At 45.1% G+C, this 72,089-nt stretch overlaps 2 protein-coding genes across 2 annotated transcripts; both read left to right on the top strand.

Annotated features, from left to right (window-relative positions):
* The first annotated feature begins 31,256 nt into the window (after positions 1–31,256).
* On the top strand, positions 31,257–36,459 carry LOC124652341 (beta-glucosidase 31-like). Its single transcript, XM_047191366.1, has 13 exons — positions 31,257–31,430; positions 33,617–33,680; positions 33,777–33,835; positions 33,926–34,001; positions 34,144–34,215; positions 34,332–34,419; positions 34,521–34,779; positions 34,910–35,025; positions 35,113–35,333; positions 35,435–35,460; positions 35,563–35,677; positions 35,782–35,884; positions 35,990–36,459. The coding sequence occupies exons 1-13, from the start codon at positions 31,302–31,304 to the stop codon at positions 36,204–36,206; spliced, it is 1,545 nt and encodes a 514-aa protein (XP_047047322.1). The 5' UTR covers positions 31,257–31,301; the 3' UTR covers positions 36,207–36,459.
* A 21,087-nt stretch (positions 36,460–57,546) lies between these two features.
* LOC124657326 (histone deacetylase 19-like) lies at positions 57,547–59,034 on the top strand. Its single transcript, XM_047195897.1, has one exon. It carries the CDS (start codon positions 57,649–57,651, stop codon positions 59,032–59,034), a length of 1,386 nt encoding a protein of 461 aa, XP_047051853.1. The 5' UTR covers positions 57,547–57,648.
* The last annotated feature ends 13,055 nt before the right edge of the window (positions 59,035–72,089 follow it).

Below are 72,089 nucleotides of genomic sequence, written 5' to 3'. Positions count from 1 at the left end.
GCCGAGCGGATCACCCGATGACCATACCAAAACCAGGACACGCCGCCTTGGTAGTCGAAGCACAAATTGGGGGGTTCAAGATGAGCAAAGTCTTCATGGATGGTGGAAGCGGACTAAACCTGATATTCGTCGACACAATCAGAAGCATGGGGATCACCATGAGTATGCTGGAAGAAACAGACACCTGCTTCCACGGGATCCTTCCAACTGCGCCGGGCTACTCTCTTGGCAAAGTCTACCTGAATGTTATCTTTGGTAGAGCCGACAATTTCAGGAAGGAAAAAATCGAGTTCGAAGTGGTGAACTGGGAGTCACAGTATCACGCTATACTCGGGAGACCAGCGTATGCCAAGTTCATGGCTGTGCCCCATTATGCATACCTCAAGCTGAAAATACCTGGGAACAATGGGACAAACATCACAGTCTATGGAAGTTTTTCACGCTCAGACAATTGTGATCGCGACTTTCAGAGGATTGCTGCAAAGTTCGGGCAACAACGAGAAATCATTGACCCTCCGCCCAAGCTGTCTTTACGAGAGATCAAGGAAGAAAAAGATGGCAGGGAAACCAAGAAGAAGCCGGCCGCTCTCGCCCTCAAAGCTTCGGCAGCAGAAGCTTCGGCAGCGAAGCCTCGGCAGCAAAGGGTTCGGCAGTTGATGGCACAGAAGGCTTAGGAGATAGCAAGACGATGGCAACCACCGCTCAAACCCCTGATGAAACCAGCAACGCTACAGCAACCACTAACGCGGTGAAGAAGCCAGAAGAAGAGAAGAACCCCTTCCTTGACTAAGCAGCTTACTAGCCTTTATTTTCTTTTTCCCTTTATTACAAATAGGGCCTTCTCCTTTTCGCCCTCTAGCATCGTGCTTACCTTATTAATAAGAACTTAAGCTTCGATTCTTTGTTAAGCATTGCCGTAACTTCCAAACTCCTAAAGCCCCATCACTATGTAAAAATAGTACGAGGCAGAAGATCGTGCTCCAAAAAGCCTCTACGAGTGCTAAAATGGCATTGACCTTTCCCTCTGCTACAGATGCCTCTACGAGTGCCGTAAATAGCAAGAGTTTGGAAATACACATAAACAACAACCCATGTTCGATATTTCACTTATGGAAATATCAAAGAACAACGGGCTCATCGGCAGAATCACTACACCCGAAATATTCGGGAGTGCCTCGTCGAAATTTAAAACGGTTGAAAGCAAAGTTGCGCATACAACAGGTTTAGCAAGACCCGCAACACAAGCTGATCACTCACATGATTTGCTAACCAACCAATATACATACATTTAAACGAGCAACTAAGATTCGCTCAAAACTTGCCAACGGCAATAACATGGTAAAAGTACATATGCATGTATCTACCGAATAAGAAGGCATCATTACATAATCCAAACACTTGGATAAAGTAGCCAAATTCTCTATTTACAAAACGGACATTAAATCCCTGAAATCAGCCTTGCGGAGTTCCTCTTTCTTCAGGTACCCTTGAGTCTTCCTCGAGTCTGTCGACAACTATGTTGGCAGGCAACAATACCTTCGGGTACAACGCCTCCAAGTCTCCAGTAGCGTTGGCAATCGACAGCAAACCTGCCGAAGGATAACGGGCAAGAACAAGGGCAAGTGTAAACCTGGCCTCTGCAAAAACTTGCGCGCGTACCAACTCTCGGACCTTCTTGGCGTTACCAAATTCAGACATCAAAGCAAGGAGAGTTGGGGGAACTGCGTTCAAAGGAAACATTGTCTTCCAAACCATCCTCATAGCCTGGTAGCACTTGTCAAAAAAGTGATGGACCTACTGAACCCGATCTTGAAATTGCGCGACAGCCGAAGCCTTCGAGTGCTCCCGCCAGAAAATCTCTTCGGATGAGGATAGCTGGGTCAATGCATTCACACGTTCGTGAATCCGCTTGTTCTCCTCTCGCACGATTCGGAGCTATGACCGGCACGAAGTAAACAAAGGATCAGATAAGATTCCATCAATCAAAGGGCGCAGATATCAAAGGACTCACAGTTCAAGCTCTCGGTAGCCTTATGTAGCTCAGTAAGAGCATAGCGCTCTACGTCGGCTGCAATCTCGCCCTTCTTGTTGACAATCGCAGCCAAGGCGTAAGTGCTGCGCAGGTCCTTCTCCATCTGCGTGATCCGATCCTTCATTCGTTGGACCCGATCACCTTCGGGAAGAACGCCCGAAGAGTCATCAACAAACGAGGGCACCGGGAAAACCTGCAGGCAACAACGTCAAAAGGTTGATAGTTATGGACAAATCAAGCATCCAATGTAACTCCCATCGGGAGAGGTACAAGAAATTCCTATCAGGAGAAGTGCAAATGAAGATATTATGACAAAAGTGTGTCGGCAACATTGCCAGACACGTTGTTCATTACAAACTTAAGTTCTCGCAACGGAATAATGTTTCATACTAGCTCAAGGATAAAATTGTTACAACAATCAAGGAGCCTCGAGTCCGAGTCGACAGACCGGGGCCGCCGATGCCTTTCCCGACGAAACTAAATCAAGGAGCTGGCGAGCACAAGTACGGGCGGATGCTGTAAAGGCGCTTAAGTTAACAAGTCGCCCATCTTTCTCTTTCGGCAGCTCCTTAGTCATTTCTTCGATATCAGCCTTAAAGCCGTAACCCATCATAAGTTGGAAGGCAAGGAGGGCACCATAGGTACGTGAGGTGCGCTTGAATACCTCGATGACCTCCTTGGTGTCGACTGCGAAGGCGTTAATCAGCTGCCCCAGAGTTTTCTCCTGCTTGGCCTTGGGGAATATCATCGAATGCATCCGCGCCGCAGCACCCTTTCCCTTGTCAAGCAGCTCCCGGGTAAGCTGGTGGGTGGCGAGAACCATTGACACACCATTTTCCGGGGAGTTGCCTGGAACTTTGTCCAAGGCAGTAGCAGGGATGCTGGCGGCTTCTGCAAAGAAATTAAAGGAAATCATTGACGAAGAAGCAGATCCATAAAAAGTGGTGAATCTACAAGAGATGTAGGAACTTACCAAGCAGGGCCAAGGCAGATTGACGGAGGAGTTCATCCTTTTCTGCCGCCCAAGCTTCCTCCTCCTTCAGCCTCTCCTTCGACTTGTTCAGCTCTTCTTTCGTGGAGTCGACCTCCTGGCGAGCTATGGCAGCCTTTTTGATGGCGCCATCCAACTTTGAAGAGGAGGACTTAGCCTCCTCCTGCAGCCGAATTTTGTCCGCCTCCAGAGAGGTGAATTGAGAGGCGAAGGCCTCTAAAGAGGATATCACACCTCGTAGATCCTTGAAGAAAGGGAATGTTTTACAAAGATCATTAGGCAAAGGCACGTTCCAAAGGATTCTTGTTAGATTCGATAAAGACTTACAGAAGGAGGAGCTGTGGCAGCAGCAGGAGCATCTTTCCCTTTGGAAAGGGAGGAGGCAGTCGATGCTTGCGCCGTGGGAGCCGCTTTAGGAGCCGAAGCTTCGGAAGCTGCGGCGGCCGGCGAGACAGCATCAGACATGGCCCTCTTAGGAGGAGGCTCAATGAAAGCATCGTCACTACAAGAAAGGTTTGATTGAACAAGTTATGAGAAAAATGTGAAAAGACCAAGGAGCTGAAAATGGTAAAAAGAAGAAAAACACTTACATATCAAGGAGATCATCTTCATCGGCAAAACCGCCGATTGATCTCTTCGTAGGTGGAGCCCTGGTCTCCTCCGTAGCTGCATTAACAAAGGCATCGTGATCAGCGTCATCATCACGCACTGATCCCTCTGTGTCGCAAGTATCATCGGCTGGTGGGGGGAGATTGGTGTGAGCAGTTTTAGAGTCTATCGGGTCATCGTGATCGCTTGTTGGATTTGTACGCTCAATAGTACGAGAGTCAACGGGTTCTGAAGAGCCTCTTCCTTCGGAAGTATCATTTGGCAAGTTATGAAAGTCCCCGGAAGCTACGAGGGTCTGTAGAAGAAAAGACGAATGAGAATCATGTCGGTTAAGGAAATAGCAGCATAACAAGAGTCTGAGGAGGGAAATTACCTCTGGTGGTGGATGATCGGCATCAAAAGGAGTATACGGAGACATCAATGGGATCGAGTCTTCTTGGCTGAAGAAATTGAGGCGACGGACTTCATCGAGCGCTTCTTTTCCGACAGTTCGGCAGCGTTAATTCTGGTCTCATCTTTTGGACCCGAATACAACCACATTGGATGAATTCTAGCCATGATTGGTTGGATTCGACGTTTCAGAAACACTGCCGCTACCTCAGTACCAACCATGGTTTGGCCATCAGCTTCTTTGATCCGAAGAAATCTAGCAAATAGTTCGTCGGCTGCTACTTTTTCGTCGGGAGAAAGAACATTCTTCCAGGAATTCTTAGGCTTGGCTTCAAGGGCATCGACAAAGCAGGGAAGTTGAGATTCGGGTGATAAGGAATCCTTGATATAGAACCACTTCAATCTCCACCCTTGCACGGACTCCCTCATTGGGAAATTGAAGTAATTGACATCCGAACGAGCTACAAATCCCACTCCTCCGGTGACAAAAAATCCGTTACTACTGCTGTATCTTTTCACATAGAAGATCTTTCTCCACAACCCAAAATGAGGCTCAACGCCCAGATATGCTTCGCAGAGGGTGATAAACACAGAAACGTGGAGGATTGAGTTGGGAGTGAGTTGCCATAGTTGGATTTCGTAAGTTCGCAAGAGATGGAGGAGGAATTCATGGACGGGAAGCGAAAGGCCTCGGTATAAGAACGATAAGAACATCACGGTAAAACCGGCAGGGGGATTAGGTCGAGAAATCGCACCTGGAAAGATCACGTTCCCCTCATCAGAGGAGATCAATCCTAGGCTTCGAGATCTTTTTTCGTCACGCTTGGTGACGGTAGAAGCTGTCCAATCTCCGGGCCTGGCTGCTGAACTTGGTGGTGCCGGCGGCGCCGGAGCTGGGGGAGGAGCGCCGGCGGCGCCTTTCTTCGAAAGAATCGAGGAGGATTTGGCGGCGGCACCGCCGCTCGTGGAACTGGCGGCGGCGCTAGGGTTCTTCTTCTTCACCATTGTGAGATCTGGGAGAAATCGGAATGACAGTGGTGGCGGCGCGAGCGGTTGTGAACAGGAAAAGAAGAAGAACAGCGAAGGGATGAATGAAGGAGAATGCTAGGAATTTCTATCTCTTGGGGAACTTAAGAAAGGCTTCGTATTGTTAATGGGCCTTTTCTCCAGTTAATGGTTGTGGAAATCGAGGAGGTGCCTCACTAACCGTGTAAAGAGGAGCAGGAATTGCTCGAGAATAGGGCTGGCAGGTCGCGTCTTATCAGTTAAAATCAAGGGGACAGGAAAAACGTCATCGATGACATCATGGGTAATGATTGCATACGAAGAGATAAGAAAATGTCGGGTGATCAACTTGAGCCTACGCACGGATTGCGAGCATCCGACCTAGGCTCGGGGGCTACTCCCATCGGGAGCGCGGACGCGCACCCGATAGAATAAAGACTCGAAGGAAAAAACGTGACTCGAGTCTGCACTCGGACGTAAGTGCCCGTGCTCAGACTCGGGGGCTACACTCCCATCGGGAGCGCTGAATGCGCACCCGATAAAACTTTTTTCGCACTCCAGGATCATGCCCGGGGACTTGATTCTGTGTAGGATAACGTTGTTTTGCCATCGGCAGTTAACCAACAAAAGTTGGACGCGTTATTCGTTATCCCTTGCTTAAAGAAAATGTATCGGATGGACTACAGAGACTTGCAGGAAAAAGCTTCGGCAGAAGAAAATGTTCGAGTGGTACAACTTGAGTCTACGCACGGATTGCAAGCATGCGTACCTAGACTCGGGGGCTACTCCCATCGGGAGCACTGACGCGCACCCGATAGAAAATAGAAGATAGAAGAAATGCAAGAATGATCAAGGAGAAGAACTTCGGAGGAAGACATGCTCTAGTCTCTACCCGAACTATGTTCGGCTAGACACTCGGGGGCTACTGACGTGGGCATTACCCTTCGGGTAACCAATGTTGCTCTACCCTACACGGTCCAACTAGAGGCCCATGAAGGTACCCGATGGCAAGATGGGCCACTAGGGCGGTGCGACGGAAGATTACTTGGAGTACAAGACGCGGAAGGAGCCGAACAAGGAAAGATTGGGGATAGATCTATTGTAAACCTACTCGTACTCGATTAGGCCTCTCGGGACCTGGCCACCTATATAAAGGCCAGGAGAGGGGCTATCGGGGGACAATTAATCTTAGAAAAACTAGCCAGCAGAAGCTTAGAACTAGGTTACCCTAGCAACTAGCATCTCGACGAGATCATAGCCGAACTATTCGGCACCCCATTGTAACCTGTTTTCACCATAATCAAAGAACAGACAGGCAGGACGTCAGGGTTTTACCTCATCGAGGGCCCCGAACCTGGGTAAATCGCTCTCCCCGCTTGTCTGCGTACCGATGTCTCGTGTCAGCTTGCAGGATTCCATCAACCCTAAGCCCCTATCGGAGGGCATTGCCGAGGAGCACCCTCGACAACTGGTTTGAGAAACATGTAAGATGTTCAATTGCACTCTGACTTGTCTATGTGTTTTCACATGAGATGACCTCTTGTCTATTTTGTAATCGTAGATCTCGAAACTCCATGCGGAGAATCCAGGCGCTGTTATTGCTGATCTCCTTGTCCTATCACGTGGTCCAGATAAGAGGGTGTTGATAGCTGCAGCTTGCAATGCCAATGGTGTCCATTACAGCTCCTATGAGCGTGAACAACATTTGAAGACACGAAATAGTGGCATCACAACCGATGGAGATCACTTGACAACCGGAAAGAAGAGATCGGAGTCATTTGACCATTATGGTCACATACAAGAGGTTATTCGAGTTGTTCTATAGTGATAAGGTTACCGTCCGATCCGTGGTTCTATTTAAGTGTTACTCGGTACAACCAAGATCCAAACAAGGGCAAAGGTGCCGGAAATGATGGGTATTTCATATCGGTCAATACTACCGCTCGATGGTACAAGGATGACCCTTATATTTTGGTACCTCAAGCGGCCAAGGTACTTTTCTTGGAAGACAGATCTAGAAAAGGATGGCAAGTATGTGCAAAAGTTTGTGGCAAGGAACATATATGATTTGGATGAGAATGCGGATCCAATAATTGGTGCCCAGCAAGATGATTTCGCTGGTTCTAGGCAAACTAAAGTTGCTGACATTGATGAAACCTCGTTGGATACAGGTATCCCTGCACATGATGGAGAAGTAGATTTCACTGTTGAGGTTAGTATAGTCGACAAAGAGATGGATAAACTGAAGCTACCTGGTGAATCTCAGGAGGAGAATGGACACGACGAGCAGGATGAGACCATGCACGAATATCAGAATGAAGACGGAGGTGATGATGATGATGATGATGATGATGATGATGATTAGACTCTTGTCTCTGTATCATGCTGTGAGATGAAGAACCATGATTTGTTTTGATTTTTCTATTTGGAAAACGTATGAGTCCTGAAGACAATTATCTGTTGGATTGTAATCCCATGATGACTAATTATTTATGTTTGTTGTCCTACTAAAAGTTGGTCAAACTTAATTGTGTGGAAGTAATCCCAGGCCGTTTGATTCATAGGGTCATATCCCATAGGAAAATAGAATGATAATAGATCAAACTAATGCAAAATATCTTATAACCACAATCAAATAGAATTTCTCTTGACATAGGATTCAAATTGGCATGGCATCCCTATCATACAGGGTTTTTATTCATACTATGCTACAAATCGAAAATAAGATGGGTCAGCACTTTATCGCGGCAGATAGGGCAGCTGGCGTTCGTTACAAACCAGGAGAAAATGCACTTCCTATGGAACGGGTGTTTGCATCCCCGGAGACGCACCGTTGTGCGCCGCGACAGCCCCAGCATGCATATGCTGCAGTGGCCGTCCTCCGGCGCAACTAGGACCCAACTGTCTTGCAGCGCCGGCAAGTTGACGATGAGCCGGTGGTCCACTCTAAGGGTGAGGTCGAAGTGGAGGCCACCGACCCGACGACACGCCTGCTGCCACATCAGGTGCATAACATCGTAAGGCATGATGATGTCCCACTCCTCCTCCGTGAGGTTCAGGTTCTTGAGCAGCCATACACGGGCAAGAATCTCGCGCATAGTTCGCACGACATAGCCCCCACTACGCAGCTCCCTCGGAGGCAAGCCAAGATCCAGCACCACCTCTTCGCAGGGTGTAGTGGTGATATCGTCCTCATCCAATGGGGCAGGGAGGGGGCCGGCCATCCTCCTGAGCTCGTACGTCCTCGAGAAGAAGATGTGCACTCTCATAGTGTACGGGGACGCCTCGCCCTCGCCCACGGCCGGCGGCTCGCCGACGGAGAAGTCGGTCGTGCTTGCCGACACACGGCAGGCACGGAAGACATGTGGGCCAGACTCGATGATGCGCTCGCGTGAGGAGCGCTCTAGTAGGGGCGTCGCCGCCATTGGGGATTCTTCGGAGGGGTGTAGACTGGCGGCTAGTCGACGGTGAGGTGGTTGGTGTGAGATCTCTGGGATGAGGCCAGGGGAAGTGGGCGAAGTGCTCGGGACTAGGGACTCCCCTCAACTTTCCGCACTAGTATAATAATAATTGGTGGACGAGGGAGACTAGTCCAGAGACTACCCAAAGTTGAGTACAGTAGTAGTACATCATGTTCGAGGGAAAATGCCCAAGATTTATATCAAAATTCAAGCTAATTTTGCCTATTTTGTTCTGCCATTTTTTTCTTGAACACAGTTCTGCCGTTCATTAGACATCATCCAACGGCCTTGGTCTCTGGGATTCGCTGCTACAGTGTCATCTACTATTTTCTACCCATTTCCAGAAACATCCATAAAGCTATAGATAGCTTTCCTGCTTGTTGGCCCCACCCCATTTTTTTAATATTTTCTTCCTTATCCCCTTCGCTCATGCTAGCAGCTACTTGCAGCCATTGCTACACCAGCGAGGTGATCTCTATGATAGGCACGGTTTTAGTAAGACAGCAAGTTGTAGATAGCTAACCATGAGACACATGCCTCTCTGGTTGAGACTGAGCTCGCTCTTGTGATTGGGCTCCAATGGTCGAGGTGAGTCACAGCTGCAATGACAGAGGTTTGTGCTGGATGTAGGCACTGGGATAGAATTAATTAGCACAGAGGCGTAACTAGCACTAGATGGAGAAGGCATAGTACACATATCGGACACGAAGTCGCGTCTGGCGAGCAGCTCGCATTCACTTGCATCAGTGCGGTACAACAAAGATGATGAAGAAGGATTGGAGCTTTGAAGGTAGTCGAAAAGTTACAAAAAATAATACGTGCAAAACTTAACCTCGTATAAACGCACATGCATGGATAATTTTACATTTCTGCATGAGAAAGACATGTCAATTTTCAGTAAGACATGGTTTGATTTGTCAAATTTGATGCTCCTTAATGCATTTTAAGTGAAAATTACAGGTTTATTCATTATAATTGCCGATTTTTAACGTTACATGCAGCTGACTAGCAAACTATAAGTGTGTGATTGCTTGCTTCCAAAATAAGGATATGTAATCATTTTGTATAAGGTAGTACCAATTAGTCGTTATATTGCAGAACTTAAAGAGTTTTGAGAGATTCAACTCGTTGCTACTCCATAAAAATGGTCATGTTGACAAATTTGATCCAGTGTTGAACAGAGCCAGAAACATTTCTAAAACTTGAGCATGGAAGAGGCTAGGGGTAAATGCCCCAAGGCCAGCCGAGCCTATCGTAGGTGCCGTCGCGAGGCCGATGTGCTCGTCGCCGGTACGTATCTCCGCTTAATAGGTACCTTAATTTGGGGCGCGCGCGCTGCGCTACCCCGAGCTCGAGACGCCGCCGTACCGCTAGCTCGACCATGGCGGCGGAGGCGGAAGCGGAGCGGCGGCGGCGGAAGGTAAAGCTCCTGCTGACAAACATATTAGGCACAAATGGGCAACCTTCAGTAACCCATGTTCCATTTTTTTGTCAGGATAACCCCATGTACCACCTTCCCAATAGAAAAAGTACTGTTCAACCTTCCCCTGTTGGGCCCAATATTTCACTTTTGGGTTGCCAACGAACATCTACATGGTAATTGTTATCGGTCTACTTGCTCCGGCTGTCGAAGCCCAATAACTACAAATGGGCCTTTCTGCTCATGCAATTTCGGCCCTTTTCTAATGAAACACAGATCCTATGATTGGCAAAAAAAACACGGAGATTCTACATAAAAGTTGTTTTTATTTATTTTGAATTATTGGGTTCCAATTTTTGAAACTGCTCATGCCCAATATGAAAATCCATGATCGCTCCATACCCACATGGATAACGGTATTTTTAAAAATTCATAAAGTGGATTTGAAATTTAAAACATATCCTGATAATTCCATGATTTAATCTATCAACTTGCAAGATCTTGGAGCGAAAGAGCTTGTATTAGTCTGGCAAAAATAATACCGATAAACCTGTCGTTAACAAGAAATGAAGGTTTATCGTTCGGAGAGGATGCCACGTGGGACCCATGAGACAATGAGCATCCTCAACGTTTCAAAGAAAAAGGCAAGTAGCCCGAAAATAGGGGTAAAAAATAAACCCTAGAAAGGAAACATTTATAGTTCATAGAGGCTGACTCGTGGGACCGATCTCGCCAGCAAGCATCCTCATCATTTCGAAGTCGGCAGGGATCGAAGAAAAAGGCAAATAGCCAGAAATTAGGGGTCAAAAATAAATCCAAAAAAGGAAACTTTTATTCTTCATAGAGGGTGACATGTGGGACCGACCTGCCAGCAGCGTTTCAAAGGGGGCAGGGGATCAAAAGAAAAAGGCAAATAGCCAGAAATTAGGGGTAAAAAATAATTCCAACAAAGGAATGGTTTATTGTTCATAGATGCTGACATGTGGGACCCATGAGCCACCTGCGACCTCAATTTCAAAGGCGGCATATGAACGAAAGAAAAAGGCAAGTGACCAAAAATTAGGGGGTAAAAAAATCTAAGAAAAGAAACTTTATTGTACATAGAGGATGACATGCGGGTCCCATGAGCCAGCACCTTACTCAACGTTTCAGGGGCGGCATGAGATCGAAAGAAAAAGGAAAGTGACCAAATATCAGGAGCAAAAAATAATCCAAGAAAAGAAACTTTTATTGTACATAGAGGATGACATATGGGTCCCACTTATACAAGCTCTCCAAGATCTTGCAAGTTGATTGTACATAGAGGATGACATGCGGGCCCCTTATGTCAGCAGCTTACACAACGTTTCCAAGGCGGCAGGGGATCAAAAGAAAAAGGAAGTAGCCAGAAATTAGCGGTCAAAAATAACTCCAAGAAAGGAAACTTTTATTGTTCATAGAGGATGACATGTGGGACCCATGCGCTAGCAGCTTCCTCAATGTTTCAAAGGCGGCATGAGATCGAAAGAAAAAGACAAGAGACCAAATATCAGGATTCAGGAGCCAAAAATAATCCAAGAAAAGAAACTTTATTGTACATAAAAGATGACATGCGGGTCCCATTTTGCAGCAGCGGTGTCAACGTTTCAAATGCGGCTTGAGATAAAAAGAAAAAGAGTAGCCAGAAATTAGGGGGTAAAAAAAACTCCAAGAAAAGAAAGTTGATTGTACATAGAGGATGGCATGCGGGTCCCATTTTGCAGCTTACTCAACGTTTCCAAGGCGGCAGGGGATCAAAAGAAAAAGGAAATAGCCAAAAATAAGAGGGTGAAAAAAATCCAAGAAAAGAAACTTTTATAGTACAGAGGATGACATGTGGGTCCCATGAGCCAGCAGCTTCCTCAACGTTTCAGAGGCTGCATGAGATCGAAAGAAAAAGGCAAGTGACCAAATATCAGGAGCCAAAAATAATCCAAGAAAAGAAACTAGATTGTACATAGAGGATGACATGCGGGTCCCATTTTGCAGCAGTGGTCCCAACGTTTCAAATGCGGCTTGAGATCAAAAGAAAAAAGAAATTAGGGGGTAAAAACTCCAAGAAAGGAAAGCTTTATCGTTCATACAGGCTAACATGTGGGACCTATGAGCCAGCAGCTTACTCAACGTTTCAAAGGAGGCAGGGGATCAAAAGAAAAAGGAAATAGCCAAAAATCAGAGGGTGAAAAAAAATCCAAGAAATTAAACTTTTATTGTACATAGAGGATGACATGCGGGTCCCATGAGCCAGCAGCTTCCTCAACGTTTCAAACGTGGCATGAGATCGAAAGAAAAAGGTAAGTGACCAAATATCAGGAGCCAAAAATAATCCAAGAAAAGAAACTTTATTGTACATAGAGGATGACACGCGGGTCCCATTTTGCAGCAGCAGCCTCAACGTTTCCAAGGCGGCACAGGACCAAAAGAAAAATGAAGTAGCCGTAAATCGGGGGTGAAAAAAATCCAAGAAAAGAAAGATTTCAATTGGGCTGCATCTGGACATCTGGGCCTTCGAACTATCCTGCTGGGCCTTTTGACTCGTACAATTTCAGGCCACTCCAAAACATGAAAGTTCGGATTTTTCTCAAAAAAAAAAACAGGAAAGTCCTATGCTTCGCAAAAACAAAAAACAAGGAGATTCAACATATAAGTTGTAAAAATAAAGATTTAATTTATCCGTTGCAATAGCTCAGAGCGAAATACACTGTTTATTGTCTGCAAAATAATCAAGATATCACATGTTTCTTGTACGGGGAGGCTGACATGCGGGACCCATGAGCCAGCAGCGTCGTCAACGTTTCAAAGGCGGCAGGGGATCGAAAATAAAAAAAAATCAGTTGGTAAAAAAATCCAAGAAAAGAAAACATTTATCGTTCTGAGAAGATGACATGCGGGACCCATGAGGCAGCAGCATCCTCAACGTTTCCAAGGCGGCAGGGGATCAAAAGAAAAAAAGGAAATAGCCGGAAATTAATTAGGGGTCAAAAATAAATCCACCAAAGGAAACTTTTATTGTTCATAGAGGATGACATGTGGGACCGACCCGCCAACGAGTCCTCAACGTTTCAAAGGGGGCAGGGGATCAAAAGAAAAAGGCAAATAGCCAGAAATTAGGGGTCAAAAATAACTCCAAGAAAGGAAACTTTAATTGTTCGTAGAGGATGACATGCGGGACCCATGAGCCAGCAGCTTACTCAACGTTTCAAAAGGCGGCATGAGATCGAAAGAAAAAGGCAAGTGACCAAATATGAGGTGCCAAAAACAATCTAAGATTTATTGTACATAGAGGATGACATGCGGGTCCCATTTTGCAGCAGCGGTCTCAATGTTTGACATGCGGCTTGAGATCAAAAGAAAAAGAAAGTAGCTAGAAATTAGGGGTAAAAAAACTCCAAGAAAGGAAAGCTTTATCGTTCATACAGGCTGACATGTGGGACCTATGAGCCAGCAGAGTCCTCAACGTTTCAAAGGCGGCAGGGGATCAAAAGAAAAAGGAAATAGCCAAAAATCTGAGTGTGAAAAAAACCAAGAAAATGAACTTTTATAGTACATAGAGGATGACATGCGGGTCCCATGAGCCTGCAGGTTCCTCAACGTTTCAAACGTGGCATGAGATCGCAAGAAAAAGGCAAGTGACCAAATATCAGGAGCCAAAAATATTCAAGAAAAGAAACTTGATTGTACATAGAGGATGACATGCGGGTCCCATTTAGCAGCAGCGGTATCACCGTTTGAGAGGCTGCACGGGATCGAAAGAAAAAGGCAAGTGACCAAATATCAGGAGCCAAAAATAATCCAAGAAAAGAAATTTTATTGTACATAGAGGATGACATGCGGGTCCCATTTTGCAACAGCGGTCTCAACGTTTCCAAGGCGGCACAGGACCAAAAGAAAAATGAAGTAGCCAGAAATCAGGGGGTGAAAAAAACCAAGAAAAGAAAGATTTCAATTGGGCTCCATCTGGACATTTGGGCCTTCGAACTATCCTGCTGGGCCTTTTGACTCGTACAATTTCAGCCCACTCCAAAACAGGAAAGTTCGGATTTTTCTAAAAAAAACAGGAAAGACCTATGCTTCGCAAAAACAAAAAACAAGGAGATTCAACATATAAGTTTGTTTATGTAAAAATAAATATTTAATTTATCCGTTTGCAATAGCTCAGAGCGCAATACACTGTTTATTGTCTGCAAAATAATCAAGATATCACATGTTTCTTGTACGGGGAGGCTGACATCGTGGACCCATGAGCCAGCAGCGTCGTCAACGTTTTAAAGGCGGCAGGGGATGGAAAGAAAAAATATACTCCCTCCGTTACTTTTTAATTGACTCAAATTTAGTACAAAGTTGTACTAAATCTGAGTCAATTAAAAAAGAACGGAGGGAGTACCAGAAATCTGTTGGTAAAAAATCCAAGAAAAGAAACATTTTCGTACTGAGAGGATGACATGCGGGACCCATGAGGCAGCAGCATCCTCAGCGTTTATTGTTCATAGAGGCTGACATGTGGGACCCGTGAGCCAGCAGCGTCCTCAACGTTTTAAAGGCGGCAGGAGATCGAAAGAAAAAATAAGCCAAAAATCATTTGGTAAACAAAATCCAAGAAAAAGAAACATTTACCGTTCTGAGAGGATGACATGCGGGACCCATGAGGCAGCAGCATCCTCAACTATTCCAAGGCGGCAGGGGATCAAAAGAAAAAAAGGAAATATCCAGAAATTAATTAGGGGTTCAAAATAATCCATCAAAGGAAACTTTTATTGTTCATAGAGGATGACATGTGGGACCGACCTGCCAACAGCGTCCTCATCGTTTCAAAGTGGGCAGGAGATCAAAAGAAAAAGGCAAATAACCAGAAATTAGGGGTCAAAAATAACTCCAAGAAATGAAATCTTTTATTGTTCGTAGAGGATGACATGCGGGACCCATGAGCCAGCAGCTTACTCAACGTCTCAAAGGCGGCATGAGATCGAAAGAAAAAGGCAAGTGACAAAATATCAGGAGCCAAAGATAATCCAAGAAAATAAACTTTATTTTACATAGAGGATGACATGCGGGTCCCATTTAGCAGTAGCGGTCTCAATGTTTCAAATGCGGCTTGAGATCAAAAGAAAAAGAAAGTTGATTGTACATAGAGGATGACATGCGGGTCCCATGAGTCAGCAGCTTACTCAACGTTTCAAAGGCTGCGGGGATCAAAAGAAAAAGGAAATAGCCAAAATTCTGAGGGTGAAAAAAAATTCAAGAAAATAAACTTTTATAGCACATAGAGGATGACATGCGGGTCCCATGAGCCACCAGGTTCCTCAACCTTTCAAGGCATGAGATCGAAAGAAAAAGGCAAGTGACCAAAAATCAGAGGGTGGAAAATAATCCAAGAAAAGAAACTTTTATTGTACATACAGGATGACATGCGGGTCCCATTTTACAGCAGCAGTCCCAACGTTTCAAATGCGACTTGAGATCAAAAGAAAAAGAAAGTAGCCAGAAATTAGGGTGCCAAAAAAAATCCTAGAAAAAAAGTTGATGGACATAGAGGATGACATGCGGGTCCCATGAGCCAGCAGGTTCCTCATCGTTTCAAACGTGGCATGAGATCGAAAGAAAAAGGCAAGTGACCAAATATCAGGATCCAAAAATAATTCAAGAAAAGAAACTTGATTGTACATAGAGGCTGACATGTGGGACCTATGAGCCAGCAGAGTCCTCAACGTTTCAAAGGCGGCAGGGGATCAAAAGAAAAAGGAAATAGCCAAAAATCAGAGGGTGAAAAAAAAACCAAGAAAATGAACTTTTATAGTACATAGAGGATGACATGCGGGTCCCATAAGCCAGCAGGTTCCTCAACGTTTCAAACGTGGCATGAGATCGAAAGAAAAAGGCAAGTGACCAAATATGAGGAGCCAAAAATAATTCAAGAAAAGAAAGTTTTATAGTACATAGAGGATGACATGCGGGTCCCATTTAGAAGCAGCGGTCTCAACGTTTCCAAGGCGGCAAGGGATCAAAAGAAAAAGGAAGTAGCCAGAAATCAGGGGGTCAAAACAATCCAAGAATAGAAAGAATTTTGGTTCATAGAGGATGACATGCGGGACCCATGAGTGCCAAAAATAATCCAAGAAAAGAAATTTTATTGTACATAGAGGATGACATGCGGGTCCCATTTTGCAGCGAGCGGTCTCAACGTTTCCAAGGCGGCACAGGACCAAAAGAAAAATGAAGTAGCCAGAAATCAGGGGGTGAAAAAAAATCCAAGAAGAAAGATTTCAATTGGGCTGCATCTGGACATCTTGGCCTTCGAACTATCCTGCTTGGTCTTTTGACTCGTACAATTTCAGCCCACTCCAAAACAGGAAAGTTCGGAATTTTCTAAAAAAACAGGAAAGTCCTATGCTTCGCAAAAACAAAAAAAACAAGGAGATTCAACATATAAGTTTGTTTATGTAAAAATAAAGATTTATTTTATCCGTTTGAAATAGCTCAGAGCGCAATACACTGTTTATTGTCTGCAAAATAATCAAGATATCACATGTTTGTTGTACGGGGAGGCTGACATCGGGGACCCATGAGCCAGCAGCGTCGTCAACGTTTTAAAGGCGGCAGGGGATGGAAAGAAAAAATAAACCAAAAATCTATTGGTAAAAAATCCAAGAAAAGAAACATTTTCGTTCTAAGAGGATGACATGCGGGACCCATGAGGCAGCAGCATCCTCAGCGTTTATTGTTCATAGAGGCTGACATGTGGGACCCGTGAGCCAGCAGCGTCCTCAACGTTTTAAAGGCTGCAGGAGATCGAAAGAAAAAATAAGCCAAAAAACGTTTGGTCAACAAAATCCAAGAAAAGAAACATTTACCGTTCTGAGAGGATGACATGCGGGACCCATGAGGCAGTAGCATCCTCAGCGATTTCAAGGCGGCAGTGGATCAAAAGAAAAAAAGGAAATATCCAGAAATTGATTAGGGGTTCAAAATAAATCTATCAAAGGAAACTTTTATTGTTCATAGAGGTTGACATGTGGGACCGACCCGCCAACAGCGTCCTCATCGTTTCAGAGGGGGCAGGAGATCAAAAGAAAAAGGCAAATAGCCAGAAATTAGGGGTCAAAAATAATTCCAAGAAAGAAAACTTTTATTGTCGTAGAGGATGACATGCGGGACCCATGAGCCAGCAGCTTAGTCAACGTTTCAAAGGCGGCATGAGATCGAAAGAAAAAGGCAAGTGACCAAATATCAAGTGCCAAAAAAATCCAAGAAAAGAAAGTTTTATTGTACATAGAGGATGACATGCGGGTCCCATGAGCCAGTAGGTTCCTCAACGTTTCAAACGTGGCATGAGATCGAAAGAAAAAGGCAAGTGACAAAATATCAGGATCCAAAAATAATTCAAGGATAGAAACTTGATTGTACATAGAGGCTGACATGTGGGACCTATGAGCCAGCAGAGTCCTCAACGTTTCAAAGGCGGCAGGGGATCAAAAGAAAAAGGAAATAGCCAAAAATCAGAGGGTGAAAAAAAGCCAAGAAAATGAACTTTTATAGTACATAGAGGATGACATGCGGGTCCCATGAACCAGCAGGTTCCTCATCGTTTCAAACGTGGCATGAGATCAAAAGAAAAAGGCAAGTGACCAAATATCAGGATCCAAAAATAATTCAAGAAAAGAAACTTGATTGTACATAGAGGATGACATGTGGGACCTATGAGCCAGCAGAGTCCTCAACGTTTCAAAGGCGGCAGGGGATCAAAAGAAAAAGGAAATAGCCAAAAATCAGAGGGTGAAAAAAAATCCAAGAAAATAAACTTTTATAGCACATAGAAGATGACATGCGGGTCCCATGAGCCAGCAGGTTCCTCAACGTTTCAAACGTGGCATGAGATCGAAAGAAAAAAACAAGTGACCAAATATGAGGAGCCAAAAATAATTCAAGAAAAGAAAGTTTTATAGTACATAGAGGATGACATGCGGGTCCCATTTAGCAGCAGCGGTATCACCGTTTGAGAGGCTGCACGGGATCGAAAGAAAAAGGCAAGTGACCAAATATGAGGAGCCAAAAATAATTCAAGAAAAGAAAGCTTTATAGTACATAGAGGATGACATGCGGGTCCCATTTAGCAGCAGCGGTATCACCGTTTGAGAGGCGGCAGGGGATCGAAAGAAAAAGGCAAGTGACCAAATATGAGGAGCCAAAAATAATTCAAGAAAAGAAAGTTTTATAGTACATAGAGGATGACATGCGGGTCCCATTTAGCAGCAGCGGTATCACCGTTTGAGAGGCGGCAGGGATCGAAAGAAAAAGGCAAGTGACCAAATATGAGGAGCCAAAAATAATTCAAGAAAAGAAAGTTTTATAGTACATAGAGGATGACATGCGGGTCCCATTTAGCAGCAGCGGTATCACCGTTTGAGAGGCGGAGGGGATCGAAAGAAAAAGGCAAGTGACCAAATATGAGGTGCCAAAAAAACTCCAAGAAAAGAAAGTTGATTGCACATAGAGGATGACATGCGGGTCCCATTTAGCAGCAGCGGTCTCAACGTTTCCAAGGCGGCAAGGGATCAAAAGAAAAAGGAAGTAGCCAGAAATCAGGGGGTCAAAAAATCCAAGAATAGAAAGAATTTTGGTTCATAGAGGATGACATGCGGGACCCATGATCCTGCATCGTAAACGGCTCGATCGGAGAGCGTTGAACGAGATGGCGCGATCAAGAAAAAAAACAATGCCAGAGAGGCTACCATCTGGGCCCTACATCCCTCGGCGGTGCGGATTTGCGTTGACTCGGCCGGCGAACCGGAGATTTCGAGATGCACCACGTCCCGGGCCACCATACGCCACGTTTTGGCCGTTTTCGTCGGGCTAGGTGGCCTCAAAAACGAGAAAAAAAACGTTTTGACATGCACAACGGAGAGACCAAAAATCGTCGGCCATAGTACACCAGCAACCATGGCGCGACTTCAACTTCGTCGGCCATGGCAACTTTTCTTGTAGTGGGTGTTGCGCCGCACTACATCCCGCCGCCATCAACCTTCGACGTGCTTCTTGGCTCCTACTGGTTCGATAAACCTTGGTTTCTTACTGAGGGAAAACTTGCTGCCGTGCGCATCATACCTTACTCTTGGGGTTCCCAACGAACGTGTGTATTACACGCCATCAAGCATATTTTCTGGCGCCGTTCCCGGGGACCTGAGGAAAAGTTACTCCACAAAGATTTCTAACTCCCACGTCAACTGCACGCCAGCAACATATTTTCTGGCGCCGTTGCCGGGGAGATCAAGACACGCTGCAAGGGGAGTCTCCACAATCCAATCTCTTTACTTTGTTTTTGTCTTGCTTTATTTTATTTACTTTCTTGTTTGCTGCATTATATCAAAACACAAAAAAATTAGTTGCTAGTTTTACTTTATTTACTGTCTTGTTCTCTATATCAAAAACACAAAAAAATTAGTTACTTGCATTTACTTTATTTACTTTTTGTTTATTTCATCATGTTTCCTCCTAAGTACACTCTAAAAGACATACCGGTAGGACGTGGGTCTATAATTGGGAGAGATAATATAGAAGATTTTTTCACTCATGTTAGTACCACTGAAGATTTTGAAGATAGACACTTGGTAGAACTTGCTCCTACTTATGAAATTGCTTCTTGCTTCTTTAGTTCACATGTTGGAAACTAAATTTGTTAATCTTAATCCTATAATCCAACACATGTTTCTCACACTTGGTGATATGGAAGAAGGGGAAAAGAAAGATTTTATTTTAGAAACCCTTCTTAAAGAATTTGGTGGTGTAGCAAGAGAGGCTAGAAAGGTCTTTATCAAATACAATATGCTTGGCTCTTATACCAATTTTGTTAGTATCCTTCAAAAGATGGATATGGAGAGAGTAAGGTACACTAATAATATTAATGATGGTGGGGAGATTAAGACAACAATACCTTGTAAGCTCCTGGGAATGAATGACGCTCTAGAAAATAACTATGGTTGGCTTGTTCCTGAAAATTTGTTTGACGAGGATAGCAAGCCTAAGAATAATGAAAAGGGAGCCTCTGAAACTCACATAGATAAGATAAAATTCATAGTTGAGAAAACTCCCAACACCTATGTTGATGCTTCATCTTTTGATAACACTTGATATACACTTTCTGCGCCTAGCTGAAAGGCGTTAAAGAAAAGCGCTTATGGGAGACAACCCATGTTTTTACTACAGAACTTTATTTTATATTTGAGTCTTGGAAGTTGTTACTACTGTAGCAACCTCTCCTTATCTTAGTTTTGTGCATTGTTGTGCCAAGTAAAGTCGTTGATAGTAAGGTTCATACTAGATTTGGATTACTGCGCAGAAACAGATTTCTTTGCTGTCACGAATTTCGACCTAATTCTCTGTAGGTAACTCAGAAAATTATGCCAATTTACGTGAGTGATCCTCAGATATGTACGCAACTTTCATTCAATTTGGGCATTTTCATCTGAGCAAGTCTGGTGCCACTTTAAAATTTGTCTTTACGAACTGTTCTGTTTTGACAGATTCTGCCTTTTATTTCGCATTGCCTCTTTTGCTATGTTGGATGAATTTCTTTGTTCCATTAATGTCCAGTAGCTTTGTGCAATGTCCAGAAGTGTTAAGAATGATTATGTCACCTCTGAACATGTAAATTTTTATTATGCACTAACCCTCTAATGAGTTGTTTCGAGTTTGGTGTGGAGGAAGTTTTCAAGGATCAAGAGAGGGAGATGATACAATATGATCAAGGAGAGTGAAAGCTCTAAGCTTGGGGATGCCCCGGTGGTTCACCCCTGCATATTTTAAGAAGACTCAAGCGTCTAAGCTTGGGGATGCCCAAGGCATCCCCTTCTTCATCGACAATATTATCAGGTTCCTCCCCTGAAACTATATTTTTATTCCATCACATCTTATGTGCTTTGCTTGGAGCGTCGGTTTGTTTTTGTTTTTGTTTTTTTTTTGAATAAAATGGATCCTAGCATTCATTGTGTGGGAGAGAGACACGCTCCGTTGTTGCATATGGACAAATATGTCCTTAGGCTTTACTCATAGTATTCATGGCGAAGGTTGAATCTTCTTCGTTAAATTGTTATATGGTTGGAATCGGGAAATGCTACATGTAGTAATTCTAAAATGTCTTGAATAATTTGATACTTGGCAATTGTTGTGCTCATGTTTAAGCTCTTGCATCATATACTTTGCACCTATTAATGAAGAAATACATAGAGCTTGCTAAAATTTGGTTTGCATAATTGGTCTCTCTAAAGTCTAGATAATTTCTAGTATTGAGTTTTGAACAACAAGGAAGACGGTGTAGAGTCTTATAATGTTTACAATATGTCTTGTATGTAAGTTTTGCTGCACCGGTTCATCCTTGTGTTTGTTTCAAATAACCTTGCTAGCCTAAACCTTGTATCGAGAGGGAATACTTCTCATGCATCCAAAATCCTTGAGCCAACCACTATGCCATTTGTGTCCACCATACCTACCTACTACATGGTATTTCTCCGCCATTCCAAAGTAAATTGCTTGAGTGCTACCTTTAAAATTTCCATTCTTTACCTTTGCAATATATAGCTCATGGGACAAATAGCTTAAAAACTATTGTGGTATTGAATATGTACTTATGCATTTTATCTCTTATTAAGTTGTTTGTTGTGCGATAACCATGTTCCTGGGGACGCCATCAACTACTCTTTGTTGAATATCATGTGACTTGCTATGCATGTCCGTCTTGTCTGAAGTAAGGGAGATTTACCACTCATTTAATGGTTAGAGCATGCATACTGTTAGAGAGAAGAATATTGGGCCGCTAACTAAAGCCATGAATCATGGTGGAAGTTTCAGTTTTGGACATATATCCTCAATCTCATATGAGAACATTAATTGTTGCTACATGCTTATGCATTAAAGATGAGTCCATTATCTGTTGTCTATGTTGTCCCGGTATGGATGTCTAAGTTGAGAATAATCAAAAGCGAGAAATCCAAATGCGAGCTTTCTCCTTAGACCTTTGTACGAGGCGGCATAGAGGTACCCCTTTGTGACACTTGGTTAAAACATGTGTATTGCGATGATAATCCCGGTAATCCAAGCTAATTAGGACAAGGTGCGGGCACTATTAGTACACTATGCATGAGGCTTGCAACTTGTAAGATATAATTTACATAACACATATGCTTTATTACTACCGTTGACAAAATTGTTTCTTGTTTTCAAAACCAAAGCTCTAGCACAAATATAGCAATCAATGCTTCCCTCTCGTGAAGGGCCTTTCTTTTACTTTTATGTTGAGTCAGTTCACCTATCTCTTTCCACCTCAAGAAGCAAACACTTGTGTGAAGCTGTGCATTGATTCCTACATACTTGCATATTGCACTTGTTATATTACTTTACATTGACAATATCCATGAGATATACATGTTATAAGTTGAAAGCAACCGCTGAAACTCAATCTTCCTTTGTGTTGCTTCAATACCTTTACTTTGATTTATTGCTTTATGAGTTAACTCTTATGCAAGACTTATTGATGCTTGTCTTGAAAGTACTATTCATGAAAAGTCTTTGCTTTATGATTCATTTGTTTACTCATGTCATTACCATTGTTTTGATCGCTGCATTCATTACATATGCTTACAATTGTATGATCAAGGTTATGATGGCATGTCACTCCGGAAATTATCTTTGTTATCGTTTACACCGCTCGGGACGAGCAGGAGCTAAGCTTGGGGATGCTGATACGTCTCCGACGTATCGATAATTTCTTATGTTCCATGCCACATTATTGATGATATCTACATGTTTTATGCATACTTTATGTCATATTTATGCATTTTCCGGCACTAACCTATTAACGAGATGCCGAAGAGCCAGTTCTTTGTTTTCTGCTGTTTTTGGTTTCAGAAATCCTACTTACGAAGTGGGGCCACGAGGCGCCGCCACACTAGGGCGGCGCGGCCCAAGCCTTGGCCGCGCCGGCCTGTTGTGTGGGGCCCTCGTGTGGCCCCCTGACCTGCCCTTCCGCCTACTTAAAGCCTCCGTCGTGAAACCCCCGATGCCGAGAGCCACGATACGGAAAACCTTGCGAGACGCCGCCGCCGCCAATCCCATCTCGGAGGATTCAGGAGATCGCCTCCGGCACCCTGCCGGAGAGGGGAATCATCTCCCGGAGGATTCTTCACCGCCATGATCGCCTCCGGAGTGATGAGTGAGTAGTTCACCCCTGGACTATGGGTCCATAGCAGTAGCTACATGGTCGTCTTCTCCTTATGTGCTTCATTGTCGGATCTTGTGAGCTGCCTAACATGATCAAGATCATCTATCTGTAATGCTATATGTTGTGTTTGTCGGGATCCGATGGATAGAGAATATTATGTTATGTTGATTATCAATCTATTACCTATGTGTTGTTTATGATCTTGCATGCTCTCCGTTATTAGTAGAGGCTGCGGCCAAGTTTTTGCTCTTAACTCCAAGAGGGAGTATTTATGCTCGATAGTGGGTTCATGCCTCCATTAAATGCGGGACGATGACGAGAAAGTTCTAAGGTTGTGGATGTGCTTGTTGCCACTAGGGATAAAACATTGATGCTATGTCCGAGGATGTAGTTATTGATTACATTACGCACCATACTTAATGCAATTGTACTGTTGTTTGCAACTTAATGCTGGAAGGGGTTCGGATGATAACTTCGAAGGTGGACTTTTTAGGCATAGATGCATGTCTGGATAGCGGTCTATGTACTTTGTCGTAATGCCCAATTAAATCTCACTATACTCATCATATCATGTATGTGCATGGTCATGCCCTCTCTATTTGTCAATTGCCCGACTGTAATTTGTTCACCCAACATGCTATTTATCTTATGGGAGAGACACCTCTAGTGAACTGTGGACCCCGGTCCTATTCTTTACATCTGAATACAATCTACTGCAATACTTGTTCTTTACTGTTCTTCGCAAATAATCATCATCCACACTATACATATAATCCTTTGTTACAGCAAGCCGGTGAGATTGACAACCTCACTGTTTCGTTGGGGCAAAGTACTTTGGTTGTGTTGTGCAGGTTCCACGTTGGCGCCGGAATCCCTGGTGTTGCGCCGCACTACATCCCGCCGCCATCAACCTTCGACGTGCTTCTTGGCTCCCTCCTGGTTCGATAAACCTTGGTTTCTTGCGAGGGAAAACTTGCTGCTGTGCGCATCATACCTTCCTCTTGGGGTTCCCAACGAACGTGTGTATTACACGCCATCAAGCATATTTTCTGGCGCCGTTACCGGGGACCTGAGGAAAAGTTACTCCACAAAGATTTCTAACTCCCACGTCAACTGCACGCCAGCAATGACCTGCTTTATTTTCCTTCTGTATGCAGATTTGGCTACAATTCTGGATGGTCTCAGCAATACTTAATCCATGTTGACGTGATATTTGTCCATTGTTTCTTGGCTATATCATATCAAGAAAAGAGTATAAATATGTTAATATTTACTACGTATCAAGGCAGTTAGTTAGATAAAGTTGTTTGCTTGGATCGCTCTAGGATTGTGATTTGGTCATCTTTATATGAATGAAAGATTAGTTCTTCGAATCATGAACCGGGTGTGATGTGTGCAATCTCGCGATGAGGCGGAAAACATGTCTTCACTGAAATACAGTAGGATCTTTAGTGAGTCAAAACAATTTTTCCTATATACTAATAGTGAGCTCCGAAATATTCTGTTTAATAATATCTGGTAGTGCTATCACTCGAAATCACTTGCATCCGTTTCTTCTCAGGTGTAGGGGAAGCGGTGCGCTGCTGCATGGTTTCGGATGGCCGACCCCTGAACCGGTGGTTGGCTGGTTGAGGTTGGTTCCAGACACATTTTCTCCATCCCATTTCCCGATCCAAGGTTGTGATGTTCTTGATCCCCTTTTAGTCTGTTTCTGATGTGTGCTTGATCGTTCTTTGTACAGGTTCATGCGGAACCACTGGGTTTGTGGTTTTCTGGACGGGTTTGCTCTTTTACTCTGAATCATGGATGCTTTGGTTTGGATGTTTGTGTAGTTACTAATCTCTATTTTTTTTTGGCTTTGTAGTTCAGTGTACAGATTTTCTCTTCCATTTTGTCGGTTCTTTTGGTTGCTTGTAACAGATTTATGTGCTTAGTAGGTTTGTTAATTCTGGAGCATTCGTAATTCGCAAAAGAAAAATCACAGTTATACAAAATTTATATTGGTAAGAGCTCCACGGGTTCGTGCGCCAAGGCGCACATTTAAATCTAGTACAACATAATGCTGCAACGCAAATCCCAATAATCCTACATGGTCGGCCTGCAAGACCTTGCAAAACCCCTGTTAGGTCTCCAATCCCTACTGGATTCTAGTTGCAGCCCAGAAATTCCCTAACACACACCCACATGAATCTCGCAAGAGCACACTGAAACATAACGTGGTTCACATCCTCCACCTCCCCATAGAGAGTGCACTCCCCGTTAGAGCGGTCGTTTCAAATCCAGATTTGTTCACATGAGGGGAGTTTGTTCCTGATCATTTGCCACATGAAGATTTTGATCTTCCTAGGAATATTGGAGCGCCACACATCCTTGAAGTGAACGGTGGTGCAATCATTACAAAGATTGTGGTAGATCGAGCTTGTGGAGTAGCACCCCGATGCATTTAGCTTCTAGACCACGTTGTCGTCACCCACCTTGAACCGCATGTGCTCGATATTGTGGGAAAGACTGTCCCAGTCAATAACTTCCGCCGTCCCAAAGGCTCTATGAAAGCCCAGAATCTAGCGGAAGTCCACCCTGGCATCGCTGATCTTAACATTCGGGCTCACACATACACGCACACACTCATTCCTATGAACACACACGCACACCTACCTCTATGAGAACCTTCGAGAGACCGCGTCGAAGAAACTGCTCTAGTCGGTCTTGAGATTCATGAAATCACCGTAGACACCTCGATATCGATGGAAACATCGCCTCCCACTAAAGAATATTTCGCTTTTATGAGACACCAAAGTGCCAAATCTAGGATTTTAATTCTGGTGAACTTGGGGTGCCATTTCCCTCCTAACAACCCAGCCATTGTTGGTTCACTTTCAAGTTTATGTACTAGTTTAATCCTAGGTGCTAATACCTCTTTTTTTCAGTTTGTTCACCTTTAATACTTACGGTTTTGTACATCGTAACTATAGACATATCACTTGTAAGCTATCTTGAATTGATCAACGCGATGCTAACTTTTAAGTTTATAAAAGCCAGAAACTCGAAACGGAGACGGATTTACACGTAACCCTTAATCTATTTTGAAGCACCAAGAATTTGAATTTCAAAGTTTCAAACAAAATCTGAAACAAAATTTTAAAGGTAGCCAATGATGCATACTATATATGTGCAAAATCTCAATACAAACTACTTTTTTTCTAGGCTACACCGTCAAATTTGTGTACCCTAGAATACAAAGTAGTTCGTACTAGGGTTTCACAGGTTTGTAGCATACATCCCTACGAAAATTTAATTCGCCCTCGGGTGCGTATGGTCTCTACCAGAAAAATCATATTTTGAAATGTCCAAAAAAATTGGCAAAAAAAAAAATCTACATCTACATCTCCTTAATCTGTCAAGTTTCACGGAAAATCAATATTTTTGTGATCTATGTAAAAAAGAGAAAATTTATCTTGTGAAAAACACTATTTTTAACACTGAATTTTGTCTTTTTACACACGTCACATGATAAGTCGATTTTTTCATGGAACGACTTTGTGAGTGCGTAGCACGTGAAGATGCACTTGCGAATTATTTATTTCAATTTCTTTGAAATTCAAAATGTGTGTAAGATGCATTTCAAAACAGAGGGAACATATGCTCTCATGTTCAAAACACCACTCCCCAAAATTCAATTCGGCCCCCGGATGCATATATATGCTCCCTCTATCAAACTCTAGAATTTTAAATTCTAATTTTAAGTGTTTTAAAATACAAATCTAGGTGTAGCTCGGTCATCATTTGTGCACTCTGAACAAAATCCGTTTTAAAAAATGCACCCATTCCATTCTTTTGATTCTCAATAAATTACCACAGAAAACGTAGCATTTTTTGCTTTTCTGGGAAAAAAAATGACGAGTACGATTTTTTAGACGACTATGACTCGGAGATCATAAGCTGAAATAGACCACATGTCGACCAATCATCGGCATCTTCGATAGGCCAAAACATGGAAACAAATCACGTCAAGAAAAGAAGGAAACAAACGAGCTCGAATAGACTCGAGAAGAGAGAGAGAGGGAGTGGCCGATTTGAGTTGGCCCTCGCGTGATCTCGAGTAGTTGTCGATGGAACAGTCTTCGTTGTTTGTCAGGCAGGAAAAGACACGCACACCGCTGTGCTGCTCACACCACACGTATGCAGGACAAAACGGTTAATTTTGTCCGTGTGTGTTTTTCACCAGAAGAAGAAAAAGTTAGGCACGCGAATGTAGAAGAAGCCACCTCGGACGGAGGAGAACGCTGTGGATGATGTCAGCCGGACGGGCTCCAAGCTTTTGTTGCCACTAGTGGAAAACAGGACTTTCGTACAAACCTTTTATCGCGGCCGCGTCTGGAGTCGCGATAGATGGTCTGGTCACGTCGCCCTAAAACCAGCTGGATGGCTCTGAACCTTTTATCGCAGCCTTTTGTCGCGGGTCGTAGACGCATCACCGCATAACAAAGGTCCGGAGGCTGCGACGGCCTGCTGGCACCCCTTTTGTCGCGGGTCGTGATACGGCCCGCGACAAACGATCCCTATACATACAGCCAGCCAGCTAGCCTGACAGTACGTACAATCGTGCCCTGCAACGACAGCATGTTACTAGTCCCGCGCTTGAATAATTAATCGCAGCGCGTACCGGCCGGCTAGATCGACGTCGATGTGTACTGCAATGACTGCCTCCCTACCGCCTTGTACCACGTACACATACGATTTCGTTTCGTATTTGGGTCAACATGCTTCTGATCGATCTCTTTTAAGCGGTAGGGCTTGCACTAATAGCATATAACCACAAATTATCAAGCTAAATCAACCAAATTGGTACCACTTATGGGTTTTCGACAAAAAAAAACCACGAGAAAGTTTTAAGTCTTCGCAAAAAAAGACAAGACCAAAAGAAAAGACAATAGATATATTATTTAATAATAGTAATAAAAATGAATAAAAAATAAATTATTTCATATTTAAGTTCCTCACATTTTTCTAATAATAATGGACATATTATTTGTCCAATTGCGATTTACAGATTCAAAGATATTAATTATGCCATATTATATGAGTAATGGATATATTATTTAATAATAGTAATAAAAATGAATAAAAAATAAATTATTTATATTTAAATTTCTCACATTTTTTTAATAATAATGGACATATTATTTGTCCAATTGCGATTTACAGATTCAAAGATATTAATTATGCCATATTATATGAATAATAGATATATTATTTAATAATAGTAATAAAAACTAAATTATTGATATTTAAATTACTGACGTTTTTCTAATAATAATGGACATATTATTTGTCCAATTGCGATTTACGGATTCAAAGATATTAATTATGCCATATTATATGAATAATAGATATATTATTTAATAATTGTAATAATAATGAAAATAAATAAATTATTTATATTTAAATTCCTCACATTTTTTTAATAATAATGGACGTATTATTTGTCCAATTGCGATTTACAGATTCAAAGATATTAATTATGCTATATTATATGAATAATATATATATTATTTAATAATAGTAATAAAAAATGAATAAAAAATAAATTAATTATATTTAAATTCCTCACGTTTTTCTAATAATAATGGACATATTATTTGTCCAATTGCGATTTACAGATTCAAATATATTAATTATGTCATATTATATGAATAATGGATATATTATTTAATAAAATAGTTTTATTACTTATTTTACTTTCATTAGAATTTAATATTATTATCTTATAAATTATTGTTTACTTAAAAAAATATTTTTGTTTTGTTTTCAAAAAATACAGAAAAGTGACACAATGGTATAAGAGTTAATAAGATTGATATGGTAGTATTGACAACAAGGTACAATCAGCTTCGCGGGAACACAGCAGGAAAGAATAGAGAAGTTAAGCGTGCTGAGGGTGGAGTAGTGTGAGGATGGGTGACCGACCGGGAAGTGTGACCAACACTTCAATTTGACTAAAGATTAAGTGTAATTAGTGTTAACAATGGTCCAAGTGAGAGAGTAACGAGTCAAAAAAAAAAAAAAAAGTAAAAAAGGGTAAAAGGTAAAAAGAAAATGAAAATACCCTAAAGGAGCAGCGTCCTGCGCGCGGCACGTAGAGGGCCTTTTGTCGTGGGCGGTGTTACCACTCGCGACAAAAGGGGGTGTCCCCTGCGCGCCCCGTGGTTACCACGTGGTGGACCTTATGTCGCGGGTGGTAAGCGACCCGCGATAAAAGGGGGGGGCCTTTTGTCGCGCCTCCGTTGTCGCGGCTGGCCGCCCGCGACATTAGGCCTGTTTTCCAGTAGTGTGCGTTCTCTCGCGTCGCGCGGAGCGTCCTCCATTTCTTATCCGGTCCCGACAAGTTAGGGACAGCGAAATCGACCGCTTCGATTTGCTTCTTTTTCCCCTTCTTTGCTGCCCTAGTGCGACGCCACCACCCCAACCCCACCTGCCGCCGCAGCGCCGCAGTAGTCGCCGTCGGCTCCGTTCTCGCCGCGCGGGAGAGCAGGATCGTACTCAGGCTTGGCTCCGCCGCGTACCTGCCGGCTGTTTTCGGGCCAAACGCTCCCGGTTGCGCCGCCCTTCCGCGCCGCCCACGACCTGTTCGGTCAATTGCGTCGGTAGGTTTCTTACTCGTGTTTTCGGCGCTATTGTGCGCGGCCATTGATCGCAGTTTGTACCCACGCAGATGGACATGTGGCAGATGTTGGACAAGTTCCGCGCTGAGGTCGTCGACTCCTCTTCCGACGAGTTTTGCCTTGTGTCCTCCTCGTCGTCGAAGGTGCTCGTCGGCTGCGCCTTCGCCTTCGCTTCCGCCTCCGCCTTCGCCCAGGCCGCCGCGTCCTCAACCTCTTCCTCCTCCTTCTCCTCAGCTTCTTCCTCCTCCTGCTCCTCGACCTCTTCCTCCTCCTCCTCATCGGCCTTCCATTCCTCATCGCTGTCCGGCGGCGGGGAATCGTCACTGCTAGGCGTTGCAGCTTTGTCGCGCCAATGGCCCCTCGTTGTCGGTATCCGATGGCAAAGAGAGATTGCTCATGCTAACAGAGGATGGTGAGAGAGGAGAGAAGAGATGAATGACGCCGTCCGGTTGTAGATCAGAAAGCGTATATGTAGGGGTCTATCGACGAAGAGAGCGGCGGCGGTTGCTCTTCCGCGAAGTTCATGCTCCATTACGGCGGTTCCCGCGTCGAGGCCACTGCGACGGTTCCCCGACGAGGCTTCCCAGGCCACTTCGCGGACCATTACGGTGGTTCAATGCGTCGATCGACACGGTTGCCACTGCGACGGTTCCCCTTCCCGACGCCTGCACCTTCGCTATGTACGCGGTGGTTGAGCGTCAGCAGGCGACCATGGGCTCGCCGCTAGAAAAATGGGTCTAATTTTACATCCATCCAGCGTTAAATAGCGCCGGATTTCGGCATGAGAAACCAAACGGCTGGAGCTGGAGATGCTCTAACTCGCACGAGGTCGTTAGGGCAATGGTGGAGACGGGTACTCGACGTGGGCAGAAACGGAAACGGTGTTGTCGGTTGTCGACGTGGTAGCCTACCGAACGGCGTCCCGTAATCCTATACTCCGCCACTCCCATGAAGGAACCAGCAGCAAGCAAGCAAGAAAGCGGCCTGCCCCTTTAGTGTTTGCGTGTTTGTTCGCTCACCATCACCATGGGCACGTACTGCCAGATTCGTTTTCCCGACGGCGACGCAGTTCAGATTCCGGCCGACCACAACGGTAGCAGACGAGCGGCGTATACCACACGAGCACGCACACACTCGCAGCCATGCCAAAGCCTAGTAGCGCCACGTGCCCTCGCGCCTCGACCGGAGCCACGGCATAGGTCAAAGCTAGCTAGCCCAGCGCGCGTCACTTGCCAGCCAAGACCCAAGAGGGCATAGCCAAAGCTTCCCGTGCCACGCCGTGCGTCAGCGAGGACGTGGCCTCGCCGTCTTTGGACGCTAGCGGCGGTGTCACTCCTCGTCAGCAGCGGGGACGCCGTATAAAACACGCGCGCCCGGCGAGGGCCTGCAGATCGATCAGTGCATAGACAACTAGAGACCACTAGCTAGCTTCACCACCGGACCACCCAGAGCGCGCGCGGCGGCCGGCGAGCAATCGAGCACGTACGGTCGGCAGGCCGGCGATCCATGAGGATGCCGGCGCTCTCCTGCGCCCTTCTCCTCCTCCTCGCCGTGACGTCTCCGGCGGCGGCGACCATCACCAAGGGCGACTTCCCGCCGGGGTTCATCTTCGGCACCGGCTCCTCCGCATACCAGGTCCGTTGCTCAGCTCGGGCCACCTATATCGGGGATTTCTCCGGTTTGTTCTCGTCGATCAAAACCATTGAATTAACCACAGCTGACAGTCATGACCAAAAGATACATAAGCAACTGCACTAACCAAGTAATCTAACTCTCGACCGGGGAAGATCAAGCTACCCAAATCTTCTTGGGAGCGACGATGATCCAGCGATCGATGCTCGTCTCCATGGAGACCTTCATGCAGGATACGCACGTCAATGGCTGCCAAGCATGCGGCCAAACAGTCGGTCAAATATCCTTGCTAGCGCCGCCGCATGCGCTGCTCCCGTCCATATGTTGCCCGCTCACTCTCAAAGTTCTGGACCATACTTTCATTTAATACATGGATTTTTCCTCCCTTAAATTAGAAATTAATATAGGTTGCATATACAGCAACATTTTTGTTTTGTTTTGCTTTCCTGGCCATCCTTTTTTTTCCTTCACCTGCTCCCTCTCCCTCTCGTCTGTCTCACTCTCGACGAGACTTTTGGCCGCACGGGAGACCTGAGCCATCCCGTCGGAAAAGTGGACGAATCGACCCATCGATTCGAAAGATATTTACAGAACGCTCGACAAAGTAGTGGACATGCAAATTTCTCTTCTCCTTCCATGTGTTCTTGCCTTTCTGCCATTTTCTACTTTCTATAGTTGTAATCCGAAGGCAAATAATCAAAAGCACTTAGCTTTTGCTTATCCAACAGCAGCTAGTCCAAGACGACTTTGCTTTTCTAGCTCTCGAGACCTTCACGCACGTCAACAGAACGCTCGAGAAAGCAGTCGGTCTCTCAAAGTTCTAGATCATACGTTCATGTAATACATGGATTTTTCTCCTCTTGAATTGGAAATTAATAGAGGTTGCATACTCCCTCTGTCCACAAATAAGTGTACTTCTAGCTTTTGTATTAAGTTAAACATTTTAAGTTTTGATCAACCGTGGAAAATAAAGTAGCAACATATATCATGAGATTTTGGTATAATTTGAAACTACATTTCAAAACGAATCTCGGGATACTAAATTAGTGTCATAAATGCTACTATTTTTTCCTATATATTTGGTCAAAGTTTAAAGAGTTTGACTAAACACAAAACCTAAATGTACACTTATTTCATGGACGAAGAGAGTATATGCCAACATTTTTTGTTTTGCTTTCCTGGTAGTGGTAATATTCTCGTCGACTTCAAGTTACTGTCCTGGCCTTCCTTTTCTCGTTCACCTGCTACCTCTCCTCTCGTCTGTATCAGTGTCGACGAGACTTTCGCCCACACGTGACTAGTGAGACGTGAGTACTGAGTACGTGACGAATCCCGTTGGAGAAGTGGACGAGTCGATCCGACTGATTGTTACGAACGCTCGAGAAAGCAGTGGACAGGGAAATTTCTCTTCTGCTTCCATGTGTCCCCGCCTTTCTGCCATTTTTCTAATTTCTATAGTTGATGATCTGAAGGCAAATAATCAAAACCACATGCTTTTGCTGATGCAACAGCAGCTAGTCCGAGAAGTCTTTGTTTTTTTAGCTGTGGCACGAGAATCCTCAGTAATAGAGATATTCTAGACAGTAATATCTTCTAGAAGCTTAAATTCAGGACCCATCTCTGACTGGGGCATTATTTTCTGAAGTTATTTGTCCCTGCCGCTGCAAACTCCCAAGTTAACAACAGCTTGCAGCCGTCCTTCTCCCACGAGACCAGAAGCACTGCTTTGCTACTGACAGCTCGCGTTGATTGGTCGCCTCTGCTTTGTTTTTGACGACGACATGTTCGTCGTTCCATATACCACCGAGATGTCGTTTTCTCGCTACGTTACCTTTCGCCATCTGTTCAACGTCACTGGGCTGCTCTCTCCTTTGGCCGCTTCCTCCGTGTGGCTGGCTGGAGCCATGCCTGGAGTGAAAACAAAGCATACTTGATCAGTGGAAGTTGAAAAACAGACAGTGACATTTGGCAGAATCGAACCGTAAATGGCCTGAAACTACTGAGTGCAGGAAAACAAATTTATGAGTCTGGACATGCGAGAGTTCAGACAAAAACAGGTCAAAACTGTGTTTTCAGAAGAAACAAAAGTGCTTATTTTGCTAAGAAAATTGGTTAAAGTAATTTCTCAGGAAATTCATATGCACGTGTACCTTAGTCTTACTAGCCTGAATTTCCTCCCAATTTCTCAGATTGAAGGTGCAGTTGACGAAGATGGAAGGAAACCCAGCATCTGGGACACGTTCACACATGCAGGTTAGTATAAGATTTTTCTCGAGCCAGCCAGTCTGAATTTATCATGCATTTTTTGCTTTCCTGATCATGACATGGAGTTCTTGTGACTTCCCTCAGGCTACTCTACAGGCGGAGCGAACGCTGACGTGACTGCAGATCAATATCATAAGTACAAGGTTAGTTTACAGTAAATGGCAGACTTTTCAGATGAAAATTACTGGATGTCAAACTTATGGTGGTAACACTCACTCTCTGCCTGACAACAGGAAGATGTAAAACTTTTGAGTGACTTGGGCGTTGACGCGTACAGATTTTCCATTGCCTGGCCTCGGCTTATTCCCGGTAAGGCCATACAAACGACAGTAGAACAACAGCACATGTTGAATAATGCGTCTTCAATTCTTCATTCCTCAACAAAAAAAAAAACGTGTCTTGGAAAAATTGGCTAGCATTACACTGACTTGGTCGTTTGTGAATCATGCAGACGGGCGAGGAGCTGTCAATCCAAAGGGGCTGGAGTACTACAACAATCTTATCAATGAACTCCTGAGCCATGGTATGTAAATTAGTCCCTTGGCAGACTGAATTCTTCATCTAGGAATAAACTTCAAGGATTTTCAAATGTCCAGCTGTGCAAAGATAACCCATGCATCTTTCTGCCTTTTCATCCAGGAATTCAGCCTCACGTAACGATATATCATTTCGACTTCCCTCAGGCTCTGCAAGATGAATACAGTGGATTGCTTAGCCACAAATTCATGTACTTTCTTTTTGCCACAAATATCATTTCTGTTACTGCACGTGCAATTCCATAAAAATAAAAGAAATAACAGTCTTGCGCTTCCTGTGATATGGTTGCAGAGATGACTACACTGCATATGCAGATGTGTGCTTCAAGAACTTTGGCGACAGGGTGAAGTACTGGAGCACTGTCAATGAGCCAAACATCGAGCCGATTGGCGGATACGATCAGGGCATCCTCCCACCGCGCCGATGCTCATTCCCATTCGGCATCCTCAGTTGCGACAACGGTAACTCTACCACAGAGCCATACATTGTAGCGCACCATCTTCTGCTTGCACATGCCTCCGCAGCGACCCTATATAAAGAGAAGTACCAGGTTAGGAACGATGGCACATTTTACAGAACCAGCCTGTTCATATTTTTTTTTAAACATGGCGGGACAGCCTGTTCATCTGGATTAGTCATTCTCACATGCGTAACATTCCCTTTTGTTCCTTATTCATCAGGCCACGCAAGGAGGCAAAATTGGACTCACATTGCTGGGTTGGTGGTATGAGCCAGGGACGCAAGCACCCGAGGATGTAGCAGCAGCTGCAAGGATGAATGATTTCCACATTGGATGGTATGTTCTAAAGTACATCTCAAGTACAATTGGAAGATCTAGAATCTATACATAACGACAGCTAATGATCAAGTTATCATGACACAGGTATATGCATCCATTGGTGCATGGAGATTACCCCCCAGTGATGAGGAAGAATGTTGGGTCCAGGCTACCATCTTTCACCGCTGAAGAGCTGGAGAGAGTGCGCGGATCTTTCGATTATGTCGGATTTAACCACTACATTGCCGTATACGTGAAGGCTGATCTTAGCAAGCTGGACCAGAACCTGAGAGATTACATGGGTGATGCAGCAGTGAAATATGACAGTAAGAATTCTAGTAACCTCAAGTTCTGTTATATGCTGTATCCCGTAATGTGATGAGAGAAATGGGATTAACCTAAAAGTTCTGTAAATGTATTCTTGCAGTGCCATTTCTGAACTCAAAGAACCAGGTATTTGCCGATACTTTTCATTTCACTAAATCTAGTTGGGAAGTGAAATTTGTTTGCAGCGTAACTAAATCATTTGTATGTCTGCGTCGCTAAACTTAACAGTTGTTGTTCGGATTGAAAACCGATTTCGCGACATCGACTCCATGGGCTCTGAAAAAAATGCTGGAGCATCTCCAGGTCAAATACAAGAACCCCGTGGTCATGATCCACGAGAACGGTAAATTATAACAGAAGTTTCAGCAACCCGATATATCATCATCCTGAGAAATCATCAACATGTCATCTCATCTCCGCGTTTCCTCGTATGTTCATATCCATCAGGAGCTGCCAGCGTACGTGACCCCTCAGGCGGGAACAACTACGACGACGAGTTCAGGTCGCAGTACCTGCAGGATTACATCGAGGCGGCCCTTGAATCCAGCAGGTACCAACTCCCTCCATTCATCACACAAAAGGAGCAATGCCATAACTGAAATAAATTGATACAACAGTTTACTCATCATTCTCCTCTCTGTTGCTGGGTGTCCAGGAATGGGTCGAACGTGCAGGGCTACTTTGTATGGTCATTCCTCGACGTCTTCGAGTACCTCTTCGGCTACCAAATGGGCTTCGGCCTCTACGGCGTCGACTTCAACTCCGAGGAGAGGACGAGGTACCAGAGGCACTCTGCCAAGTGGTTCGCCAGCTTCCTCCGTGGCGGGGAGCTCAGGCCAGTGGCTCTACCTGGCAAGGCCTACTCCCAGTGATGTTTGCACATTCCAAGCTGTCAGTATTGGAGATATTAGAAGAATTTATGAATAAGCCTCATACGTAGAGCATGGATAATTGGGTGGTGACATGATATTAATTACTGTTTTGTTTTCTGGATAGAAGTTGAATTTTTTGTTTGTGAAGTAGGGTTCGTTCATAGGTCTCTGCTCCTTTTCTCTCGATTGTTTCAACTATACCAATGTTGATGTGTGTTCTGAAAATAATATAATATGTGGTATACAAAGTTTAGATACCTGAATTCAGATAGTACTAGTAGCCAATAGTTCACCGAATGTTGGATCAGCACCTGCCATTACCTTCATATGATGACCGAATACGACCCACAATTTTTAGTTCAAATCCAGATACCTGAATTTAGGTAGCAACTACACACTTTTCTGAATTTCAGGTTTAACAGCATTTCAAAATGGTCGACGACGCTCAAGGCACCTACATATCCAAGCAAAGAGCCTGCTATTTATCTTGTGTGTCCAAATGACCAAACAAATTGCAGTGCCTCTAAGAAAAAGGTCAACACGAAAAGAAAGGGTGACGGTGCAATAGTTAGGACCTACATCAATCTACCGTTACATGGAACTTGAGCAGATTACTATGTTTCAACTCGAGGTTAGGAATAAGTAAGTAAATAAAAGACATATATAGTACCTATGGGAGCACCCTTACTCTAAACAAAAGGAACCACTCAAAAGAGTAACATTCATGTACCTACTGACGAAGGCATTTTCAAACTAAGTCAACCAGGCTAACTGTTGTTGCTTAGGACTACTCTGGAGTCAAATACATTAATAGTACTCCCTCCGATTCATATTACTTGTCGCTAATATGGATGTATCTACAACTAAGAGACGGTTAATATGAATCGGAGGGATTAGGATTTTTTAGCAGACACGTTCAGATGGTAAAAAAAACTCAACTATTTGGATTTAAATTACATCCGGCCTTATAAAAGAGAAATCAAAGCATTTTTGTTTCTTATCGGGTAGCTGGTACAAACGAGCTTATTTGCAGCAGAATTGTTGAACAAAAGCTGAATAACTACATTGTTTATTTCATGTTTCATAACACAAGGTATATATATGCAGGTCGTTTTAAAAGATTTGTGAAACATGAATAAACACATAAATTTTATTAGCAAACATATAAAAGTTAATTTCAGGTGCAGGTACTATATATATGTACAACTTTCAGCTTTTGACATCACATGCTGCCATTCTAGCGACGCCACTGAACTATCTTGTAGAGAAGAATAATACCAGCTGTATGAGAGTCATAACTTGGTAAGCCTCCAAATGTGCAAACAGAGTTACATATATAAATAACATTTAGGATGATAGGAATTCGATTACTGAGAAAAAAATAAAAATGGCCAGAAGAAAACACAAATGTTTTGCACTCAATAAAATACATAATATGCAGCTTGTTATAAACTGAAAGAAATTTTGATCCCAATATGGTCATGAACTACATAAATTCTTGGAAATAAACAGTTTGCAAAATATATTAAAATGTTTACAATGTAAAAAATAAATAACTTTGAAGCAGAAGCAAATTTACACCACCTGTTCAATTAACATGTCATAGTAGCTTATCAAATGGGATAATCAGGTCATGTACTTCTTGATATTCCAGGTTCAGCATCTGTGCCACTAGTTGCCAAGTCTACAAGCAAAAGAACGAAAATAAATTAACCAAAAATCTATGAAAAGTTCAACACAAAAAACGAGGGTGAATGTGCAATAGTTAGGACTTATGTCAATCTACCATTACTTATAACTTGAACAAATTACTAGCTTTAGACTCAAGTTTAGGAATAGGTAAACAAAGACATATATAGTGCCTATGGGAGCACACTTTAACAAAATGAATCGCTCAAAACTGTAATGTTCATCTACCTACTAATGAAGGTTTCTAAAACTAGAGCCAATCTAGTAATTCTGTTGTCTAGAAAAACTCTGGAGTGGATTTATTCGATGATCAGTCAAATGCCGTAATGATAATACTTTTTAACAGACACATTTTGGTGGGAAAATAACTCAACTTATCAGGTAATCTGGTATAAACGAACTTATATGCAGACAAATTCTTGAAGAAAAGGGGAACATAATTGTATTGTTTAATTCAGTTTTCATAACACAGGGCATATATGCAAGTCGTTTTCAAAGATTTGTGATTAACAGGAAATACGAAGTGGCAAAGCTATAAGACTGGTGTAAGTGACATCACAGAAATTTTATTACCAATCAAGTAGTGGTTAATTTCAGGTGTATGTACTATATGTATGTAGAACTTTCAGCTTTTGACATCACATGCTGCTATTCCTAGTGATGCCACTGAACTATCTTGCAGAGAAAAATAATACCTTCAGCACCATGGGTTCAGAAAACTGACACGAAACAAAAGATTTGATTTATGCAGTAATTGCTAGCTAACCCTTAAGCACAAAAATGGTACCCCAGCAAACACATATTAAAAAGATAAATATACTTTGATACTCTTAGAATGTAAGGGCCAACAATTACCTGAAGCATAATAGCTTGTGTAGGGAAAATAGGAGGTAATGAAATTGGTTCCAAAAATCTCCTTGAACCGCATTGAGTCGAGTTGGATCATGAATAAACCAATAGAAATCCGTAGAAGTATCACATTGTGATCCTCATCGTACCCCAGTATCAATGGCCAGATGTCCTCGACGGGCACTCCTGGCGAAAGGTGACTAGCCAGTTCAATGGTTTCCTGAGGGACCCATCTGCCAACCTCATCCGAATAGACCCATAACAGCATGCTCAGTTCTGTAAAAACAACGAGTCCAAGACTACCTTCCGCTGTCCGTATGATCTCGGAAGAAAAGTAGCCCGTACAGCGGTACACTGGCTTCTCGATTACAACAAGCTTCTGCGCATCAGAATGAAGCTGAAGTGTGTCACCTTCGTTGCTAATCATCCAGCAAAGTGTGCTCCTAATCAAGACACTCCCTCTTCCCCAATTGCTCAACCCATCTGTAATTGTCGTTGAGATACGATTTCCCCATACAGCAGACTTGGATCTGTAGAGGCAAGCGAATGCGCGTGTGTGACCTTGGCCACCGCGCACCAAGGCCAATTGGAAGGAGCTCAAGTCGCAATCGCCGTGCACATGTCCATGGTCGTCATCGCCGGCAGCGCAGAGCACCGCCGCGTACGTGACTTGTACAGTGTTGTCGAACTCGGGTGGAAGAGCAACTCTGCGTTGCTGACCGGAGATTGGGTTCCACACGAGGGCCTCGGGAAGCTTCTTGCTGAGGAAAAGGGCGAGGCCGTGGCGGCAATCCACCAAGTCCAAGCGCTCGCCGTCGGGGCGCTGCTTCAGGGAGAAGCGCGTGGCCGGGATGCGGTCGGGCGGGTCCAGCGTGGGAGTGAAGCAGTGGAGGGGGCCGTATCCTTGGAAGGAGATGAAGCCGAGGAGCGGCGGCTTCCGGTGGTGCGCGCGGAAGCGGCGGAGGAAGCCGGGGTCGGAGACGAGGCGGCGCCAGCGCTTGCAGACGACGGAGGCGCGGAGGAGGGAGGACGGCTGCGGGGGAAGGCGGAGGAGGATCTCGAGGAGGAGGTCGTCGTCGTCCAGCGGGGCGGCATGCGCCGGGACCGGCAAGACGGGGGACGCTTCAAGGCGGCGGCGGACCATGGAAACCTCGCTAGTGTTGGTCTCGACTCTTTTTTTTTTTTTAGAAGTTGGTCTCGACTCTCGAGTCGCTTTGTCGCAACTCTCGCAAGGGCCAACGTCTTTTGGGAAACCCTTTGCTACCGCTGGAAATTTTGCTGTTTCTGAAACATGTTTTTGCTGTTTTTTCAAGAACTAGCCGCATCCATAGAGCATCTCCACCAGCCTCCTAAAAATATGCGTCGACAGGTGCGTCGACAATGTGATATGGGGACGTTGATACCTGCTCCCCAATTTGGGGAGAGGTTAGACACGATCCCAATAGCAACTAAAACAACCTTAAACCGAAAATTTGGTGGTTTTCATTCGAATTTGTAAAAAGTTTGAAGTAAAAAAAAATCCTAATCTAATGATGGTGGTGGAACGTGTTGATGTCGAGGCTATCAACACCGTCACCGTCTCACCTTCAGAGGAAGAGCTGAAGTCAAAGTCACTGCTCTCTTTGGCGTCCTCTGTTTTTTACCATTGTTGCTGGTGTGGGTGCCGGTGAAGGGTCGTGGGGGTCGACAACGTTCTTGTTGTTGAAGACTGACCACCACAACGCATGTCGTTGCATCGCCGCCGACATGTCCTCGTCGATCAACCGGTGAACCAACAGATGATGCCCCGGTGCATCCTTTGGTTCATCGGCGCCGCGATACTCCGCCTGCATGTCCACCTCACACCATTTCTTTTCCGGCGGAAACACCGTGAGAATTGGTGGGAGGAGCGGCACCCTACGGTCCCTTAGGTGTAGATGCCCATGTGGCAGTGGGTGCACCTCCTTCTTCACTGTGGAGCCCAATGAGCCGGATCGCAAAAAACTAGAACGGGAAGAAGTTGGGTACGCCAGCGTAGCGATGGACTGCGGTACCGGAAAACAAGAGACTTGTCGCGGAGGATCGTCGGAGTTTCATGGGCGATACCTGACAAGGTATTAACTTGTCAATGCCTATGGATTGTAGGCTAGGGTTTAGTTGGAAGTAGAGGGCAAGTAGATCTCGAAGGTTTCAGCCAAAAAAAGTACTCGACGATTATGAAAACTAGGGTTTGTAGACAATGATTCGATGATCTTCGCGCCCTCGACCCCCCTTATATAGGAGGCGGAGCCGAGGGATTCGTGCTGTACAAGTTACAAAGTCCGGGAAGGTTTCAAACTCATCCCGTAAGATTACAAATAAGACTTTCTATTACAATTCTAACTTTCCTTAATAACATCTTGGGCTTCCGAATCTTCTTATACTTCGATTAGTGGGCCTTCAATAAACCCCGAGTACTATCTTCGGCAGGCCCATTAGGGATGCCTATGTCAGTAGCCCCCGAGATTTTGCTTGAATCGTAGAGTCAGGGAAAATCTCCACTGTTTATTTTTACTCGGCATCTTAAACCTTTCTATATTTCTTCATATAAATTTCTATATTGTACATGGATAATGGTAGTTGGGGCTAGTTCATCTGACGGATCAGGTACTAGTTAACTGCTCTAGTGGCAATCCGCAAAAACCTACTTCAAAATCACGTCCCTGGACATGACTTCGGGATACTGGTGTAAAGTTCGACAGGTGCCGCTTAAGGTCTTACCATTCTGTCGAGTCCCAGCTCATATTTATCGGGTACCTAACGCGTCCGTTAGGATTTTTCTTCGTATCTGTTGATACGGATAAAAGTAGCAAACCGACGTCAGAGACGGCGCCACGCCTCACGGAATAGATCTGGGGTCTTACCTTCGCAAAGTTTTGCGGCATTCAGAAATTGATCGCAACTTCGGCGTTCTGAGAATATATTGTCGAGTGCTTATTCGGCTGATGGAATGGCACATTTTATCGAGTCACGGATGACTTATATTGCTCTCCCGATGGGAGTACATGCAGAGTTATTTGTAACTCGAAATATACTCTCTTGCTATTCTATATTTCTTCTTTTCATTCTAACTTTTTTTCTTTTTTATAATTTCATCGGGCACGCGAACAGCGTTCCCGATGGGAGTAGCCCCCGAGGCTACAGCCAAGGACTTGTGCTTGGTTGTAGGCTCCACGTTATTATGCCGCCATATTTTCTTTCTTTCTCGAAGTTTTATAATTTCTCGGGTGCGCGAACAGCGCTCCCGATGGGAGTAGCCCCCGAGGCTATGAACAAATATTTGTATTTGATCATAGGCTCACACCATTTCTATTTTGTCTTTCTTGGTCTCTTTATTTTTCCAAAGTAGCCCCCGAGCATTTGTTCGAAAACTTGTATTTGATCAAAATCTCTCCAATACTTTTTCATGTCGCCTTTTGATGCAGCTTGTTAAGCCGAATTTTTCTTCTGTCAAGGTGACGTTAGTGCTGACGATAGCCACGATTGTTAGTCAAAAATTTGCGACAAGTCCTGTCTCGCTGCCATGCGGGCCCAATTGATCCACTATCTTGACATGTCGTACAAGTGGGGGACACACGTCCTCCGCTTTTTCTGGCGCACGCACCGTAACTTCTCCATCATTAAGTTACTTTTTTACCCTTGTTGCCACGTGGCTATCATCTGTCACACATTTTCCTTATCCAACGGTCCGTCGTTTCACCGCACCCCTATATGAGATCATCTTCTTCCTCCTCGGACACTTCCGCTCACGCCGTCCTCCTTCTCCCATCTCGCAAATTTCCTCCCCGCGATTCACAACCTCTTGAGCTCCTCACCTCCGGATCGCAAATCCTGCGCCATTGCTGATGCCGCCGCGCCGTTTGACGAGGCACAAGCACACCGGAATCTTCCATGGCCGCCGCGGATCTTGGAGCGGCGGAGTGGGAAAGGTCAAGAATTTCCTCCCAAGACATCAACATGTTGAAGAAGCCGGGGATCAGCAAGAAATCCAAGGCGCCGTGCTTCCCCGCTGAGGAGAGCTACCCAACCCCTCCAATGGGGTACCGGGTATGTTTTGTTGATCACCTCATCCGCGGTCTGTCCGCCCCCATTCATCCTTTTCTTCGTGGATTGCTTTTTGTCTACGGTTTGCAACTCCACCACCTCACGCCAAACTCCATTCTTCACATCTCCATTTTCATCACACTTTGCGAGGCCTTCCTTGGCGTCCAGCCCTAACCGGGCGCTATGGAAGCGCATTTTCTTCTCGCCGTCGTAATGGCTCGCCTCAATGTCGCCTATAATATAGGCGGCGTTGTAATTTCGTTCGTCCCACCGTTGACTACTTCGACGTCAAGCTTCCCGACTCGGCTCAAGGATGGCACAAGAAGTGGTTGTACATTCAGGAGGAAAACCATGGATGTGCGGAGGACAATATTCCTCCTTTTGATGGCGCCGAAAAAATCTTTCGCCGCCGTTCCTGGGACGCGGAGGCCACCGAAGAAGAAAAGGCGTCGACAGAAGCTTTGATGACTCGTATCCACGAGTTGCAAAATACTCGCGGCCAAGAATTATCGGGTATCCAAATCACTGCATACTTTCTTAGTATTAGAGTGCAGCCACTTCAAGCTCGCAAATATCCTCTCTGGAAATATGCTGGCAACGAAGACGTAGATCGGCTGTCGGTGAATTTGGAGGTCAAGGATTTAGAAAAACTTGTCCGAAAAATTTCATCTCTCAGCAAAAGAGATGCTGTCCCTTCTTCTTGCCGTGTGACGCCGTTCAGCCGCCGCCAATCCACTTCCCAAGGTAATCTTTGTCTATTTGTCTTGTTGTTGCTGTGCTATCTTTTTGTTACTTCTTTCCTGATATCACTCCCTCGCTTTACTTTGCACAGGATCATCCAAAACTTGTCTCGCTTCCTCCTCTTCCTGAAGGTGGAGAAGTCGAAGAAAGGGCCATTGTCACCGATGACAATCAAGAAGCTCCGTCTTTTGTGAATGAACCCGTGGATTCTCGAAAATCTGCGGGATCTTCCGAAGGCACTACGTCGGCCCAATCTCCTCCTCCCGCTGTTTCTCCAAAAGGGAAAAGGAAAAGGAGTAACGCCGAAGATTCCGGCACTTCCAAAGCCGAAGAAGTTGATCCTTCACATCAGAAGGCAACTTATGATCCATATCTCGCATCCCTCGTCAGCTCGTAAGTCATCTTGATTTCCCCTTATTTCTGTAGTCGAAGTTTTTGCTTCATCTTGCTTTTTATGCTATCGATCTTTAATCGCAGTGATGATGAGGAAGAAGTACCGACTCGTGACGTGGCTCCTCGGACGAGCGTGTCACATACTTTGCTTGTGTCGGAGACGTTAGTTGAAGGAGAAGAATCCTCGCCTCCTCAACAAAATCTCGTCACCACCACTCCTCCTTCAAGCCCCCTTGCTCCTTCACCAAAAAGGGCAAGGGTTGAAACGATCGTCGAGCCTGCCCCTCAATTGGGTAGCTCTTCTCAAGCGCTCTTGGATGATGTAAGTTTTTGACTTTCCTGTTAATATCTATATTTCCTCTGTTTTCCTCTTTTTGTGCCTTCATTTTTTTTTCCTCGTACCGATATTTTTTCTCTATTCCTCTTTGACAGCCTATGATCAAAGAGCTTGTTCGTATTGGGTCCCAATTCATTGGGTACCGTGAATATGCCAGCAGGACTGAAGGTAACAACTTTTTTGCTGTCATTATTTCCGATCTTCTTGCTTCTATCTTTATCGCAATTTTGATTGTTCTTTTCTATTTTGGCAGAGAAACTTGCAGAGGCCAACGAAGCTTGCCGACACTCTTGCTCGAAATTGGAGCAAAGTGAAAAGGCTCGCCGTAAAGCCGAACTTGACGCTAGCCAAGCAAAAGTAGAGGCTGATGAAGCCAAAGCAAAAGCTGCTAGTGTCGAAGAACTGCAGAAGAAACTTGAAGATGCTGAAGCTGCTGTAAATGAGCACAAGGCCGCACAAGCTAGTCGTGAAAAGGGAATCCTCAAGCGCGTGAACACACAAAATCGTCGCTTCCTCGGTAATTTTGTTGATCCCTTCTATTTTTCGTAAGACTTGCTTTCCTTTATTTTTACTTGCTGTCAACTAATATGTTATTTCTTCGGCAGGTCAAACGAGCCAAGATTTTCATCTTGAGAATCCCACCAATGATCCTCTGCTTGACGCGTTGTCTTATCTGGAGTTTCACGGCCAAGAAATTCGCGAAGGCGTGGTGAATGCTGACGCAGGATTGTCGAAGTTGTTCCCCTACTTCTTCCCGAAGAAAGAGGAGCCTAAGACTTTCCTCGCTCTTGCCAAGGACTTCAATCCGCCGGAGGATCTTGGACTGAAGATGCGCCAGGAAAACATGAAGGTTGCTGTTGAGAGCACTATTGCCCTGGTCGCTGACAGTCAACAAACTATTGACTGGATGAAAGTAGGCGACACCGAGCAGATAGAACCATCAAGATGGAGGTCGTTGATCAAGGCAGCCAAGCCCAACACGAAGAAAATCCTGGCCTATCTCGGGATCAAGCCATCTTCGACTCCTAGCTCATCAAGGCCGGAGGTCTAGTTGAATGCCTTTGCTTTTTCTTTCCTTTGCTTTCTCTATTCCTTTTGCCGTTGTCGCCATTTTAGCCTTGGCGACAATTACTCTGTTAGTCTCTCTGGAGAACTTCTTTTGTAATGTCCGTGTAAATTTTCTAGAAATTAATGAAATCCCTCTTCGTGCTTATCATTGATCCTGGGACTTTCTTTTCCATTTAATATTTGATAATTATTCGACCAACCCTTGTTCTCGCCGCTGCTTCACCTCGCATCTTCCTTCTCGAAGAAAGTACTAGTCGATGATAATCCCCTCGAAGGTTCTTCAAGCAAACATTTGTCGGAAGATTTGCAAGAACTTCGACAACAACTTCAATTCATGAAGAAACAAACTCTGCAATGATGGAACAATCTCGGAAAGCATCTGAGCAAGAAAAACTTGCTCTCCAACAAGCCAAAGAGGCTACGGCTGCCAAGGATGCTGCTGTATTGGAAGCAAAGGAAGCCACGACCCGAGAAAATAGTATGCTCGAGCTAATGCTGAAAGCTAGCACAGATATGTTAGGTACGTTTTTCCGACCTCACAATGCCTCCTCTTTATTTTGCTGTGCCTTCTTTCAAATTTCTTGCCTTGTCGCTTAATAGGCTCGGTTCTTGATGCTGCTGCCGAAGATCGAAGAGTGAACGAGAGAACAAATCTTCTTGTCAATCTTTCCCTTAACCATGGCTGTTTGTTCTGGGCCACTCCTGAACGAACCCAACAAATTGTCAGGTTCCAAGATCGTGCTTGCCAAGTGCGCGAATTTCTCAATTTTTGCACGACAACATTAACCCTTGTTTATAGGACTTTATTTCCTCGAAATGAGGCTCCCAAGACTCTTCCTGAATTACTGGAGGTATTCAGAGATGCTCCCCGTATTCATAATTTTGTGCAAGCTCAACTCACTGCTGGAGCAAGGTTCGCCATGATTATGATAAATATTTGTCATCCAAAGTTAGACCTGACGAAGATTGTTGCTCGATTGCCCGGCTAAGAAAACGCGGCGAAAAAATGATATTGACACCATTGATGATATGGTAGCTCTCGTGGCCGAGTCGATGATAGATGAGCTTCTTCGGATGGACTCGGAATTCTTCATCAAGGGGTCCTATGCTGAACATAAAACAACCAGAGGCTTGTCCGTAGATAGTATTTTGGGCTTTAACTGATTTGTATCATATTGGAAACCTTGTATCTCTATCTTTTTTGATTTCTTTTTTTATTTCCGAAGAAATTTGTTGTATATTGCGAAGTGCTCCATATTGTTGGAGCCCCCGAGCCTTCTGGCTAAAGGTTGTACTATTTTTTCCATCTTGAAGATTTTTCCTTCTGTTGTAATAAGACATCCTTGTTTTTTCATTGATGGATTGCAAATCTTCGAGTATCTTTAATATCGAAGTTCTATATTTTCATTGCGAGGTTCTTGGACCAAGGCATTTAAGATTTTTGACGTCTATACTATATTTATAATTGTTGGCTTCCGATTTTTATATTTGGCGAGGTGTTATTGGACCAAGGCGAAATATTTCGGTAAATCTATATTGTACGTGTTTTGAAACTTAAAGGCGTTAAGCCCCCGAGCGTGTCGAAGAATAAGTATATCTCCACTATCTTTATTATATTGCAGCACCGCGAGCCCGCCTCATTAAAAACCTTTCCGGCCCCACTCGGTGCCCCGAAAAGGAAAAGAGTGCGTCTGAAAACTCGCGGGCGTTTCAGTACATTGTATTTTTACAGAGAAGGACTATATTTCGGCTCTAGGCGTAGAACCGCCCGAGCTGTGCCACGTTCCGGGGGTTTTTCTCAGGACCCCTGTCTTCTTGTCCTTGATCCTGTATGCTCCTCCGTCGATGACTTCCGTGACGATGTAAGGCCCCAACCATGGTGACTCGAGCTTTTCTGTACTTTGCTGGTTGAGCCGCAGGACCAAATCACCGACTTGGAAAGATCGCGGCCGCAATCGTCGACTGTGGTAGTTCTTCAAGTCTTGCTGGTATTTGGTAACCCGTGACAGTACTTCATCTCGAGCTTCATCGAGTGCATCCATATCGTCCTCCCTAGTTTTTCGTGATGTTTCTTCGTCGTACTCTGTTACTCTTGGAGAATCGTGCTCTATTTCAATTGGTAGTACGGCTTCAGCTCCGTGGACGAGGAAGAACGGGGTTTCTTGTGTCGCCGTGTTTGGTGTTGTTCGGATGCTCCACAAAACACTTGGCAGTTCTTCTCGGCCAGGTGTGTCGAGCCTTTTCGAGCGGTCCTAGCAGACGTTTTTTAATGCCATTGCAGATAATGCCGTTGGCTTTCTCGACTTGACCATTAGTTTGGGGATGTGCAACTGACGCGAAGTGCAATTTGATGCCCACTTCTGCACAGTATGCCTTGAACTCCTTCGACGTAAAGTTGCTGCCATTGTCTGTGACGATGCTGTGAGGTACTCCAAACCGAAAGACGATGCCCTTCACGAATTTTATTGCTGATTGTGCATCTGGTGAATTTATCGGCTTCGCTTCTACCCACTTGGTGAATTTGTCGACAGCAACCAACAGGTACTCGTAACCTCCTAGCGAAGCTTTGTGCAACTTGCCGACCATGTCGAGTCCCCACTGGGCAAAGGGCCATGACAATGGTATTGGCATTAGTTCTGCCGCCGGAGAGTGCGGTTTTGCGGCAAATCTCTGGCACGCGTCGCAAGTTCGTACTATCTCTTTTGCATCCTCGATTGCTGTCAACCAGTAGAATCCTGCCCGAAAGACTTTGGCTGCAATAGCTCGACTGCTTGCGTGGTGACCACATATTCCCTCGTGCACATCTTTTAGGATTATTCTTCCTTCTTCTGGTGTGACACACCTTTGCAAGACGCCTGAAATACTTCGCTTATATAACTCCCCTTTGACCACTGTGAAAGCTTTGGATCATCGAATAACTTGCCTTGCTTCAATTGGATCGTCGGGTATTTCCTTCCTGAGGATATACGATACGTACGCTTGCATCCAAGGAACTTCTATCATCATCACAAGTTCTTTGTCCTCTTCGTCCTCCACGGTTTCTTTGAGAGACGCCGAAGTTTTTCCTTCTTTTGCTTTTTCTCGCATCTTCTTCGGCTTCGTTGATCTCTCCGCTATTTCTTCCCAAAACACGCCCGGCGGGATTGGGAGGCATTGTGACCCGATGTTTGCGAGGACGTCGGCTTCATCATTGCTCGCCTATCGATATGATTTACCTCGCATCCATCAAACAGCTTCTCAAGCTCATTGTATACTTCCTTGTATGCTATCATGCTATCATTGACTGCATCACATTGGTTCATAACTTGCTGAGCCACCAATTGTGAGTCGTCAAAGATTTTTAGTCGAGTTGCACCGCAAGCCTTCGCCATCTTCATCCCGTGTATAAGGGCTTCATATTCTGCTTCATTGTTAGATGCGTTTGGGAACGTCATCCGTAGGACATATTTCAATTTGTCGCCTTTAGGTGATATGAGTATTACTCCTGCGCCAGCTCCTTCTACTCTCTTGGATCCGTCGAAGTTCATTGTCCAAGTTCTCGACAAATCTGGGGGTCCCGTGTTTTGCAGCCTCCATCCACTCGCGATGAAATCCGGCAAAACTTGCGACTTGATTGCCTTTCTTTTTTCATACGTGATGTCCCGAGGGGAAAGTTCTATTCCCCAAAGGGAGACACGCCCGTAGCTTCGGATTGTTCAAGTATATTTGAGAGAGGTGCTTCGTTGACTACTATTATCGGGTGTGCCGAAAAATAGTGGCGCAACTTTCTTGCTGTTGTAATTACTCCATATGCTAGTTTCTGGTACTGCGGGTACCGCTGTTTGGACGGCGATAAAACTTCACTAATGAAATATACCGGCCTTTGTACTCCATGGAGTTTTCCTTCTTCTTCTCTTTCGACAACTAGCACCGTGCTAACCACTTGGGGTGTGGCTGCGATATACAACAGGAGAGGTTCCTTTTCCTTCGGCGCCACCAAGACTGGTGGTGTCGAGATTTTGCGTTTCAGATCCTCGAAAGCTCTATCTGCTTCTTCGTTCCACCGGAATTTCTCCCCTTGCTTTATCAAAGCGTAGAACGGTAGTGCTTTTTCTCCCGACTCGGCGACGAATCTACTTAAAGCCGCGACTCGCCCAGTTAATTGTTGTATTTCTTTTAACTTGGCTGGCTTCCTCATCGTTACGATGGCTTGTATTTTGTCGGGGTTTGCTTCGATCCCTCTTGCTGAAACTAAGAACCCAAGAAGTTCTCCTGCTGGGACGCCAAAAGAGCATTTCGTCGGGTTTAGCTTGATGCAGAATTTGTCGAGGTTATCAAAAGTTTCCTTGAGATCTTCGATCAACGTCGTCCCCTTTCTCGACGTTATGACTACATCATCAATGTATACTTGTACATTTTTTCCAATCTGTGTTGCCAAACACTTCTGCATCATCCTCTGATACGTTGCTCCCGCGTTTTTCAACCCGAAGGGCATTGTTTTATAACAAAATACGCCGTATGGTGTGATGAACGCTGTTTTGGCTTCGTCGTCTTCTTTTAATCTGATCTGGTTATAGCCACAGTATGCGTCCAAAAAGGAAAGACGTTCACATCCTGCCGTGGAGTCGATAATCTGATCGATCCTTGGGAGGGGAAAGTGATCCTTTGGACAATGTTTATTGAGACACGTAAAGTCGACACACATGCGAAGGACTTTAGTGTTTTTCTTTGGCACCATCACTGGGTTGGCTACCCAAGTGGCTTCGGTGGATATCTCTTTGATGAAACCAGCTTCTCCGAGTCGATCAATTTCGATAGCATAGCTTTGCGGTTTGGTTCCGAAAACGTCGCAAAGGTTGTTTGATTGGTCTCGCTAGTGGATCCAAGTTTAGGTGGTGCTCGGCAAGTTCCCCGGGTACTCCCGGCATGTCACCTGGACACCATGCGAAGATTTTCCAGCTCTCACGGAGGAACTTGACGAGCGCGCTTTCCTATGCGAGGTCCATGTCATTTGCAATGGATGTCGTCTTTTTTGGATCCGTCGGGTGAATCTCGCACCTCCTTAGAATTTTTCTCGTTGTTGAAAGTTGATTCTTTATTTGGCCTTGCAACGTCCGGCAAGACGTCGTAGTCAGTCATGAGCCTTGATGCCAAATACTCAGCTTGCATCCCGAAAGTTTCTGATAATCGATGAAAATCCTTGTCACATTTATCGGCTAGGGCGAAGCTTCCTTTGATTGTAATTGGTCCTTTAGGTCCGGGCATCCTCCACAATAGATACGTGTAATGTGGTACCGCCATAAATCTAGCATATGCTGGTCGTCCCAACAGAGCGTGGTATTGTGACGGGAAATCTACGACTTCAAACTCCAATTTCTCGATTCTGTAATTTTCTCGGGTCCCAAACTGAACGTCGAGATTTATCTTCCCCAACGGATAGCTTGGCTTCTCCGGCGTGATGCCGTGGAATCTCGTGTCCGTTGGTTTCGTGTTTGCTAAGGAGATGTTCATCTTCCTTAATGTATCTCGCGTACATGAGGTCTCAAGCCGCCGCCGCCATCTATAAATACGCGAGACACGTCAAATCCTCGCGATGACCGCCGGTAGTATGAGTGCCGACCGCCCCGGTCGAGGAACTTGTCGCGGATGATCTCGCTATGGTGAAGCCAATGTCTTGCCCCGACCAATTAAGGTACTCAACTCGTTGGTGGAGGCATCTTCTCTCGCCATGAACACCTATCGCGAGATTACTTTCGAGTTCTATTGGACGGCCTTCCCTTCGAATCATCGAGACCGCTCCATTAGAATTGGGGTCAACGTAAGGTGGTGGTGCAGCGCCGCCGCTATTCTTAGCCGATGTCGATTGTCATCTCGTTATCGCGGGAGGAGGTGGTAGGTGGACCTCACTTCTGGGTTCTCGAGGGTTTCTTTGCGCTGCCTGAGCATTAGCATGCCCTGCATATCTCAGCATTGCCTGGAAATTTCGACAATCCTTCTGCAGATGTCCCGACTGTCTTTTTCCGTTGCTGTCGAGGAAAAAGTGCATCTGACACGGCCCGTTCAACATTTCTTCGGGAGACACAAAAGGCCTCTGGAACCTTGGCCCACTGTTTTGCCTATTTTGTCGAAATTCGTCTATATTGTCACTTCGTTGCTCATTACTTCTCTGGTAGTCCTCTCGATTATTTCCTCCTGCACTGGCTCTGAAACCGGCCGAAATTTGACTCCGGAGCATCATAATTCGAGTATTGCCGAGGAAATCGTCGCCTTGATTGATAATTTCGACCGCGGTCCTCCTCTCGGAGACCTATGCCGTTTGTTGTGGACAGCATCTTCTCCATCCGCCCATCCGTTTGCTATTTCCATTAATGCGTATATCGTTTTTGGATTGGTTCTTCCCAAATCTTCGACAAAATCTCCACGCCTCGATCCCCGCGACAAATGCATCTATTGCCCTCTCGTCGATATATTTTCCGCCGAGTTTTTTATGATGTTCCACCTCTGGATATATTTTCTCATTGGCTCGTCTTGCTTCGTCGACACGCCCGTAACTCCTCTAGAGACGCGGGTTTCTGTGTGTGGATCGGAAATTCTTGACGAATATGTCCTCAAAGCTATCCCAAATCGTCGATAGACCCCGGAGGAAGCTTTTGATCCAAGATCGTGCAGCTCCACTTAAATGCACCTGAATACTTTGCATGGCCGTTGCCCCGGTCCCTCCAAGCTAACTTCACCGTCTCGAGGTAATCAACTAGCCAATCCTCCGGATCTTGCAGAGCCGTCGAATTTTTTGAAATGATCGTGCAACTTAAATCCCGAAGGAACTCGAGTTTTTCGTACTCTCCTTGTGAAACACGGCAAACCGCACATATCCTCGTCGTTTAATTCTGGGGAATACCGATGTTCCCTTCAGCCTTGCCGTGCTCTGTCCACCCTTGCTTGTGCTGCCGTGTCTCTTGCTCCACTTGTTCCTTCGACATTTGCTGCTGCTGCTGTCGTAGGTCGTGGACTATTTTGCCTTGCAGCCCCTTCTGGCGGTGTTGATACAAACGCCGTTCCCATGGCTTCAGCTCCTCGCCACCGCCATGTTGTACAAAGCCTCCCTTGGATCTCCGGAGGTGGCCTCGGATGCAAGGATAAAGGCTTGTGTCGCCATATACCCAGCTTCCGGTGTCTTAGGGATAATATTCCCTCTTGTGTCTATCGACATAAAAGACATGTCGAGATTTTGAACCAGGTACTCTCTTTCTCCTTCGTGTATGTGTTGTAACCTTGACCTTGCTCTCGTTCCGAGCTTCTCTATGGCTATCTCCCGAGGTTCCGGATTGGCGACTTAACTCGCCCTTCGTCCGCTTGACGCGGAGGCTGCCTCCTTTCTTCCGTTTAAAGCTTCGTCTGTTTTTCTAGTTCTCTTCCAGCTCTGGCGAGTCTATATTGATAAGCTTGCAGCTCTTGGATCAGTAGCGGCTTGTCCTCATTGGTTCCGAGCCATCTAAAGCTTTCGCAGCTCTATCCCAGTGCTGTTTGTGGAAGTTGAACTCGACGCGTGGTGTGGGCCCGGCATATTTAGTGCCCATACCTCTCCTTAGATCTGAGGGATCGACATAGGGATTGCCCAAATCGTCGAAAGCCTCCGATGTTTCCTCTTGATCGCGACTTGCATCTCCAATGGCAAAAACTTGATGATATTTTGGAGTTTTCACTTTGCTTGGTTTGGTGACACCACCATAGAATGTGGTGAAGACCTTCCCAATAGAGGTGGATTGGTCGATGAAGTCGAAGCTATCAGTGTCGCTTGAATCATCGCTTATATAAGAGTCCGCCGATGATTCAAAGGACATGTCGCTGAAGATTCTGGCGAGTTTTTCACTTGCCCCGCTCGTCGATGAAGCGTGGCGACGAAATCTCCCTATCGCCGGACTCGACGGATGATACCGAGTTTGAGAGATCGAACCACCCGACGAAAATCCCGATGAGATCGGAACTTCGAGACGATACACTCCTTCTCTCTCGACGCGGAAATCGAACTTTCCAAACGTCATCTTCATTGGCTCCTCCAGATACGCATATGCATCCAAACGGGAGGGCGGGTGAGGAACAAAATCAACAAGACCAGCTTCGATCCGTTTACCTCTCGTCCATGATGTTGCTTGCTACTGATGAAGTCGACGATCTTGAACGTGCCATCGAGATCAGCTCCTTGTCGCCTCTAATTCCCACAGACGGCGCCAATTGACAAGGTATTAACTTGTCAATGCCTATGGATTGTAGGCTAGGGTTTAGTTGGAAGTAGAGGGAAAGTAGATCTCGAAGGTTTCAGCCGAAAAGTACTCGACGATTATGAAAACTAGGGTTTGTAGACAATGATTCGATGATCTCTGCGCCCCTCGACCCCCCCTTATATAGGAGGCGGAGCCGAGGGATTCGTGTTGTACAAGTTACAAAGTCCGGGAAGGTTTCAAACTCATCCCGTAAGATTACAAATAAGACTTTCTATTACAATTCTAACTTTCCTTAATAACATCTTGGGCTTCCAAATCTTCTTATTCTTCGAGTAGTGGGCCTTCAATAAACCCCGGGTACTATCTTCGGCAGGCCCATTAGGGATGCCTATGTCAATACCCGTATGCCGCGAGCGTGCCGTCGACGCCACACCCATACCACCACTCGCGCTAGAAGACAGCCGGACACTCCAGGATGTTTGGAGCCCACATCGGTTGGTTACGTCTACATGATGATCGCAATCTAATCTTGCGACCGGCCGTCATCGGTTTCCTTATTCCAACGATCAGTCTATTGGTTCACCGGGCAAGAAGGCGAACAGTGCAGGGCGCGGGACACACGGCCTGAAGCGCGGCAACACGGCCCGGCATAATGCCGGGCAGGCCGGCACGGTCTTTGCATCAAGGACTCGTTCACTGGACGGCGAGGGACTGCCGTGGTTCTGCGCCGGAGAGGCAGATCGGCGTTGTTGTGTCGTCAAGCACCCGTTCACGGAACGGCGGCCGGGGAAAGGAGGCCCTTCTGCAAAGTATACTACGGTGTATACTGAAACTATGGTTTCTGACCATAGTATTTGTGTTGACCAACAATGTATGAGGCATATATTCCATTTTGTCATTCTATTTGCTTTGAGATTTTCAAAATGCCGATGATTAAAATGTATGGTCACCGTACACTCGGGGGTGGCGTAAGTGAGCCTGGTAAGATAGCACAAATATCAATCTCTTGTGCATTGGACTTGGTCTCACTCACGCCATCCCTGAATGTTAATATTTGTGTTGACCAATAATGTATGAGGCATTTATTTCATTTCTCTTGTGCATCGGACTTGTTGGTCTCATTTTCTTCCATTTTCATCATAGTAGGAACTGGATGAAGACCCCGATGCAAGCGAGCCTGGTGGGTAGAGATGAGGGAGCAAAGGAGGAACCGGATGAAGACTACTTTGTATCTCGAAATTGTGAATTTTGTATGAATTAAGAGTTGCATGCAAAACATTTGACACTTGCCACTATATATGTATCTCGATCGGGCTCTAAGTACTGTGATGATGATGTATAATGTTGCTATGTTATATGTGTCCATATTATATCTCGTCTATCCGTCTATATTATACCTGTATACTGTGTATAAAACTTGTATAAAACCTGTATAATACACCAGGGAGCACAAAATCGAGTATACCTGTACATTGTTCTGTGGCGCACCAAAATAGAATTCAGTGGCGCACCTATTTCTGTGGCGCAGCTGGACCGTATGCGCCACGTAACAGCCTAATTCCGTGGCGCATGCTACGGTGCGCCACAGAAACCCTATTTTTGTGGCGAAGTTTCTGTGGCGCACCGCCCGTGCGCCACAGAATCATATTTTCGTGCACCACTGATGAAGCTTTTCCTACTAGTGCCATGCCAAATTGGTCGGAGAGGAAAGAGACAGTACAGGAGCAAGGCTGCAGGTGCCAGCGATCCGAGGAGCCACCAGACCACGTCGCCGAAGCCGTGGCTGAACCCATCTGGCCAGATCAGCCTCAACCTTGATCTTGGCCCAATGATCCAACACACCCCCATGCTCGTCGAAGACTCGCTTGGGGCGCACCGCCTCCTCGTCGCCGTCGCACCAACGGAGGGCCTCAAGCCCCGGCCAGAAAAGCCACGCGGCCTTGTGCTCCCATCAAAGTTTCCCCATCTCCCGAGGAACCCCAACGTGCCGCACCTCGCCGTCCCAGCCACCGCCTTTGATGTGGAGGGTGCCGGTACCAATGCCGGCAAGGGATTGGGGGTGGAAGCGAGGGGGGGGGGGGGTGTCTCCAAAGCCATCCTGGAGGGAGCGACTCGTTTGGAGTATACTCCGTACTAGCACATTACCCGTGCTTCGCTACGGAATCACAATAGTAACACTACAAAATTTATTGGACATATGACTCTTGAAAAATATAATTGGAATACGTTACGCAATGCAATACCATAGAATGGATCATATTTGCGAGTGTGTATTTTGTATCCCAAGATTCACACATTTTTTTCTTCTCAAAAGCCAAAACAGAAATTGCGAGTGTCTATTTTGTATCCCAAGATCCACACATTTTTTTTCTCAAAAGCCAAAACAGAAATTGGAATTTGTTAAAATTTCAAAAGGAAATCATAGACGTCGATAATGAAGTTAGTTATGTTTTTCTTGAACCATCGACCCTTCCAGCAGCTGACGTCCTGGACACGAGGCCACTGCGCCGCAGCTGTACCCGTCGGCCGTCGTCACGTCATATGATCCCATCCATCGCCCCTCCCCCAACTGAACATTATCACTGCATCTCGACACGGTCGTGCAGCAATGCGGCATCCTTGGAAACTGACGGTTGAAGGTAGTCCGGTATCACGGTTCCATTGTTGGTATTGCCTTAAAGATTCCTCCAAGGTTGTCTAGTTCTGCTCGTCCTTAAAATTTCCCATATTTCTCTACATCAACTTAGAAGCACAGTACAGAAGAAACCAATCACAATCGGTAGTTGCTTGGGTTGTCCATGAATCAACAAGCAAAGCACGTGGATTACCCCTTTCTAGTTCAGTCTCAGGACCTCCAGGTAGAGTATCTATATGCAATTCAGCTGCACTTGGTGCTGACCATAGTCGTATCTATGTGCCCTTGAACTTTTCTTTTTGAGAATATGTCCCCTTGAACTAATGCAGCGCGGCATCGTGCAATTGCAAATGACGGGCAGCGCTGCAGCCAAAGCGCCTGATGAAACCACGACAGGGAATACGGCGCGGCGGCTCGTCGGTCATGGGCAGATGCGCTCGCGACGACAGGGTTGGGGTCAGGCAGGTGGGCGCGCTAAGTGCCCCGCACCGCCGGCGAACTCGGCCTAGACACCGCCGCCTGTTTCTCCGAGCCTCGCCAGCATTGGCTACGTGTTGAGACGAATGAATTGATTGATCGTGCCCTTCCTCTCCCTCCTGCAGGCACGCCGCCGCCGGCCGCCTTGTCGTCGGCCCCTGGCGAACTCGACCTACAGACCGCCGTCTGTTTCTCCATCTCTGGCACGGGATGGAGATGTAATTCATAGATCTTCTCTCAGACAGCCGGTCAAATATATGTAGAACAACCCGTAGGTAGTCTGCTCTAGATTGGGACTCCTACCAATCCACTCGTGCCGCAATTAGGAACACGATGGTGAAATTTCTTCCAGGACGGCCGAGCACATCTCCTTCCTTCTCTTCGTCTCCTCTTTTTCCAGCCGGCGGAGGCAGTCGTCTCACCGCCTTGTTTCACGATCGATGTGCTTCCATCGTCGACGCGCCAAGACCTGTCTCAGGCTAGAAACCTACTAAATTGATCCTCTCACGATGCGATGAATTAGGACGGCCGAGCACATATATCGCGGAGGACGTACACGGATCGGTCTCTGCCACGTGAAGTCTGCTCGATGCATGACCGGCTTTTTTGACGGACGAAGTAGACGGACCAATCACGTGCCGGTTTTTTTTACCTACCAACACCACCGATTCGTAACTTATTAGTAGAGATATAGGCCCAACCATCCGTACGTACGTGAGTCGAACTCGGACACGATCGATCGTGTCTTTATATAGTTTCAGCCGGGCCGCGAGATACAGGAAATCAAAGGGACTACGTACTGTCACATCCAAAAAAGGGGATTACTGAGTCGTTCCGGCCGGCACGCTTAGCGGAGATCAAACTAAGATGGACTACGCCACGGAAGGGCACTCGCTGCCGTCGCCGTCGTGCGGCGATGGCCGGAAGAGGACCGTGTGCTACTACTACGACTCCGGCATCGCAAACGTCGACTACGGCGCCGAGCACGTCATGGTGCCCCGCCGCGTGGCCATGACGCACGCCCTCGTCGCCTCCTACGGCCTCCTCCCCCACATGACCCGCCTCCGCACCACGCCCGCCACCGAGCACGACCTGCGCGCCTTCCACGACGACGGCTACGTCCGCCTCCTCCGCGACATCACCCCGGACGGCTACTACCGCCGCCACGACAACAACATCCGAGCGAGGGCCAGGGCGTGCCGCGTCGGCGTGCCGGACGAGGACGAGGAGGCCGACGGCGGCCACTACGACAACCCCGTCATCGACGGCCTCTGGGACTACTGCCTCCGCTACGCCGGCGGGTCGCTCGCCGCCGCCCGCGCGCTGGCCGGCGGCCGCTCCGACATCGCCATCAACTGGTCCGGCGGCATGCACCACGCCTGCAGCGGCAAGGCCAGCGGCTTCTGCTACGTCAACGACATCGTGCTCGCCATCCAGCACCTCCTCGACACCTTCGCCCGCGTGCTCTACGTGGACATCGACGTCCACCACGGCGACGGCGTGGAGGAGCACTTCAAGGGCGACGACCGGGTCATGACCGTCTCCTTCCACCGCTACGACGGTGACCAGTACTTCTTCCCGGGCACCGGCAAGGCCGGGGACGTCGGCGAGGGCAAGGGAAAGTACCGCACCCTCAACGTGCCCATGAAGGCGGGCATGGACGACGCCTCGTACCTGCACAGCCTCTTCGTGCCCATCATGGACACCGTCATGAGCAGGTTCCGACCTGACGCCGTCGTGCTGCAGTGCGGCGCCGACTCGCTTTACGGCGACAGGCTCGGCGGCTTCAACCTGTCCGTGAGTGGCCACGCCGCATGCGTCAGCTACCTCCGCAGCTGCAACGTGCCGCTGCTCCTCCTCGGCGGCGGCGGGTACACCGTCAACCACGTCGCCTCCTGCTGGTGCTACGAGACGGCGGTCGCCGTCGGCAAGGAGAATGAGATCCCCGACGACATACCGCACCACGGCTACGAGCACTACTACAGGGACCAGGGCTACAAGCTCCACTACCCGGTGCCCAAGAAGAGCAGTATCAAGAAGGAAGACGTCGACAAGATAAAGCAGCACGCCCTCGAAAACCTATCCATGCTCAACGAGCCACCGCCCACGTCGACTCTAGTACTGCACCACCGGCCAAGCACAACCCATGCGATCGACCACCACAAGGCCCTCTACGACGACGACTACAACCCTAGGTCCAAGAGACACAGGGAAGATGACGACCCCATGGAGAGGCTGCACCGCCTCTGCGGCAAGGCGGACGCCATCAAGTTCTTCACCGACCTGGGGAAGACGTACATGAAAGGAAAAAATATTAATAGTCCTACAAGACTAGCCCCCTCGTCTATTCAAAGTAGACCCAACTCAAAAGATTAGTCGGCCGGTTTTGTGGTTCCGGAGCAGAGTTTAATTAGTTGGATCAATGGTACAGTCCTCCTTCCGCTTCAGCAAGCTGAAACTAGATCTCCCCCTACATTGGCAAGTAAATAATGAAATCTATGACACGCGCGGATATCTGATTATTCATACCAACTTTAAAATATCAAGTACTACATTATTTTTTGCAACATATGCATCTGTTTTGCACCAGCATAATTTGCAAGAATTTTGTACTCTTTTTTGTTTTCTTTTTTGTTGATGTGTTTCGCAATCATGCAACACAAAGAGCCTTAAACCTTTGGCCAGTGCTAGCCGTCGGTCGCCAGATCCGCGGCTGAAAGTCGGTTACAGTCTGTGACGTGCGCTTGCGATGACCAGAAACAACTGCAAATATGTTTGCATTTTGACCCCTCTACTTTTGAGAAATCAACCTGCGCTCCAAAGTTACTCCTATTAAACCGAGCAATTATGTCGTTTTACCCCTCGCCATCGTGTGATATTTACATCAAATATTTCACACAAGTGATTTACTCTAGGATAGGAACCATTGCAACAAAACTTTTCACCCGAAATACAAAAAACATATAATATTAGAACATTTTGAAAAAAGTCATGTTGTAGCATTAGGCGGTTAACAACAATTTTTTTACTGTAAGTTGATTTACCACAAAAATTGTCAGCAAGTTCAACCAAAATTAAGAAAATGTTAGAGCAAAGCCCCATGTGTTTGCAATAATCGAAAAATGGTTAACTAAAAAATTAATTTTCTACAAACTGATTGACAACAAAAACGACCAACTAGTTCAACAAAAAAACACAAACGATTACAACAAAATAATCATATATTTACAACATTATGAAAAAACATGCTAACATCATCGAAAATCCAAGAAAACACATAACTTGTAGCAAACTTTGCAACATCTGGCATCTACTTCCCCAACAAAACACATATGTCTTTGTTGCATTCTAAAATAGCTCATGCAACATTGAAAATCTAAGGGAAACGTAAAACTCGTGGCAAACACACAAGGACATATTGCAACATCTCATGTGTGCTCCCGCTACTAAACAAGTACGCATTTGTTAAAAAATTAACTAATGTATGCAACATTAAAAAATTCATTGCCAAAACTTGTCCATGGTGGACCATATCTCGCCATTTCGGCTTCACCGGCCGTGAATCCCACTTGACGAAGCCCTTGAACGATGTATACGGCACCCCAAGACCATTCACATCGCTTCATCTATCCCCGGGTTCATCGTAGAGAAATCATAAGGTTTCATAGGTGTAGGCTTGGATGGCTCTCCCTTCAAGTAGGATATATGCTGGCTTTGTAGAAGTGGTCGGTGGCTGAGAAAAGAAATTCAAATGAGAAAATTGAAATGATGCTTTTATAGGGGAAAATTATGTTGGGAGGGTGAAGATGGTTGATCACATAAAATGACGGAGGGACCGATCCTTATGCGCGCGAGCAGGAAACAAACGACGGTAGTGTGGCACCACCATTTCGTGGCAATGGGCCACGTAGCGGATTAAGTAGGAGGAGCCCCAATCGGGCCCGTCTGTACGCGAGTCCAACTCGGACACGATCGAGCATCTCCACTCGGCTCCCCTATATAGGCTCAACCGTTTTAGGGCCCATATGGGGAGCGCCGACGGTAAAACTAAAATAGGGACCGGGCGATCGCCCTGTCGCGGCCTCTATACAAACATAATTAAAATTTTAAAACTTCAGAAAACTCGACGAAAAAGTAAATTCATTGATAGTTCATCCTTATTTAGCCGATATTTGTACAAATTTGAAAACATAGATTAAAAAAACTAGCTACTGTTGGACATCACCGCACCCTAGCCCTAGGTGGTGGTACATCACCGCCGCGTAGTCCTCGCCGTCGTCGGGGTCCTCCTCCTTCGGCTGCGGGAGGTAGCTGCTGCAGCCCTGGCCGGCTTCGCCGCGCCTCCTGCGCGGCCTGCTGGACAGGCCAAGTTCCTCGTCGTCATCGTCGAGGTTGATGACGAGGCCAAGGCGATGGTGGCGCTCCTCCTTCTCTCGGCGGTTGACCGCCGCGCTCCACGCCTCGGTGAACGCGTTCGTCAACGTGAAGGATTCCAGCTGGGCTTGGCGCATCCTAGGGAACTCCTCCGGGTCGTCCTCCGCCTTGACGATGGAGGCCACCACCTTGTACTGCGGCAGAGGCGTCCACTCGCGCTAGCACGGAGGAGAGGCCTCACGGATGACGAGGGAGCCTCTGCGACTGCCATCGTGGCGGCTGCCAGATGGTGCAGCCTCTACTGGCTCGTCCTTCACCGTCGCCAGAAACCTGGGCGACGGTGTGTTGTAGGGCGAGTACCTCGACAACGACCCGCGCGCCAAGGACCCACGCGAGGAGGAGGACGAGCACGATGACGAGGTGGACGATCGGCGCTCCGCCCACTGGCCGTCGTTGCCCCGCGGTGCTGCCAGCTGCTGGTCCCATGGTCGCATCTGCTGCGGTGGGTTGTTCCCGTCGACGATGTAGCGGAGGACCCACGCGAGGGTCCTCCCTGGCGCGCTCCACCACCGCCGCCGTCAAGTGATATTGTAGTTGGACGGCGGGTCACCGTTGCCGTCGTAGGAGGCGAGGCGATCCGCGCGCAGCTGGACAAAGAAGACGTCCCAGACGTCGTTGTTGTCCGGCTACCATGGGGGGTCATTCCGCTCCTCTGCCGTGAGGTGGTCCCAGCGCGCGTCCCAGAGGTTGCGCGTCTCGTTGACGTGGAGGGACCGCCGGCCGAAGCCATTGGCGGCGGCGCCTGCCCTCTCCAGGTCTTGGTGGTCAATGGCGGCTAGGGGCTCGCAGATGACGATGCGGCTAGGGACATGCGAGGTGGAATACGCGGCGAGGGAGGCGCGCGACGGTATATATAGCACCGAGGAAGGGCATTGGCGGGCATTAACACCGCCACTGAAGATGAGCGGGTGCATTAACACCGACGCGACTCGCCGTGAGCAGACTTTGACGGGCACGGAAGGCGATGAGGAAGACGATGCAGGCGTTTCCCGCGGCTTCTTCCCACGTCTATAAAATATCATGTATTACATTTGTTTGCAACATATGTATCTGTTTTGCACCAGCATAATTTGCAAACAAAAAAATTGTACTCTTTTTTTTTCATCTTTTATGTTGATGTGTTTCACAATCATGTCACGCAAAGAGCCTTAAACCTTTGGCCAGTGCTAGCTAGCCGTCGATCGCCCGATCCGGGGTTGAAAATCGGTTACAGTCTGTGACGTGCGCTTGTGATCCAATGGCCAGAAAGAACAGCAAAGATGTTTGCATTTTGACCCCTCTACTTTTGCAAAATCAACCTATGGTCCAAAGTTCCTCCAATTAAACCAAACAATTATATCGTTTTACCCCTCGCCATCTTGTGATATTTACATAAAATATTTCACACATGATTTACTCTAGGACAGGAAATATTGCAACAAAACTTTTCACCCGACATACAAAAAACATATAATATTTCAACATTTTGAAAAAAGTAATGTTGCAGCAATAGGTGGTTAACAACAATTTTTTTATTGCAAGTTGATTTCCCATAAAAATTGTTAGCAAGTTCAACTAAAATTAAGAAACTATTACAACAAAGCCCCATTTGTTAGCAATAATCGAAAAATGGTTAACCAAACAACTAATTTTCTACAAAGTGATTGACAACAAAAACGACCAAATAGTTTAACAAAAAAACACAAACGATTATAACAAAATAATCATATATTTACAACATTGTGAAAAAACATGCTAACATCATCGAAAATCCAAGAAAACACATAACTTGTAGGAAACTTTGCAACATCTGGCATCTGCTTTCCCAAGAAAACGCATACGTCTTAGTTGCATTATAAAATAGCTTATGCAACATTGAAAATCTAAGGGAAACGTAAAACTCGTGGCAAAAGCATAGGGACGTGTTGCAACATCTCGTGCATGCTCTCGCTACTAAACCCAGAAGCATTTGTTACAAAATTAACTATGGTATGCAACATTAAAAAATTCATTGTCAAACCTTGTCAATGGTGGGACATATCTCGCCATTTTGGCTTCACCGGCCATGAATCCCGCTTGCCGAAGCCATTGGATGATGTATACGGCACCCCAAGACCATTCAAGTTGCTTCATCGATCCCCGTGATCATTGTAGAGAAATCAGAAGGTTTCACGGCTGTAGGCTTGGATGGCTCTGCCTTCAAGTAGGATATATGACGGCTTTGTAGAAGTGGTCGGTGGCTGAGAAAAGAAATTCAAATAAAAAATTGAAATGATGATTTTTTAGGGGAAAATTATGTTGGGAGGGTGAAGATGGCTGATCACATAAAACGACGGAGGGACCAATCTGTACACGCGCGAGCAGGAAACAAACGACGGCAGTGCGGCACCACCGTTTCGTGGCAATGGGCCACATAGCGGATTAAGTAGGAGGACCCTTCCGTACGCGAGTCCAACTCGGACACGATTGAGCTAAGAGCATCTCCACTGGGCTTCCCTACATGGTCTTCAGCGTAGCCGTTTTAGGATCCATATGAGGCACTGGAGCTAAAACTAAAATAGGGGTCGAACGGCTGCAAGTCGCGGCACTAGTAGGGAAAGCCTCATCAGTGGCGAACCAAAATAGATATTCTGTGGCGCATGGGCGGTGCGCCACAGAAACTTCGCCACAAAAATAAGGTTTCTCTGGCGAGCCAGCCCATGCGCCACAGAATGAAGGTTTCATGGATGGGTTTTATGCAGAACTACAACTCCTTGCAATATATGCCTCCCTGGTATAAACACGCTGTCTGGGTAGGTTTTATGACTTTGGGTGCAATACTCGTAATTCTATTGGTGCCTACTTCCGTAAAGATCTTAAAGCTTACATTGAGCAGACACATCGATCTATATTGTTGAATTTGTATTGCATCAATTTTTTTGGTATCAAAGTAATGATTTCAAAATTTAGCTTGTAAAGCAGCAACTTGCCGTGTTGCAGCTGTACGAACAAAGCCATGATGTCTATTTTCATTACCTCCCAGAAACACTGATAAAATTCAGCTGGAACCCGTCTGATTCCGGTGCTTTATTATGTTCCATCTATCTATCTATCTATTATATACTAAAAGCAAAATACAGATGTTTAATAGAGCCACCACGTTGAGCCACACCATCTTAATAATTCTAACTGTTAGATATAAAACTATTGGCTATGATTTAATGAAAGGTTATTAATTACGTAACCATGTGTAGGTCCATTTGACACGTTTGTATATATATAGAGCAGACTTTTCAATACTTTTCCTTAAATAACATGGACTCTAAATCTGCTAAACACCTACGTTCTTGGTTGTAGTAGAATAGAACGGATGTTGGATCCACAGTTTAGAGATACAACTTGACACGTTTCTTTTACCAAAACAAAGAGTTATATATCTGCACGGTATTGTACCCAAAAAAAGTACAATATACTTGTGGTTACCACAAATGGTATGATCAAACTTCAGTTTCAGGGTCCACGCCAAAAAAAAAATGACTTCAGTTCCACGATCGATATGTTGTGTCCAGAATAAGCAAGGAGCCTAACAATCGGTTATTAAATATCAGCCATAAAATTAATTGAGTCCCCTAGGATCGATCTGTTGCGTTAAGGAGACTACTAATCGGTCATTACATCTCAGACATAAAACGAAAACGTATCAGCATAGTGAGTCCAAACTCAAAAAAATACTATGATTGGGGCCTGCTAATTTGACTGCCGTGATGGACGTGGTGGCCGGCTGAGACGCATTGTCAGATGATGTTCTTCCTTCCTCCTCCGGTGAGGATAGAGCCTACGTGGATGGTCCATACGATTTTTCTTCGGCTACATCACCGATGTTCAAAGAGTTGGCACACGTTGAGCCACACCATCTTAATAATTCTAACTGTTAGATATAAAACTATTGGCTATGATTTAATGAAAGGTTATTAATTACGTAACCATGTGTAGGTCCATTTGACACGTTTGTATATATATAGAGCAGACTTTTCAATACTTTTCCTTAAATAACATGGACTCTAAATCTGCTAAACACCTACGTTCTTGGTTGTAGTAGAATAGAACGGATGTTGGATCCACAGTTTAGAGATACAACTTGACACGTTTCTTTTACCAAAACAAAGAGTTATATATCTGCACGGTATTGTACCCAAAAAAAGTACAATATACTTGTGGTTACCACAAATGGTATGATCAAACTTCAGTTTCAGGGTCCACGCCAAAAAAAAAAATGACTTCAGTTCCACGATCGATATGTTGTGTCCAGAATAAGCAAGGAGCCTAACAATCGGTTATTAAATATCAGCCATAAAATTAATTGAGTCCCCTAGGATCGATCTGTTGCGTTAAGGAGACTACTAATCGGTCATTACATCTCAGACATAAAACGAAAACGTATCAGCATAGTGAGTCCAAACTCAAAAAAATACTATGATCGGGGCCTGCTAATTTGACTGCCGTGATGGACGTGGTGGCCGGCTGAGACGCATTGTCAGATGATGTTCTTCCTTCCTCCTCCGGTGAGGATAGAGCCTACGTGGATGGTCCATACGATTTTTCTTCGGCTACATCACCGATGTTCAAAGAGTTGGCACATTCCAATAGGTAAGCGGAAGGGCTCGAGGCAAAATCCTATGCGAGTGGCCGGTGACTCTTTCCGTGTGTCGCCTTCGCTTAGAGACTTGGTACTGGACCCCTTTGCGGGAGCATAGGTGGGAGTTTCTGCAGCCTTGGTAGCCGAGAGCCGCTGAGGACTCACCGAGTGAAGTCGTTGGACTTTCATGAAGCTTTTGATGGGCCTAAGTGGGACCCTTCGACGGTGCAGCCGATGAACCAGAGGCGGTCGATGTGACAATGCTTTAGGTGAGGCTGCAGGCCGGAGCATGAGTAGCGAGTGCCACGACAACGGACACATCTAGAAGAACGCTGCCAAGAACATGCAGCTAAAGTTGCTAAATGCAAGACATTCATCCGCAGAAATCCAACTCACGAATTTCCGAATGCACGAGGTAATCATGATATTTTATCTACTTGGTCGCATTATATGTCAGAGGAACATTAGAAAAGCACGACTAGCACACATAGATGTGTTGCACTAATCAATACTATGTGCATCATAACAGTTTGATACGAGAGTAATTAATCTTTCCAACAGGTTAAGTGTTCAAGACTTCAAAGCATGTGAGTGTCTTTCAAATTTCTGTCATGAAATTATCTATAATGAGAACTTAAGTTTACCTATTCATATGATGATTAAGGCCTCTAAGAACCATTTAATCCATAAAAGCATCTACAATATAATTTTGTACAATTATTTCATACAATTTTTGCTTAGTTCAAATAAGTATGGACCTCAGTCCTCAGACTGTCCTGAACATTGCGTCGGAACTGCTTGGTCAAGTTGTGAAGTTTCTCTCGATGGGAGCACAAGACAGTAAACAATAATTTAAAATCATTGTCAAGATATAACTTAGAATAAGAAAATCTTCAAATAGTGAAAGAAGAAACATGCTACGCTGTCCAGATGACTCTTTGTCTAACATTCAAAACCTTTGATATGAATATATTTTTACTATTTAAATTGGAAATTGAAAATCATGCATATAGCATTGCTTAAAAATACCTCCAAAATCTTATAATCCTCATATATTTATATATTATAATAAAATTAGTGGAAAAATTTACATGTTAAAGATTCTGTGTTCGTGGCCCAAACATCAAAGTAGAAACTCACAAAATTATTAATGCATTGTCAAAATGGCTAAGTAAAGATGATGACCTCGCATTTGCGAGGGCCACTGTGCTAGTTTCTATAATAGCATCTTACACTTTCTTGTCGGTAAAGGTAGCCGTTAGAATAATATTGTCCTCAGGAGTTGCTCTATGAATATCTGCCACTAAATCCTCTCTCATAGTATAATTATTTTTAGCCCGTGCTCCAAATAATTTTTTATAATATTCACAAATGTAGATTCTAAGATTCTTCTCACCAACGATTCTCCCTTCTTCTTATTCTAACTGGAAAATTCGCTTCTTCCTATATTTACCATTAGCCATAAGATGGAAATACTTCGTGTTATTTCCTTATTCTTGGATAAATTTTAATTTTGCACGCTGAGCCCATTTCAACTCCTCGTCTCATCTCAGTTTTTTGATCTTTTCGTTTGCACGCCTTAGCAACTCCCGATCTGTTGAATTAAGGGGTGAGATTCAGCTATAATGTCTAGATCATCAATGATTTTAGTGAGTCTATCTCTTTCTTTTTTGTAGACCCCACTTTTATTCTTCGCCCATCCACGAAGGAAACGACGCACCTGTCTAATTTTTTTGCCAAGTATCTATGGGACTTAGACCGTTTGTCAGAGACTCCCACTCATATTTTATAAGATAAAAAATTCTCCTTCCCTTAACCAGGATAGTTCAAAAGTGAACAAAGCTTTATTTTCCAAATGAGCTTGCTTTCTGGAGTAAAGTAAGAGAGGTGTGTGATCCGACCCCATATGGGTCAATGCGCGCATTGAGGCTAATGGATATTTTTGTTCCCATTCTACACTGGCTATCACACGGTCTAGCTTTATATATGTAGGAATCTCACGACGACTCATCCAAGACGAAGAGGCTTAATCTGAGCCTTAGATATATTGCGATAAGTTAGACGAGTCAAGCAGCATAGAATGCTACTAAATAAGTTGCTGATCTCAAATAGCATCAGCCACTAGTAGAAAAAAGGCCTTTCATCCCAACCCATTAGTCCCCAAATATTTTGACCCGGGACTAATGGGGTCTTTATTCCCGGTTCTGCTGGTGACCCGAAACTAATGCTCCGACCCGGGACTAAAGGGTACCCTTTAGTCTCGGTAGGTAACACCAACCGGGATTAAAGGTTTTTCTGGTTTTTACTCCCCACGCACCCGGTTAGCCAATTTTTAGATTCTCAAAATTCCAAATGAAAATACGAAAGCAGGAATATTTTATTTTTTGCTATAAATTATGAATTTTATATTTCTAATTTTTTAAAAAAATTAAAATTAATAATTGCATCCTACATAAAGATTACTATTACTTTTACCCAATTTTTAGGTTTTAGGTTTGGCAAAAAAAATTAAAAAATACAAATCAAAAAGTTAATGTTTATTTATTTATTCAAGATTATTATTATATCATTACTTTTGTTTATTAAAAGAATTATTTGAAATTCAAACAAAAAATAAATGTGACATCGACCAACATGTTAATAGGATTGATATGATACTACTATCACATACATGCGCGCGAAGCAGTTGGATGCGGGACGGAATGGAACTCGGAAGTTAAGCGTGCTAGTGCTAGAGTAGTGGGAGGATGGATGACCGAGCGGGAAGTTTGACCACGAGTAAGTAATTTGACTAGAGATAAGTGTAGTTAGAGATAGAGACTAAACTATGCAAATAACTGAAATAATAGAAATTCCGAAAAAATAGAAAAAAATGGAGTGAAAAAAATAAAAAAAATAAAATTCGAGAATCCGGAGATATTTTCGTCCCGACGCGCGGAACTTACACTGTTGGATGCATGATAAGTAATATGCAAAATTTCCATTTGTTCTGAAATTTCCGTTCTGGCTCGGATCCTCTTAGAAGTTGGATCCTTCAGGAAGTCATAGTAGGGTTTTTGACGAAGAGGCCGACTAGGCTCTCATCATGTTCCAATGGAAGGAAAACTACCCAAATCCTCAAACTTGGTCCCCATACAAATACTTAAATTATTTCAGCCAACTGCAAAATAGATGTCACAGATTAAAGACTCACACCTGCGTGCCCGGATATCAAAGGCTACCAAATTGTTAAATCAATTGCGATTTTGATAGGCACTTGAGGGGATATTATGATATATTTACCATATTCTAGATGGTTTCTTAAATTACTCGATCCATAGGGGCATTAGCTTTCGGTCCTTGGTCATTTTATTAATATACCGTCAATGTCGCTACATTATTTCGATATCAAGCTTTATAATTATTTGTTACTTAAGTGAATAGTTGGAGCAACCTAGCTACCACTCACACACTCCAAGTTGATCACCAGTCACCAGTCACCACTGCTAATGGTTTTTTATTTTTTTGTACGGATACCACAGCTAGTGTATGATCCACTAATTGGAAGTTTGGGGCACATTGATCAGAGAGGAGTATAAGTTAATAAGCTTGTTATCTTGGAAGATTTACCTTGAAACTTTTAACTTATCTAAATGTTCAATTCTTTGCGATGAGGATATCTAAATGTGTTTAATTGGGATAAAAAGGATTGCCTGAGAGATGGTGCTGACAGTGGCAATCCTGCGGCGAAGCGAGGCTAGGACCAGGAGCCTGGCCATGAGGATGACAGTCTTGCTCTTGCACAACGACACCACCTTCTTGAGGTTGCCTATCTTCATCTTCGATGCGAAATCAAGGACACTAACTTAGGATGTGTGGTGCCTTAGGATTGGCATTAGAAGATAAATGAGTGCTAGATCTTCTGCTTTCAAAAAAAGTGCTAGATCTTCTGGTCAAGATGAGATAGTGTGGCTCAAGAGTATACAAGTTTCATATTCCCAGTCCTTGTCCTGAAAACACAATGGTGTGTATTTGTAGCCAGAAACTAGGCGTGCATCATGCACGGAGATGCACGGTGCATGTATGCTGCACTGTTTTTCACCAGCCGAAGGTCGTGAGATCTAGTGATTTATTTGAAGCCAATTGGCAGTTGTTCAGAATTGGATCTAACATAGGAACTTGAATTTGATCTACTATCTAAACTAAATAATCGATTCAATCTTTGATCGATATCAGGTGCATCCCCGAGTGGAAGATCTCGGGGGGGGGGGGGGCAATGCGGAAGTGGCGAGAAAACTTAGGATCGGGACCGCATGGCTAACCGCTCTAATACTATATATAGAAAGTTGTAATGTCTAATTTCTCGTGTTGTATCGATTTGATCCTTGCGGAGATATACATAGAGGTACACTGAGGGGACAAGACTTGAACTACAAGAAGAACTAATCCTAGTCTAACCTCAGCCGTAAATTTATTCTAACACTGGTGCGTTTGGAGACTCACGAACACCTCAGCCGACACCATCGGGTTCGGATCCTCCATGGGGAAGCCGTGCTCTGGGTAAAGCTCCGTCACTGGCGGGGCAACGACGACATCGAGCTGTTCATGCTGCAGTGTTTCCTGTCGCGGCAGCGAAACCTTGCCAATCTTTGTCACGGCACAACTCTATCCGATTCTCTGCCGCGATAGAAACATGCAGAGAAGAAGCGGGCGCAGGCTGCAGTTTGGATGCGATTGTCGCATGCTTGTACTTGTGCTGTGCGGGAGGAGCTGAGCGAGCATCTCAACCTTCCTTTTCCTCCTCAACTATCTGATACCACCAGTAGGACGTTGCGGATGGCGAGCCAACCTCATAATTTTTCAAATACATGCACCTGTGTGATAGTTGGACTCGTTATGGTGCCAAATTGGATGCCACAGATTAAAGACTCCCAGTTGCATGCCTGAAAATAGAAAGGCACTAAATTTTAATTTGAGGTTGGGGATATTATGATATTTATGTTTATCGTATTTCCCAATAATTTCTTAGATATTACTCCATCATATACTGGGATTACCTTTCGGTCATTGGTCATTTTAGTAACATATCATCAATGTAATCCTACTACATCAATTTGCTATCAAGCTTTATAATTCTCGTTTCTTAAGTGAATTATTGGAGAAAAATTGTTATCACTCACTCTCACCAAGTCGATCACCAGTCACTCACCACTCACCACTCACCACTGTTACTATTTTTTCATTTTTTTGCATGAATACCACTGCTATTGTGTGAACCACTAATTGGGAAGCATTGAGTTGTGGGGAAGTGCACTTAAGAAGCTATTTATGTATGGGATTACCTTGTAATTTGTCTATTTTTTAGCGAGGAATATATCAAAATCTATTTAATCAGGAGAAAAAGGATAACCACTGATAATGTAATATGTTTCATTCCGCATCATTGTTATTAAAACGAGTGTGCACTTTTCTAGATAATATGTTGTCGCTATATATGCTTAGGCTGAGAGATCTCATGATCATGTGATGGATTTGGAAAGAGCTTAGAGAAGGACACCAAAGGTTCATGCATGGAACAATATCAAGTGCCATCACATATAAAATACACTCCTTAATTTCACTCCTATATTATCTCACTTGTCTTCGACAAAGTACTATTAAAAAGGAGACATCGAGATGGATAAATTTCACTAGAAAAAGAAGAAACATCTCATGAGAAAATTGGTACAATATTGTACAGGAACACTTGTATATATGCTTATGTACACCACCACAAGCTGTTCACCATGACCTTGCATCACTAGCTAGCTACAGTATACCGATCTCACTTGGTCTCACCCAGCATATGGATCTATTGTTACTTGGTCAGTGCGAAAAGAAGCTACAAACTCTGGCTCATCCGGTTCCGGAACCTGTTGATGAACATGTCGGCAGCCTGGTCGATCTCATCGTCAACATTGAACTCCAACCCCTCCACCTCCCGATTACTCCTGATCACATCCATCACCGACGGCTCGTTCTCATTGTGGTCATCATCACACGCATCAAGTAGCATGTCGTGGATATCACGATCACCATCATCGAGGTCGTAGTCGTTGTAGCAACAATTATCATCGTCGAAGATGGAGTGCAAGGTCCAGTTAGGGCAAACACCAGCATCACAATCTTCTTCATGAAACAGTGCCAACTGATTAGAAATATCAACGGTGTGTCCATGATGAAGCGCGCCGCCCCCCAACCCCTTGCGCGGCATGATGGCCTTATCACTGTCCGTCCCCTGGTCGTTGCCCACCATGAGCGTATGGATACCCTGAGAGATGACACCGATGGTGGCAATCCTGCGGCGGAGCGATGCGAGGACGAGCAGCCTGGCCGTTAGGATGACGGTCTTGCTCTTGCACAACGCGGCCACCTTCTTGAAGTT

The sequence above is a fragment of the Lolium rigidum genome, chromosome 5, assembly GCF_022539505.1.
Source record: "Lolium rigidum isolate FL_2022 chromosome 5, APGP_CSIRO_Lrig_0.1, whole genome shotgun sequence".
Lineage (NCBI taxonomy): Eukaryota > Viridiplantae > Streptophyta > Magnoliopsida > Poales > Poaceae > Lolium > Lolium rigidum.
Note: the sequence above shows the minus strand (reverse complement) of the source record. Positions and strands in the feature narration are given on the sequence as shown.

What these genes read in the sequence shown, in the direction of transcription:
- LOC124652341 (XM_047191366.1), top strand. Translation starts at nt 31,302, where the DNA reads ATGAGGATGCCGGCGCTCTCCTGCGCCCTTCTCCTCCTCCTCGCCGTG. An exon ending in GGACACGTTCACACATGCAG is followed by an intron (nt 33,681 to 33,776) that starts GTTAGTATAAGA and finishes GACTTCCCTCAG; the next exon opens with GCTACTCTACAGGCGGAGCG. An exon ending in ATCAATATCATAAGTACAAG is followed by an intron (nt 33,836 to 33,925) that starts GTTAGTTTACAG and finishes GCCTGACAACAG; the next exon opens with GAAGATGTAAAACTTTTGAG.
- LOC124657326 (XM_047195897.1), top strand. Translation starts at nt 57,649, where the DNA reads ATGGTGCCCCGCCGCGTGGCCATGACGCACGCCCTCGTCGCCTCCTAC.